We start from the raw sequence: 70,827 nt of genomic DNA on the forward strand, positions 1-70,827 counted from the left end.
CAGCGTGGAACACACGAAGTTAAACAGTGAAATCAGTGCCATTGGTGTTGTTTTAAGTTTATTTAGTTGGCGTCCACACCCCTTCCTCCAAGAGTGAGGTCCACGGAACTGGGTACCTCAATCACCCTCACTGCCTCGGAGGCGTTGCCCCTGAACTCAGTTTGCCCTGGGTTCAATGTGGAAAGTGAGAGTGAGATCCACACTTACAAAGACCAGAGGGAAGAGACATTGAGGGTAGCAATCCACTGAAACCAGGCATCTATCTGTCCATTGCCCTTCCCAGCTGGGCTTCTCCCGAAGCAGAGAGGAATGCTTCTTCTTGGAAGGTGGATGTCCCTAGCAGGCAGCCCCGCCCCCTGCTGCCCCTGTCCCCTCCCCTGGCACTCCCTTCACGACTGTCCCAGGGCCGTTAGACCAGGGACGGTTTAAGCCAGACCTATGGCCACTCTATCTCTTAACCCTGTGCATCTGGGAGCAAATTTTATATTACATCCCCTGACATCAACTCCAAAATAATTTTGGTTTTCAACCCCATTCATTGGTAGCTATATGCCTGAATTCAAATTATGGTCCTTATTTTCCCTCTAAGGATCCCCTGGCCATCTTTTGGGTGGACAGCAAGTATGTTCCGGGCACTCTAATAAATCACAACTTCAGGTGGAAGGTTGTTCTTGCTGGAGGCAAGTGATTAAGCATCTTAATAGTGCAGCAAACTTATCAACAGACTCACCAAAAGAAAAAAAAAAAAAAAAAAAAGGAAGCGATTCTATTCTCCCAGCTTGTGTTTCAGGGTATTTTACTACCTGCTTGCTGTCAAATGTCTGTCAAAGATTTTTGAAGCCCAAATTTGACTTTGAACAACCTCAAACGGTTTCTGTAATGCACCCTGCATCACGCCCTATAAACGGCCAAGGAGTCTGCCTGCACGATCTAACTATCCAGTTCAATATCACCATGGCGCCTAAAAGGTTTTTAACATAGATATTAAATATATCCATATCATCGCTTCGGCGAGAGCGTGAGCTGTGCATTTTCCTCTGGGATCTTCCGGGCTATTTGCTGCTGACATACACTATTAAAAAGAAACCTACCCCGAGGAACTAGTCATTTTACACGGTATTAGGACTAATGTTATCATTTAAGTAGCTGTGGAGATTTGCCAACTACAGAGGCCCCAGATAACGATGGAAACATGATCGTGTGAGATAATCTTCTGTGCGGAAATGACTTTCATCGTCTGTAATATGTCGTTTAGACGCTTATTTAAGACTTATACTATTGAACAAATATTGATGCCTTCAACAGAATAAGAAACATCAATGCCATGGTTAGATAAAGCATCAGTTTCACTTCTGGGGCCTGGGACCAGACTGGGTATGAAATGTCCTGGAATCTGTGTAGTGAGGAGGGGAAGGAGGGTGGAGGGGAGGGGAGGGGAGGGGAGGGAGGGAGGAGATTCACTTCAGTCCAGCCACCTTCCTTTTAGACACATGCCAGGCACTGACGTGTGCAAGTTTAAGGAGCCTGCACAGTGATATTATAAAGAAGGCAGTATTTTTATCCCCATTGTACAGATGAAGGCAAAGCGATGGTCAGCAGGTTTTCCTAAACCGAAGTTCAAGCACAGTCACCGCTAGGATGCGGCAGAACCGCGATCTGAATGTGGTTCTGACCCCAAAGTCCACACGCACCATACAAGCACTGTCCCCGCCACCGGCCGAGGGGCCAAGACTCTGACAGCATTCTCGCCGCCCCCCATGGGGCAGAGAAGTCAGCTCATGGTGTAGTTCAGCAGCCAATCAATATTTTTTGAGCGTCTACGACGAACTAGGCACTGTGTTAGGCACAGAGCGTACAGAAGTGAAAAAGGCCTGAGCCCTGTGCCCCAACCCAAAAGTCAGATGTCGCAGTTTGGTAGAAGCAGTTGGATGCCCATGTTGAATGCCTGCACGGCTTGGAAAAAGTCAGTGCCCGTGCTCTGTGCCTGCACGGCTTTCTGGCGCTTTTGATGGACTGGATGGACCTCTTCAACGCCTATCAGATTCAGAGCTTCACAAGCGAGGCTCTCCCCATCACAACAGGCTCGGGGCTCCCAGAACACATTCATCCTCCACACGTACAACTAGTTTTTGTCGTTTTCTGTTATGCGAAACCACGTCACCCATCCACTGTCTATGTGACCCTCCCGTAGCCCAGGAAAGTAGGTGATATTCGCCCATTTTACAGATGGAGACACTGAGGCTGGGGAGAGGTAAAGTGACTTATCCCTGAGCACGCAGACGGAGGGACACAGTGGAGAGTACACTGCCTTCATCCCGCCACGAACCCACGGTAGAGGATCACATTAGCTGAGGCTTACGGCTTCCCAGGCCCTTTGAGGCAGGTGGTATTATTTTGCCCATTTTAGGGCGACGAACCCAAGGCCCAGAGAGGTAAGTCACCGGACCTCCAGGCCCTCCTAACGAGGTGAGCCTTTTTGAAACAGGCAGCTCGGGTTCAGCAATGATTGGCCAGGTCCCCTTTGGTCCGGTCGCCACCGCTCTGGGGACAGGAGCCTTCTTAAAGGCCAAACAGGTCCCTCTCTTCCTCACTTTCTCTGGGATGCGGGGATCCCTGCGGCCTCATAGGAGCTGGAGAGATCTATTTTTATGTGGACAGGACACAGAATTTGCAGGAGGGGTCCAGGCCGGGGGAGACAGAGGGATGGTAGGAGACACCTGAGCTGGTTCTGGGGCGGCCACGGGCCTGATGGTGTCGACGCTGGTTAACCTGCACCGCCGGCCTGACGGGATTTGGCAAAGTCAAGCCCTGTCTCACTGCTAGTCATTTCTACCTGCTGCATTTGCATATACATATGATATCCGTTATCCTAATTATATCTATTTTCCCAGGTATGGAGAGACATACCCCAGAGTTGGGGTGCCCATTAGCAGATCACACGGGCCTCTGCAGCTGTGTTTTGATCAGCGGAAAAGGTTCCCTGGCATTGGAGAACTGAAATCACCTTTTAGGGTGTGACAAGTGCAGCCAAGCGTCTCGCAAGTGAAAAATCAGAGGTTTCTCCGAGGAAGGAGTGAGAACGACCACAAAGAATTAAAAGGAGAATACCCTTTAATGGTTTCCACTGTGAAAGCTCAGTCACGCTTAAGGCCTGCCATCCATCAGGCGGTGTGGCACTGGAGTGCCTCGGAAGCCCCCATACTCGCTTCTGGAAGGAGGGGGCGGCCGCGGGAGCCCCCAGGGGAAGCCCAACCCGCCATTTTTCCAGGCTGGGCTCCAGCAGGGAGGGGGCGAAGGTGAAGGGGCCAAGCATGGTTGCCAGAGTATTATGGATCCTGATGTATTCCCATCTGCCTCCAATGACTTGCAAAGGCTCTGCAAATCCTTATGCAAATCAGCAAAGCCGTCTTTTAGACCCTGAGGCTCAGGGACTCTTCACAAGACCACTGGTAGTATTTTCACATCTGCGGGCTCCCGTCATGGACTTGTATGCCCACGCTCCGGAGGCTTCCTTGAGGGTCTTGTGTCTCTGTGTCGCACATGCGGCTTATGGGTCAATACCTCAGGTGGGAAGCTTGTGAGTCCTTCGTAATACGCGGCATGTTCCTAAGCTCTCTCCTATCTCACTCTTGACGACTCTTATAAGCAGGTTTGTGACCCCAACTGCCCTGGGCCTAAAGGCACTCAGAGACCTGCCCAAGGTCAAATGGCCAGGCCGGACTGAACTCTGTGTGTAACCCTTGTGCCCTAACTTCGAGTCTGGTGCTACTCCCTCTATATTTTCCTGGTTCAGATATTGCATTCGAAGAATGGTGGAGGACAGGGGAAGCCAGGAATCGGGACAGGGGATTCTCCATATCATCCCCAAAGGACCACACCGCAGAGGGGGAGCGGGGCTTTGTGGATTGAAGATGCTCCCCGGGTGATCATGAGGTGTTCCACCAGGTCCGTCGGATTGAAAGGTATTAATCCATTCCTTCCTTCGACAAATATTTACTGAAGACCTACTACTATATGCCAGGCATCGTTCCACACAGCTTACCTTCAACGGGAGGCAGACAGGTATCAGCTGTGTTAAGGGCTCTACCAAAAAGGAAACAGACTGGCCAGGGCAGTCTCCCTGAGGAAGAGCATCTAAGTCACGGATCCTTCTAGAGCACGAACAAGTCCTGTGAGAGCCGCAGGGAGAGGCTCCCGGCAGGAGTGCAACATGGCAGAGGTTCAGGAGCTTCTAGAAAGGGCTGAGTTTGAGAAGCAGAAAGGAGGCAGGCTGGCTAGAGCAAGGTTGTCAGGGGCAGATAGTACGAGATGAACTTGGAAAGGGAAGCAGGTGGGAGCCCACACAGAGCCTCAGACGGTTTTTTAGGTAGCCTTTAGACTACCCCCAAACTTGTAGCTTAAAAATAAGGTGTTTTTTTCCCAGGGCGCCTGGGTGGCTCAGTCGGTTAAGCGTCTGACTCTCGGTTTCAGCTCAGGTCATGATTTCCTAGTTCATCAGTTCAAGCCCCACGTCGGGCTCTGCGCAGACAGCCTGGAGCCTGCTTGGGATTCTCTCTCTCCCTCTCTTTCTCTGCCCTTCCCCCACTCATTCCCCCCTCTCAAAATAAATAAACTTTTAAAAAATAAAGTTTTTTTTCATTAATAGATTAGAATAGCATAGTATATTATATGACAATGCAGTGGTTCTCAAGCTTTAGAATGTATCAGAATCACATGGAAGTCTTGGTAACGCTCCAAGAACCCCCCATAGAGCCTATGTGGGGTGTGGCCTGGCAGTCCTCCTCTCCAACAAGATCCCGGGCGACACCTGCTGCTGGTTCGGGACCACTCTCTGAGCATCACGATGCTAAGACTGTTCCACCTCTATTCTGGGCAAGTTCTGGCTTTTGAAACCCTTGTTTCAGTGATGTGCGCGTCCACGTGTCCCAGATCCTGCTATAAAATGTGTTCTTTTAAGAGCGGGTCATACTTTCAGAAACGGAAAGCCCCTAGATGAGAAATTGAGGACCTTTCTTTAGAAATCCTCATCCTTTGAGGGTCCCATGAACCCTGCTGGGAAACCGTGGCTTCCCTGAAAGTAAACAAACCAGCAAAATACCTGAATGAAAACCAAAAATAAATGAAAGAAAATCTATGTGGAATAGGAAATAGGGTTCATACATAGCCTCACCTTGGCCTTGATTTGTCCTACCAAACCTTCTAAAATATTTGGATATAAAGCCCAGGTTCATGCTTGTCCCTTATAGCCCTGGCTCCTGACTTCAGTTCCCCCGGGGGCGGGGGTTTTGAGGGGGGGGGCACTCTGGCTGCTGGGATCATGTTTTGCTGTCCTGGGGCCATCCCCACAGTGTCGCCATTCTGCAGAAGGCCCACCAGGGTTCAGTCCTTCAGAAGCAAACCCGCTCACCTGGTTCACCCTGCAGCTCAGGTGGTTTTCCACACCCACCTTGACTGGTTCCTCTGTCATCCAGCCCTCCTACTCCTATAAGCTTCACTGGTTCCAGGTCCCCACGGGAAACTGGGGCTCAGTCCCAACTTCTTGCTCCTGGCCAGTTCTGACACCAGTTATAAAAGCATGTCTCATCCCCATTCAGGAGCAGGCCAGCCTCGGGGGGGGGGGGGGGGGAGCTTGAGGGCCTCTCTCTGAAAGCCCAGCGGAAAGGCCGCCGCCTCTGCCATCTGCGCTGTCTGGGTCGGTCCAGCCTGCTGTGACAAAGTGCCACAGACTGGTACCCATCGTGAAGATGAGTAGGACTGGCTGGTTGGAAATACCCAGAGCACCCGGAAGGTGCGGCATATACCGGCAGATGTTGGATCTTAGGGACAACTCGGGTTTGATCGCTGTGATTCACATAGCGTTCTGGGGAGTACGCTGGGTTGTCAGAGCCCAGGCCGGGGACAGAAACACCGAGAAGCCTGCAGAGCCGTTCCGGAGGAGCTGACCTCCCACCTCACCTCCTCTCAGTGGCCATTTCTTCCCATCTATTGGCCCCTTGTGGCACAGCTCGGTGTGGGCCACATCTGTGATGGCCTCCCCAGTCCCGGGCTCCCCTCTCACAGGCAGCCGGCTTGCACCTCTCTCTGGCAATTCTGATTCCGCCTTGAATGGGGGGGCGGGGGGTGGGTATTCATCCCATCACTTACCTGCCACGGCGGCACAGAGCCAAGTCCGGGACGTGGCAGAGATTCTGCAGAAGCCCCCCGCGCAGGAAACTGCCATGACGCCTGGTGAGTGTCACAGCTGACGTCCCCAGGAGTCCCGGTGAAGGCTCCGAAGTTGTGTGCGCACCGTCTCCCTGACCCGTCTCTAGTCTCCTTGAGGGCGGGGACTGTGCTGTGTCCATTTGTCCAGCTCTGTCAACCACCATTTCCTGAGGGATCCCGCAGCTTCCAGAGAATCCTCCAGAGGAAGAGGTGAGATGAGAGAGAACTTGAGTCTCCTTGGGAAATTCCAGGCAGAGCCAAAGTCCCCAGACTCACAAAGGAAGTTCCCTTCCCCCCACCCTCCCCTCAATGCCACTAAGATAGTTGTGATGGAATCCATGGGACCCAGAACTGCCCCACTCCCCACTGGGAATCACTTTGTAAGTACTGCATGACTCCTGACCATAGGTGACTGGCCAGGGATTGGCACTGAGCCACACTGGACCACAGACAGCCCTTTCAGGGATCCTTGAAATGAAAACTGAAAAAGGGGCACCTGGGTGGCTCAGTCAGTTGCGCGTCTGACTCTTGATTTTTGTCTCAGGTTGGGGTTTTCTCCTTCTCTCTCTCTCTCTCTCTTAAAAAAACAAAAAAAGCATCTACTATCTTGGAATAAGGCAGAGAGCGTTCCAGGCAGCCGCATTTCTGTCCATGAGGGTATGTCAGAAGTGGAGGAAGCCGGTCTAGTGGACAGGAAGGACAGTGAGAAGCAGAACGAGAGGGGAGGGGCGCCTGGGTGGCGCAGTCGGTTGAGCGTCCGACTTCAGCCAGGTCACGATCTCGCGGTCCGTGAGTTCGAGCCCCGTGTCGGGCTCTGGGCTGATGGCTCGGAGCCTGGAGCCTGTTTCCGATTCTGTGTCTCCCTCTCTCTCTGCCCCTCCCCCGTTCATGCTCTGTCTCTCTCTGTCCCAAAAATAAATAAAAACGTTGAAAAAAAAATTAAAAAAAAAAAAAAAGAACGAGAGGGGAATGTGTGGGGGGGCCTCGTGAGCCCCTCGTGTCATTGGTTCCTGAAGTCTGCCTGCACCTTTGCCGAGGTACTCCAGCCCCTACTCAGTCCCTCTCCTCCTTACACAGGGTCCACCTGGACCTTTGTCACTTGCAACCCACAGCACCCCGACGAACGGCGCAATCCCGCCCTGAGAAGTCTCTCCACCGGGGAGATGTCATGCCTTCGGCGAAGTTTCTTCTCTACCCTACCTTCCCCCTTCCTCCAAACCACCCTTCCTCATGGATGGCACCAGTGACTGCACTGGGAGGCAAGCTGTGTTTTAAAATGACGTTGACAAATAAAACGAGCCTGTAAAGGCAGCGAGAGGTGGCTAGGAGAGCTCCAGGGCGGGGTGTCTGTGAGAGAATGTGCGAGCCATAGACTGGTCGGATTCTAAAGTCCGGGCTGGAAAGAACAATGAACAAATAATGTATCTTCATTCTTTTTATACCGCTGCTGTGTAGCGAAAGCATTTATTAACTAGAGAAGGAGATAAACCTGATCACAGGTATCAGTATGGGAAATCTAGTCACCAGCCTGGGTCCTCGTTATAAATAATGGATATTTAAATGCATTGCTATTCCCTTTAGTGGACCATGGGCAACTCCCTAATATCTGTATCCCTCCTCCGTCATCTGGGAAAGGCCATGCGGTTTGGGGTTTGCTGCCACCTCCAGGGACAGGTCTGAGGTTAATCACACCTAGCATGTGTTTTAGTAGTGCTCATGTGACCCAGTTCTGGCCAGTGAGACTCCAGGAGAGGTTTGCCAGAGGCTTCTGAGAAAGTTCTTTCACGTACTTGAGAGAGAGAGAGAGAGAGGAGAGGACAGCCTACTCTCACTTTTCCCAGTGGGACATGAACGAGGGAGCAAGGAGCCTTGAGGCCCGTGACTGTCACCCTGTAGCCACAAGGGGACCCAGCCTTACAATGAGACTGGCACGGGTCCCTGATGTCATGACTGAGGCTCTGGATTAACCCACTCTGAGAAGGGGAGCTACTAAATTTCCTTACTCTCAGGTCACTTGGAGTAGACCATCGTGTGACGGTCAGCCCTGAGCTCATCCTCATCGATGGAAGGAAGTCCCTAACGGGAGGCAGACCGCTCAGTGGTTAGCAGCTTAGTGTCTGAAGGAGGAGAATTCTGAGGGCCAATCCCAGCTCTGCCATTGGATGCCCGTGGAAACTGGGCAATTTGCCCAACCCTTTGAGCCTCGGTTTATTCATCTGTACAACGGGGCCATCAATGTTCCTGTGGTGGTTATTTGCCACGTTGGGCTATGGAGAATCCAGCCCTCCCCGCCACCAACCGACATTCAAAACTCCTTTTGGGGACTCCCCAATGGGCATTATTGGTGCTTGAAAGGCAAGATCTTTTGTTCCTCCCCTGGCCCGGCCAAATGGCAAGTCTTTTTTTTTTTTTTTAGTAAACTCTACTAGAACCCAATATGGACCTTGAACTCACAACCCCAGGATCAAGAGTCATATGCTCTACTGACTGAGCCAGCCAGGCCCCCCAAATGGCAGGTCTTGATGTAAGCCCAGCATATCCTGATCGAGTGGACTCGGAGGGGATTGGTCAGCTGAGCCGGCACACGGAACAGCCTTCCCCTGCTGCCTGGTCCTCTGGGATCCACCGCGCCCCTGCCCCTTGCCGCAGCCTTGTGTTTCAGCCCTCCAACCACTCTGGAAGCCCCAGTGTCCTTCCCATAAACTCCGTCCTTCTGGAATAGCAGGTTGGCTTCGGTTGATTGCAGCCAAGAACGCTGCCATATAAAAGGGCCTTCTTTGTAAGGCTGCTGCAAAGCCTATAACTGAGATTGTACTTGTAAAGCGTTTCAGTGAATGCCTGGCTCAGCACATGTAGCCATTGAGATTATTACGGACTCAGATGGCCCCATGAAGGGATGATCTGAGTTAAACACAAGGTTTTAATTGACCAAAAAAGGGTACACAGAATCCTAGTTGCCGAATTGGCAACCTTCCCTCCACACGCAGGCTCTGGCTGCTTGGGGTCTCCCGCCTGCCATATTCACCATGAATTGGCAACACTCGGTGAACACAACAGAATGAAGGCACAGACCATCCAAAGGCCAAAATACCACGCAAACAAGAATCCTGAGTGACGACTTCGGCGACCAGTGTCCTTTACCCAGAGTTTGCTAGCCGTAAGTGAAAACCAGTGTAACCACGTTACAGCCTCGGGGCCCCACGGCCAACAGACCGCCTCAGGAAGCCAGGGCAGCGAAGGACAGGGCTCTAGGGCAGAGGTCAAGACCAGATCTGGAGTTCAAACAATCATCCCACCGCGGGCGCGTTCTGCGACCGCTCTGCCTGGCCTCCTGGCCGCCAGGCACGCTTTAAAGTAGGAGAAGAGGCTGCTTCTTACCTGACACGGGGTAGTAGGAGTCAGGTGAGGGCATGTGACTTTACTTTGTAATCTGGTATCTCCCAGGCATCAAGTGATCCCTTGCCACCAACAGCAACGTCATCAACGGCATCGTCGTCTCCCGCCTGACATTCATAGAGCCATCGCTAAACCCCAGGGACGGGCTACACGTTTTATACACATTAGTCCAATAGAGCCTTCCAACAACCTACGAGGCCAGGTACTATTATGGTCATTAATAGACTGAGACTTGCAGAAACTGAGGCGCTTGACCTGGCCCTTAGCCACGCAGCTGTACAGCCCGATCGCCAGGAAGGCCCCTCTCCCCATCACCCCACTCACCCCTCCTGACTCATTTCAGGCAGCCTTATCCTCCACAGACCTTTCTCTCTCTGCAGGCTGAACAGCCACAGACAGAACTTTTGCTAAAGTGCCTTCACGTTTTTACTTGGCCCCGGTTGCGGCCGATGGCAGATCCTGTCTCTTCTACATTATTAACTCTCATGTACATGCCGTAAACATGTCCCCTCGGGGCTGATGGCAATATATTGATCCAGACTGTTTAATCCCACACGCCAAGTCAGAGGAGCGGGTACGCGCTCTCCCCCGTGAGTGTGGCCTGTGGGCTCCAGGCGTGTAAATCTCCCCGCACACCCCACGGCCGGAGGGACCCAGAAAATAAAGGATTATTTATGAATGGGATCCTCAGGTGTTCCGCCCCAGATGAATGGCTTTCGGGCCCAGCGAATCAAGGGTGGAAAAAGGAATCACGGCCACACCACTTTGATGAGGAAAACAAATCAGAAGACGCATGCATCTTTCTGAAAGGTCACTGTGCCTGCAGACCTGGCTTGTCTCTGTGGGGGCACAGCATGGCGATCGGAGGGAGGAAGCCGTAAGGACCATCATGTATACTGTCACCATGGGGGGGGGGGGCAGCCGCAGCCCCCAGTACCACACTGGGGGGGCTGTACTGCAGCCCCTGAGTTTTTCCCTTCTCTCCCCTTCCTCCAGGGAGGTGGGACACAGCCGATCAATAAGCTGCACGGATGGAAGCGCCTGCAGCACGGTCGTTTCTCAAGTCAGACCCAGATGGCACCTATCACTCGCCGTAAAAGGCTGCCAGAGACAGAATCAAGGCTCATCCCGTCGTGGGGCCCGCCCGTCTCTCCCTCTGTGATAAACGTCTTCTGCCTCCCGCGCGAGCTTGCAGCAAAGAAACCATTTCCAGGATGCAACACGCCGCCTGCCTGGCACCTGCCCGCCACCTGCCCGCTGACGTTTCCTTGTGCTGTGAAACAGCTTTCCCCGGGGGTCCCTGGCGCTGGCCGGGCCATCCCCAAGGGTTTCCCCCCACCGCCCCATTTTATTCCTTCGCGTTGGCAGGAGAGCAGAGCCCCCAGAGCCTGCTGCCAGAGGGGTTCGGGGCAGCTTCCCGCTGGAGGGACCCACGTGCTGCCGAGAGGCATTCCAAATTCAATTACTCCAGGGAGGCCACACCTCATTAGGCGTGCCTCGGCTTTTGGAGAGGAAAAGGTGTTTTTCTGCCAAACGAGTTGTCTAGCGTGCGTTCTTCTTCTTCTGTCTTGGGGGAGGGGGGGCGGGGGGGTGGGAGCCAAGTCTGGCTGTTGCAGCCAAGGTGGCTCTAAGCACTTTGCTTCCTCCTGCTGATCCGAGCCAGAGAGAGACGGGCAGTGGCCAAAGCGCTCAGGGCCTAGGTCTGAAATAGACGGCACAGGCACACACCCAGCGGGGCTCTTGGCTCCCTTCCTCCCTCCACGTGTTGGACGGGAAAACCAAAATCCCACCTCCCCCCCACCCCCCGACCCACAACACCCTCACTGTACCCGCAGAGGGGTAAGGTGCGGGGATGGCCGGCAGCTCGCTCCCACCGGCCTTGGTTTGAACCCACGGCCCCAAGAGGCTATTGGCCTCGAAAGTCAGAAAAATAACACACGGACCGGGCACCTGGGCGGCTCAGTCGGTTACGCGTCCGACTTCCGGTCAGGTCGTGATCTCGCGGTTCCCGGGTTCGAGCCCCGCCTCGGGGGTCTGTGAGCCCGCTGCCCCTCCCCCGCTCATGCTCCGTCTCTCGCTCTCTCAAAAATAAATAAACATTAAAAAAGAAAGAAAAATAACGTGAGATTTTTTTTTTTTTCTTCTCCCACTCTGCAGTCAGCCGAGAAGCCTACGCAAAAACATTCTCTGGAGGAGGCGCCCTCTGCACCAGGGTTTCTTCAACCTCAGCGCTATGACGTCTTCGGCCCGGTGACTATAGTGGGGACCGTCCCAGGCGTTGTTCGGCAGCATCTGCGTCTCCACTCCACTATGTGCCAGGAACACACCCCAGCCACGACGACCCAAAATGTTCCCACCGGCTGCCAAATGTCCCCGAGGGTGGAGATTGCCCCCAGGAGAAACCCCTGCCTCCAGCAAAGGGGCAGAGGTGGGAATAAAGCCCGGGTGTCCGGGATCTGGGGTAAACATTCCAGAGCCCACACAGCTGATACCCACGTCATTGCCAAGAGAACGGACTCAGGAGATGTGAAAGGGTCTCATAAAACAATCAGCAGCAGCCACCTTTGCTGGAATGGCAACAGGACGTGTCAAGGGCGGACCAGCCGCTCAACACACACCATGTCTAACAAGTATTAGAGGTTATTAATGCTGGTGCCACGCGCTGGTGACTCAGAGTCACGGGCAGCCAGAGCCACATTTTCACCAAATATGGCAAACGCGAGCTACCGTGGCCAGGCCACCCTCGATGCTGCAGGAGCACACGGGAATGAGCTTCTGGCTCTTTCACAGGTGCGGTGCCGGAGCAGGGACATTTCTGGACGCTGGACGAGCTGGACCTCTGAGCCACGCTCCTGTTGGAAGATCTCGTCTCGGTCACCCCATCCCTACCACGCTTGGCGTTAACATTTGCCGGCCGCTCGCTGAACACCCTCACTACGCAGGGCGGTCCGGGGCCCCGGAGGCACCTGTATCGCCTGGGAGCTTGTTAGAACATCTGGAACCCCAGGCCCCACTGCCGACCTCCCACTGCATTCCAACAAGATCCCCAGGTTGTTTTTCTTTTCTTTTTATTTTTAACTTCTAAAAATGTTTTTATTTATTTTGGAGAGAGAGAGAGAGAGAGAGCACGAGGAGGGGAGGGGCGGAGAGAGAGGGAGACGCAGAATCCGAAGCAGCCTCCAGGCTCCCGGCTGCCAGCACAGAGCCCGACGCGGGGCTCGAGCTCCCGAACCGGGAGATCATGACCTGAGCCGAAGACGGACGCTTCCCCGACTGCCCACCCAGGTGTCCCCCTCCCACCGTGGGTTATTTCTGAGAGCACTGAAGGCTGAGACACTACTCTCTCTCGTAACGGTACGGGGCTGCTAACATCCGTCAGCATTTTAGAGCGTGCACAGATGCCCTTCACCAGCCTGTCTCTCCCCAGATCCACGCATTCAACAAATATCTACCAAGCACCTGCCATGTGTCCCGCCCTTGGGGAGCCAACAGTCAGGCACCCTCGCCAACACCCCCAGACAGGTGACTATACAGAGGAAGTCACTTGATTTACATAGACAATGACGCTCCACCAGCTCACCTACGAGCCTGGGGGTAAGATCCTGCTGCCAGTAACCAGAGCGGAAGGGTTTCAACTCCAACACCCTTTTCCTCAACTCTATAGCTCTTTCTTCTACACCCGTACTGCTCTTCAACTACAGCCATCAGGGCAAAAAGAAGAAACAGAAGTTTCTGCCTGTCTTAACTACACAGTCATATCGAAGGCAGGGTTGGGGGCTGGGGTGGGGGGCACTTGGCTCGATTGCCAGCTTGCGTCATGAGCTCATCTAGAGGGGCGCCTGGGTGGCTCAGGCGTCTGAGCGTCTGACTTTGGCTCAGGTCATGATCTCACGGTTCGTGGGATCGAACCCCACATCGGGCTCTGCACTGACCGTGTGGATCCTGCTTGGGATTCTCTCTCCCTCTCCCTCTCCCTCTCCTTCTCTCTCTCTCTCTCTCAAAATAAATAAATAAACTTTAAAAAAAAGGAACTCATCTAGAATCAGAGACAGTTTAATTCATGGGGGTAGATTTACTTAAAGCTCTCCAGCAGCTGCACAGTTCTAAATCAAAGGCATTTAAAGACCATGCATAAAAAAAAAAAAAAAAAAAAAAATACAAAGCAACCACAGCTCTGTTATCTTAAATCAAAACAGAGGTCCAGATTGTGCCCACGCCACGGACTCCAAACTCCTGTCCCAAGTCCCCTCCTCACCTGGGCTTCCTAAAACTCGAGGACGTTTTTTTGTTATCACTTTGTTTCATTTGGTTTCGTTTACTTTTGTCCTCTCATAAAGATGTCATGAGACCTGGCGTGAGGCACCCAGTGGCTCCAAACCCCTGTGATGCCAGGGCAATTACTCAAGTGCCTCGGTTTTCTCATCTGTGAAATGGGAAACATGGGAACTGTTTCACAGAGTTCCTGGGGGGATTCAGGAAGCTAATTAATGTGAGTACGGCGCTCAGCCCCGAGCCTGAGTCCTGGCAAGGATGCGGCCGTGGCGGTTATCTTGTCCCTCCCTTTTTTCCCCGAGAACATTCCAGCAGGTGGCTGAGGGCCGATGGATGGTGCTGAGGAGTCTTTCTGAGGGATCCTCCAACATGCTGGGTTGAGCTGGACGGGGTGTGACAAAGGCAGAGCCCCATTCAGAGGCAGAGGATGGAACTCAACTGAAGGGCTGTTGCTGGGGCGTCTGGGTGGCTCAGTCGGTGGGGCGTCCGACTTGGGCTCGGGTCATGATCTCGTGGTTCACGAGTTCGAGCCCCACGCTGGGCTCTGCGCTGACAGCTCGGAGCCTGGAGCCGGCTTCGGATTCTGTGCCCCACCTCTGCTTGCGTTCTGTCTCTCTCTCTCTCAAAAATAAACAAACACGAGAAGGGCTGTTGCTGCCCTAGATGCCTGAAGTAAAGCTTGCGGCCATCCCCAGCATGTGTTCTGGGGACCTTCTATGATGTTCAGGAAAATAAAAAGATTGCGGCGAACGTCTCAGGTGCAGGATGGGGCCGTACAAGTCATAAAGACACCTGACATTCTTCTGGTTCTCAAAGCTCAGGGAACTCCCCACTACATGAGCCTTAGATCCCCCTGAGACAGAAGCGGAACATGCCAGGCATCTATTCCCCTAGGCTCCCTTGCAGCTATGCAGCAGCCCCCAAATGCCCTGCCGAAGACTTTGACTCCGGACCCAAGGCCTGTAGGGAATCCAGTCTGCTGAAGACGTCACAGGAGTGGGAACTACAGCCAACGCCCAGAAGCTTCTATGGCACCCAGCTTCTGCAGGGTCAGCATTGGGACGGCTTCCATTGGTGAGAGTGAGATCTCCTCAGGAGCTCTTCTGGAGACCAGATCTAGACAGGCTGAGCCTGATTCTCTTCCCCTCTTAAGGAATCTATGAGCACCCCCCGAGCCCCTTAAAAAGTGATTTGTCTGTTGAAATTAAAGGGTCTTTTGCTGAAGCTAAGAACACAGAGGGAAGCACCCCCCAGCTTAATTTTCTGGTCCTCGATTTAGCTTGTAGAGGGTCGCAAGGACACGCTGATCGAGAAAGCCCCACCGCCGACCCACCTGCCCTGTCTGCGTGAGCGCGTCCCAAAATGGGAACTCTGGGACACCCACGTCAAAGTCAACTACGGTGTAACTAGGGTGTTGATGAAAAGGCAGAGCCCTGGCCCTCACTGTGTACATACTGAATTAGAATCTTTGCAGCCGCAGTCCAGAACGATTTTGAGGTGGTACAACTTCGAGCTTACATTTTGTGTGACTCTGTTTTCTGTTGCGTGTTTCTTCTTCATCATGTTTTTCTCGTAACATGGTTACGAGGTTGGAAAGAGAAACCTCGTTCTTCACCCGAGATGGTCCTTCCTGACAACTGCGTCGCGGCGTCTCGAGCTAATCCTCCCGTCAGCAAACTACAAGTCAGCGTGAATAGTGTCCGTCCAGCTTCAGATTCTGACCTGGCATTCAAAGGGCTTTTTGTTTCTGGGTAGAATCACAGAAAAAAAGTCACGACAACTCCAAAACACCAGGAAAACTTTATGCTTTTTCCAGGGTCAAGGTAGGTGGCTGAGTGCCAACCCCGGTCCCAGAACTACCCAAGCAAATACTTGTTCCCAGATCAAACGTGACCAAGCCCCGAAGACCTTAGAGGGGTCGAGTGTTTACATACGACAGTGGCGACTTCCATTTAAATGTCTTTTTAGGGGCGCCTGGGTGGCGCAGTCGGTTAAGCGTCCGACTTCAGCCAGGTCACGATCTCGCGGTCTGTGAGTTCGAGCCCCGCTTCGGGCTCTGGGCTGATGGCTCGGAGCCTGGAGCCTGTTTCCGATTCTGTGTCTCCCTCTCTCTCTGCCCCTCCCCCGTTCATGCTCTGTCTCGCTCTGTCCCAAAAATAAATAAACGTTGGGAAAAAAAATAAATAAATGTCTTTTTAAATTCCTTATCTCTACCGTGTATTTCCAACATGTTCCAAAATGAGAAACCTCGTTTTTCATCGTTGTGGAGATACGACTGAAGCAAACCGAGCCGCGCGTGTGTGAGGTGTACAATCTGATCCGTTTTGAAATGTGTGTGTAACTGTGTGACCGCGAGGACAATCAAGAACACGAACATATCTATTACCCCCCCAAGTTTCCCTGGACTCCTCGACAGTCTCTCCTTCCCTCCCCCTCTGTCCCCAGGCAACCATTCAACCGCTAATTTGCTTTCTGTCCCCATAGATTGGTTTGCATTGTCTAGAATTTTATAGAAGTGGAATGATGCCCTGTGTACTCGTTCGGTTCTGGCTTCTTCTTCTTCCTCCTTTTTTTTTTTTTTTTAAGTTTATTTATTTTGAGAAAGAGAGGGTGAGCAGGGGGCAGAGAGAGAGGGAGAGAGAGAATCCCAAGCAGGCTCTGCACCGTCAGTGCAGAGCCCGACGTGGGGCTCGAACTCACGCTGCCTCGAGATCACGACCTGGGCCGAAAACCGAAAGTTGGACGCTTAACTGACTGAGCCACCCAGGCGCTCCTATTCCTTTATTTTTTAATATTTATTTATTTTTTTGAGAGAGAGAAAGAGAGAGAGAGGGGCAGGGAGGTGGACAGAGGGTCCAAATGTCTCTGCGCTGACAGCAGCGAGCCCAATGCGAGGCTTGAACCCACCAACCGAGAGATCGTGACCTGAGCCAAAGTGGGTCGCTTAACCAACTGAGCCACCCAGGAGCCCCTGGTTTATTTATTTATCTTCAGAGAGAGAGGGCATGAGCAGGGTAGGGGCAGGGAGACAGGGGAGAGAGAGAATCCTCTCTCTCCGGGCTGCAGTGCCTGACTCAGTGCTCAAACTCACGATCCATGAGATCGTGACCTGAACCGAAATCAAGAGTCAGACGCCTAACTGACTGGGTCACCCAGGCGCCCCAACCTTCTCTTGTCTTTCCACACGTCTACCCTTCATGCCTAAAGTACTAACCGGCATAGGTAGGTGCCCAATAACGTTGGTTCACTGAATGAGTGAATCGGTGAATTGATGGGAAGGTTGAGTTGTGCTTTTGCAACGTTTTAAGGCCTTTCTCGTTTCGAAAAATCTCAGAACTCCTTGATACAGCAGTGACTTTTGGGAGGCCACCCACCAATGCTGGGAGCTACTCATAGATCAACTCAGAGGCCTGGAGGAGAACGGAAGGAGCAGCCGAGACATGGAGACCCATTTAATGCACCGGCGAGAAACCCAGCCTGGGCTATCCCCACCGCACTGGCTGGCTCTAACTCTCCTACAAATCATCCGAAATGCTAAATCATGTTGAAACCCCTCTGACGGTGACCACCGGGAACTATGAAGGACACTCACGCATAATTTACATACTGCCAAGCTCCTGAGAGCCTCTAAATAAAGCCCCTGAGGGCCCCCGGGCACTATTTTTGAGGAGAAGGACATCCAGTGACAGATTAAATCGAGTCTGTTCCTTCAACACCAGAGGAAAAAAGAAACCTCGCCGTCCCCGCGCTGACATCTGTGAATGTCTTAAGCTGCCTTTGCTGTCAGACGCTTCCCGAAGAAGCCGCGATTCCCCGGAAAACGTACACGTGGGTTACGGTCTCCTATTTTACAGAAGACGCCGCCACCACTCACGGGTATTTTCTGCTCAGACTTTCATTCTTGCTCTACATCTTAACCGCACAAAGTGTTTTCATCACGAGGCAGAGGGGAGGGGAGTTCACAAGAGCGCTTTGCGTTCCGACAGTAGATGTGAAATTACCTTTGATCACAACAGGGTTCTCATACTGATAACGAGGTGGGGGCCGCAGCCGTAGAGGGTCGGCATCCAGACCCAAAAGACACACACCTGGCGGGGAAGGACGACAGGGACAGGCCGATAGGAGGATTTCCCGCCCCGACCATTAGCTTTGGCTACAGAATGCTCTGTCATTACAACCATGCTCAATTTTTATAATCCGACAAAAAACGGAAAGCCAGAAAAGCCAGCAACACGAGGCCTGAGTCAACACTGCGCGCGGTTTATACCTTGCAAGGGGCCCAAAGAAAAACACCTGTTTTATTGTTTTGTTTTGTTTTGTGCCCGATTCAGAGGAGTCCGCACAATCAAAACACAAATGTGGGAGCCAAATAAAACAACGCAGTGGATACAGGCAGCGACCTAAGCGACAGGCCACATGCATGTCACTAGTGCTCAGGAACCTTCCAGAAGCAGGCGGATGATCTGTCCCTGGCCCACATGAACAATTCAGCTTGGGCTCATGCACAACCTGCTCTAGTTTCAACTTTCGGTATTAGTTGCGAAATGGGAGACATGCCCTGAAACCCAGCACTGTTTTTACCCTTGCTCCTATGCCGTTCCATTCCCCTCCCCAACACTGAGCCAGGCAATAACACCCTCCCCGGAAACAAACACTGTGACTAACTGCCCTTAAGCAAGGGAGGGATTAACAATGTTTCTGTGGTCTCCCCCATGCCTGGCATGTTACCCTGCAGAGTAAATGAATAAAGGAATAGATGGGTGGATGGGTGAACGGGGAATGATCTTTTAACCATCCCGTAGCATCCGATCCTAACAACGTGTAGGGAAATAACAATAATAGTTAACGCTTATATTTATGCTAATTATATGCCAGCCACTATTCTAAATTCCTCATACATATTAACTCTTTTAACCCTCAAGAGCTCTATGAAATAAGGACTATTATTATCTCCATTAAACAGATGAAGAAACTGCTGGAGGCATTTGGAAGTCGCGCGGCTCAAAGCAGGCAGAGCTGACTCCTTGCTGGATGCTTTGAATGAGGCACCATGCTTCCTCTCCATCAGCTACATTTGATGAAGCAGGAGACAGGAGGGTCGTGATCCTCCCTGGACCAAGCGTATGTACCCACTGTGTCCTCAGGACACGGTTAAATGACAGCCAGGATGTGAACCCCACCAGCCTGACTCCAATGCCCAGGTAGGCCGCGTGAATAAAGCCGGCCAGGGGCAGTTACTGGAGATCAAGCAGTTAAGACACTGTCGAGGAGCCTGGGATAAAAGGCCAGTTTTCTTAGCGCTGTTCTCCCAAACTGGAGGTGCTGTGGGGTCCAGGAAAGAAAGAGAAAATAAAAACAAATCTGGAAAGTGGAGGCTGCCCCCCGACTCTCCCGAAACCATTTTGTTTGGGTTGGAGGAGAGGCTCGCTGGCGTCTTCCCGTCTTCAGTCCCCGGGGCGAAAGGCCACAGCAAGACCTAAGCAAAGGTTACATCCATTCCGGCCTGAGCACAGTTCTGAGCAGGGCTTCTCAGGGACTGGAGTTTAGTACAAAACAGGTCAGAGAGTCTGGGGTGGGGAGGGGACGCTCAGGATGAAAGAGTGGAGGCCAGGCCAGAAAGAGAAAGAAATGACAGTGCGATCATTAAGAAACTTCACTGAGCTGGAAAAGGGGAGAGAAGAAGAGGTGGGTGGGCTATCCATCGCCCCCCCCCCTTTTTACTCATCACACATAGGGGGCCAGAAAGGATGCAGGTGTTAGCAGCGCGATGGAATTGAAGTTGCTTGTGGGCACGGGGTGGGGGGGGGGGGAGTCAAAACGCTGACAAGCAGCGCCCTCCAAGCAGAAGCACGTCTCTCCCTCACGGAGTAGAGAGAAAGCCAGAGAAATATCTCCCCATGAAAGTCAGAGCGCAGCTGAGATCAGTAGGGTTTGTAAATTCCCAATAATGTGAGAGACAGGCCTGGCTCACAAGGCTGCTGGGCAGACAAGAGCCAGGACCCCAGGACAGTCCTGAAACCAGAGTTGGCCATCCAGATTTCTACCAAACAGAAACCAAAAGGTGCCTTGCCCCCCCACCCCCCATAAACGCTGACCATCCCCAGGCACATGAGCTTTTTTGTAAAATCAAATGCACATCTCTTTGGAAATTGTTGATCTATTCTTGAAAGGGGCACATTGTGCTACAGGAAGTGGCAGCCGATAATTTTTTTTTTTAAGTTTGGTATGGGAGATTGGCTACATTAGTTTATCTAGGAGTTCCCACTGGGACTTCTTTTGAGAGGATCTCCTGTATGAAGGAAAATGAGTTTCCTGGCAGACCCCCATCACACCCCCGAAAAGCACAGAGTCAAGGGCTCCACAGATCTCACACCTATTCCCAGCAGATGACACAAGATCTCACCATTTTTCACTGGATCCAAAGGTCCTACGACCTCTAGGTTCCAGGAATTAGCTACACTCTATTCATTGCAGGAGGATGATTTTTTTTTTTTTTTTTTCACTTTGAGAAAACCTCAATGGGATTTTAACCGAAGGGAAGCAAAGGTTTTCTTTTTATAAATTCGATTAGTCTTTCCCACTTTCTGTACCTCGAGACATTTCCTTTGGGAAGAATTTTATACCCAGAGACCCCCTTAGCGAGGCACTGTTGCATGCGGGGCGCGGTGAATTTCAGCGCAAGACGCTGCATGTGGACGGAAAGCAAAAACCGCGGGCACTTGCAGTCGCCAGCAAAGTCAGTTCGTGAATGCTGCCGTGGGGATGGCCCTGCCAGAGAAGGAAGATGAAGTTTGCCGCGGGCAGGCTGTGTGGGACGGGACCTCTGGCTGGGATGCGTGCGGGTGGTTACCAAGCCCGCCCTTCGCTCGCCACGGCTGACTTTCCCGCCGGAGCCGGCGCCGGGGCGCCTGGTCCCCGCGCTGCACCCGGCGCCGGTCTGGAGATAGCCCTTGGCTGTGGGGGGCGGGAGTCCCCCTGAAAGTGCGCCTTTTCGCCGCCGGGACTTAGCTGCTGGGGAGCGAGCGCGCCGAGTGCGCACTGCGTCGGTCGACTCCGCCCGGACCGGGGGTACCCACCCGAGCCTGCTCCCCGAGGCCTCGGGTTCGAAGCCTCTCCCGTGGCGGAGGAGAGGTTGGGATTTGAGCAGCAGCCGTTCGGTTAAGGAAGGAGTTTCTGAAACTCTCGGGAAAGCGAAGTACCGGGGCGTGGAAAATAATCGAGCCGACGGTGGGTTTTCCAAACTTGATCTTTGCTCTGGGACATTTTCTCTGCCCTCTCCCCCAGTGCTCTAGCCCCCACCCGGGGCAAGAGTTCTAAGGGCTAGGGTAACTAACTGCATCAGTCCTTTCTCTCTCTGCCCATCGCCCCCCAAAACTTTCAGACCAGAAAAATACAAATAACCCCTAGGAGTGGTTCCTGCGGGCGCGTTCAGGCGTCCCCATCCCAACACACACACACACACACACACACACACACACACACACACGCACACACACGCACACACACACCACCATCACCATCACCACCACCACCACCACCACCACCACCACCACCACCACTCCGTCCCTCCCACCTCCTGGTAGAGGAGGGACTGGGAACCTGATCTCCGGGCTCCTGCCCCAAACGTTTCCCCATCAATAATGCTGATACCATCGATGTGCCTCCACCCCCGCCCCCCGAGCACCGCTGCCGCCTTTTCGCCGCTTTTTGCTTGACAGAAGAAAACGAAACCTCCCGTAGTGCCCTCCTACCCTTGGCCAGGGGCCCGTGGGGACTGGGGCCTGGGGCAGAGCAAGCCGGGGCACCCGTAGGGCGAGGGGAGAGGGGGGCGTCCTTCAGTTCTGGGGTGCTCAACCAGCGCCGGCGGAAAGAGAAGGAGGGTCCCGGGCGCAGGCCAGGCCTCATTCCAGGCTCCATCCCAAACCTGGGGTCAGACTGGGCCGGCATAAGATATTTTTGCGAGTGGGAGAACCAGGCCTCGGAAAGGGGAGGCTCGACACCCTCTCCCCTGCCCAGGATCGGGATGACGCGGGGCGGTTCGGCGAAACCCCTTGTTTGGGAACTCAGCGGTGGCCCGTGGCCTTGGGGCACAGCCCTTCGGTCCACCAACCCACCAAGGCGTTCTAGATCTTGAGAAAACCGAGGAGACGCATTAGTAGAAACATGGCCATAGAGCCCCCAAAACGTGAGTTCGCCCACCTCGCCGAGCGCCTCCCCCGGGTGCGGTTCTTGTTGGCCCGCGAGGTCACGACCCTGGCGCAGCAGCAGCCACACTTCGGGCCACCCCCCATTCCCTAGCGTGGATCAGCCCCTAAGTGCTAAGTCCTCTGGTGGAAAGGGCAAGTCCGAACCCCGTCGGCCCGATTCGCCCAGCAGCTGCCCCACCTTAGGCTGGGGCGGCGCGACCCCCTATACAGCGCGCAGGTCACTAGGGTGAGCAAGGCGTGGGGACAGGCTCCAGCTGTGGCACCTCACTTGCACTCGCTGCCTTCTCTCGACCGGCTCAAAAATAAAAATCAACCCCCACTCTGTCTCCGTTTTCATTAATTTAATTATTTCTTTGCCTCGCGGCACGCGAAGCCTCACCCGCGCCCTGACATCGCAGCGCCCGCGTCAGCGAACCACGGAACTTGGGCCCCAGACAATGGCCCGTAATTGATGTATTGCCATCAACAATAAAGACCAATTCTCTCCCCGCCATCCCGACCATCCCCCCTCCTCCCATCCCCCCCCCCCTCCACCTCCCCTCTCAGCTCTCCCGGCCACAGAGGGAAAGAAAACAAACAAGAAATTAGCGGGGGACGCTGCGCACAGAGCGAGACGCCCGCCTCTACGCCGTCGAGGACGCAAAAGAACGAAAAAAGTTATTAAAGTTTGGATCCCCCCAATTAATTCGTCTCTGCTCGCCCATTTTTAATTAAACATCGCGAAGCTGCTTTGGCGTGCGCGTTTCGTTTGGTTGTTTGTTTTGGTGTTGGGGGGGAGGGAAGGCTCTCCCCCCCCCCCCTTAATCTTAAAACACAGAGCAAGTAACGAACATGTGTGAAGCTATTCCGGGAGCTTCCCGTGGCGCACGCGGCGCGCACGGGGAAGTAGGGTTTGCGGGATCGCCAGCTCGGCTCGGTTCCTGGCAGCACGCGGTGACCCGGAGGCCCGGACTTTCAAGAAGCCAAGAGTGTTAGAGACGGATGCGGCGGCTCCAAACGCGGGCATATTCGGAGAAACGAGTGTGCAAGTGCACATGTACGGACACATTAGTGTACCTGGGATACTGAGGGCTGGTGTGTGCGAAGACCGCCGTTTTGCAAGGGTGGGGGGTGCGGGATTTGCACGTGCTCCGGTACACTTTCCCGGGGGTCTGGGGAAAGCGAGCGGCTCGCACCCCAGGAGCACGCAGATCCATCTTTGCCGAGGGATCTCTTTAAATATTCAGTGAGAAATAATGGCATTTGAAGCACCACCTATGGAAACATTATTATCTTCATTCTTCAACATCAGCCCCACTGATAGCTTCGTTTGTCTTTTTATCAAAATCTACTGTAACCAACAGGACCTGGGGAGGAAAGGAGAGCGAGTGGAAAGGGAGTGTAGCCTGTGTGTGTGTGTGTGTGTGTGTGTGTGTGTGTGTGTGTGTGTGCTGTTTCAGGGACCGAGTGAGGGCAGAAGAGAGGAAAAATAAGAGAAAAGGTGAAGAAAGGGCGAACAGGAATAAGAAAGAAGGGAGAAGTTACACCAAGGGGGTGGGGGAAAGGTCGCCAGGAGGAAAACAGAAACATTCACATTCACCGGCACACAAAAGATTTAGAATTAAAAAAAAAAAAAAAAAGACCAAAGACCAAAGACCAACGTAACTAAGAAGAGTCATTTGGGGGAAAGCGGTGAGGGTCCAGAGCACCCGAAACTCCACTCGAAAGATTGGTGCCCACTTCGCGCGAACCGACTGTGGTGCTCTCCGGACTCCAGGGCGCTCTCGAATTGGGGCGTCCTTATGAGCCCTCTCCTCTCCTGATAGCGAGATAGGGCAGGGATTGTGTATCTGCACCCCCCTCCTCCCCCATTACTCAAACGAAGTTTGAGTTTGTCCTTCGGGCGCAGGACTTCGGAAACCTGGGAGCGAGGAGACCCTGAGGCGCAAGGGGAAAGAGCTAGGCTGAGCCGAGGACTGAGCCTCAGGTTCGCGGGCGCCCGAGCCCAGCGGAAGGAGTGCGGGACCCGGGTCCCGATTCCGGACCCCGGGGTGCGGGTAGGGAGGCTGCATCCCAGCCTGGGGAGATGGAGCTGGTGCGAAAAGTTTTGGGTGCCGCGCTCGGCAAGTGCCGGAGAGATGGAGACGAGCTTCTGCCGGGCCAGACAGCTGCGGACACCCCCGCAACCCCCCCCCCCCACCACTACCACCACGCGCGCCGCCACCATTCCCGGCTCAGCACGGCCACCTGGTTGCCAGGAGCCTGGGGCGCGGCCCCCTCCCCAGGGCGGAGAGCCTAGGGGTCCTGGGGACAGGCTCTGCCCAAGGCCCGGCCGGCCTGGGCCGCGCCTCCCGAGGCCAGGGGCGGGTTGCAGCGTTCAGGGTAAGCGGCGGCCCCTCCCCTCCCCCCGGCTGGAGCTGAACTCGGATCCCAGGCCGGTCCCTGCTCTCCGCCCGCCCCGGGCTCGGCGGCGCCACCGCCGCCGCCGCCTCCCCGCGGAGTGACGCGCCCTGCAGCCAACCGGGGCAGCCGGGGGGGAGGTCCGGGAGGGGTCCTGGGCGGAGCCGGGCCGCCCCTTATCCCACGGGCTCGGGGCTGCTTCTCCCGAAAACTTCAGCCCTAATTGTCCTGGGAATGTCCGAGGTAGAGAAAGGGAGCGAGGGAGCAACGAGAGGCTGGAGGATCGGGGCCCTTTGAGAAGGAACGGGGTGGCGGGAGAGTTGCCCCTCCCCCCCTCCAAAAGCCCCAAACCCATCACGTTCCCAAACCTTTCCTCGGTCCTCTTCTCCGCGCCCCCGCGAGCCCGCGATCCAGGGGATGGAGAACTCGGGGCGCAGGAGCGCCGAGCCAGGCGGCGAGCGGGAGGGAGGCCGGGCCGCGGGCGGGAGGCGGACCGGCGTGGGGCTGGCTCTTCCCCACTCGCTTATTTTTTTTTTTTTATGGGGTGGGGGTGGGCTGTTTTCTGGTAGCTCTTAAAGAAACGAAGAAACACTCACGAAACGGGACTTCCTCCCCCCAAATCCCGCCACGGGACTCCCTCCCCCCGCGGTCCGGCGCGCCTAGCGCCGGAGTTGGGAAGTTCGCCGCGCGCCCGCAGCCTGGGTCTCCAGCCCCCGCCGCCCGGCCCCACCCCCCACCCGGGAGGCTTAATTCCGGGGAGGGCATGCTAATTCGGGTCGGCCCAGCCCGGGATGGGGGGGGCCGGGGGGGGGGGGGGCGCGGGCCCGGGCGCCGGGCGCGCAGAGGCGAGGAGGCAGGCCCGCGGCGGCCGGGCCGCGGAGTCCCGGGCGGTCGCGAAGAGGGTTAACCCAGTGTCGGGCGGCGCGGCGCGCAGAGCCAGCCCCGCGGCCGGCTTATTGGGCCAGCGCGCGGAGAGACAGGGGTCTGCAGCAAATCACGAACTAATTGATTAAGGCGAGCGGGTTTGAATAGCGCTGGCCCGGTGCCAATCGCCTTTCAAAGAGCCCCTCTATGATTAATCGCAATGCATTATTGATAATCATAATTATAGCAGGACACATGCGCGCTGCGCCCGGGGCCGGGGAGCCGGGGAGGGGGCGGGCGGGCCGGCGGGCGGGGGGAGCCGCCGCCGCCGCCGCCGCTCGATTTCCGTAATTTTGAGAAGATTTTTTTTTAGTAATTTTTTATTCTGCCCCAGCTGATGTTTGAGCCAGCATGTCGCGGAGGAAGCAAGCGAAGCCTCAACATTTCCAATCCGACCCCGAAGTGGCCTCGCTCCCCCGGCGAGATGGTGAGTGCTCCGGCCCGCGCCGCGGACACACACACGCACACACACGCACTCGCACTCACACTCACGCACACCCGGACCCACGCACACGCGGCTGGTTTCCGCGCCCACCGCCCCGCCGCCGCCACCGCCGCCGCCGCCGGGTCCCTGTTCGCCTTTCCCACTCAGCGTATTTCTTTCTTTCCTTCCTTCTTTCTTTTTTTTTTTTTAATTTCTTTTTAAATTTCCAATTTGCCTGCGCCGGGCTTCCCTCCCTGGCTCGGGGAGAGCAAACACTTCTCCCGGCAGGATCTTTCCGGAGTTGTTGGGTCTTCCCGGGTAGGGGGCGGGGGGGTGGGGAGGAGCTCGGCCAGGCCGGCCTGGCTCCTCCGGCCCGGCTTTTCCGGGGAGCCGCGGCCGGGGCCCGGGGAGCCGGCTGGACGCGGGGCGGGCGGAGGTCGGCCGCGCGGGGCCCCTTGCGCTCCCCGCGCTGCGCCCGGGGCCCCCGGGCAGGCCTCCGCCGCGCCGGCCCTGCCGCCCCGCGGGAAGGAAGTTTACTTGGTGCTCCGGGCTGAACTCCCAGCGTGGGGGAGCCCCCTTGTGCCGCGCCCCCCCCAAAGCGCTCACACTCCACCTGGGCCGGCGCGGCGGAATGGGGTGACTTTAGGGGCTCAGAGCTACCAGAAGACGGGGACCTGTGTCGGGGCGCCCGTGCCCGACCTGCTGGGGTCGCGGCAGGGGTGGAGGGTGCTCTTTGCTGCTGGTTCCTTCCGAGACACAGTGCAGGCGGACGGGGGACAGTGTTGGGGGCCGGCTACCCAAGTTTATCCCGGCGTCTTTTCTCCCAGTACATGCACCCCCTGCCCAGCCCCGAAGAAATCTCTAGATTGGGTGTGCTCCCGCAGAGGATCGTGGTACCCCGTGCTTCCAGGAATCGTAAGGGTCTTTTTCCAGGGCTGGGGGGGGGGGGGGCTCTCCGGCCAGAGGAGAACACCCCCTCCCCCCCGAAACAGAGGCATTGGCTTTCTCGGGTGGAGGCGACAACTGCGGGGTCCCGAAGGGAATGAACAAGTCTAGAACAAAGTTTGTGTGAGAGCGCTGAGGCCGAGAGTAGGAGAGATCCCGGCAGGGGATTTAGGGTACGGAGGGAGGACACCTCGAGTCCCTCCTTGTCCCTGAGGGGGGTTCACTTTAGGGGCCTCCGAGTTCCCAGGCCCAGCGCCGCAGGCGAAGGAGCGGCGCCCGGTTCGGTCCCCTGCACGATGCTCGCCTCTCGGCCGCGGGAGGACGAGGGCAACCCCGGCGGGGGCTCCGCGGCTCCGGATGCCACTCGGAATGCTCAAGTCCCGGGCCGCTTTTTGGGGTATGGAGGAGGGAACTGGACCCGACAGGGCTCATAAGTGTGGCCTGGGATCGGCACCTCTGTCCACTAAACTCTGCGGCCGCCCGGGCCCCGCGGTCCCCGGGCTCCTTCCCCAGAGGCCTGCTTCTCAGCAGAGCTGGGGCTCGGGGACCCGCGCAGAGCCGAGGCAAAGTCGCCGGGACTCCCACTCCCGGCACCCCGGCTGTCGGGAAAGGAGACTGCTGGCATAGGGGTCCCTGTGAGAAATTGGGGAGAACCGCGACCCGTTAAGAAAATGGCTTTACAAATATTTGCACCCCTCAACCCCAGTACTTTCCGCAGCTTCAAGCCTTACCCGAGTCTCTGCGATTTTAGTCCGCTGAGCTGAGCCCCCGAACCCCGCTTTCCACCCGAGGCCAAACCGGGGATGCGAGGTAGATCGGGGTGAAATTTACCCAAGGCCGCAGCAACAGCTCCGAATATTTTCCCCGGTTTTCTCGGCTGGTTTCTTCTTCTCGCCCCCACACCCACCTTTCCTAAAGTTTCTGGTGAGCCCTTCCGCCCCGGAATACTGTTCAAGTTCCCAATATTTGTAGGAAAAACCAAACGGGAGGAGAAGAAAGCGTTTTTTCGGGTTTGGTTTTGTTTTGTGTTTTGTTTTGTAAATTTGTACCGATTTCACACATTTTCAAAAAGGGAGCCAAAGACTCGGGGCTTCGGGCTTGGGGAAGAAATGATGTCTGGTACATCTTTGCCTTTTCGCCTGTCGCCTTCTGAATCCGGAATTTTTAATAGTTAAGGCTTCTCATAAAGCGATGGCATAAAAGGAGTTCACTACCTCTTACCATTATTATTTATTAGACTTTTTTTTTTTTTTTAGTTTCTTTGAGCTTTGAGGTAAGTTAATTAAGTAACTGAATCAAGTTTCCTTTTCTTTTTTTCCTCATTCTTTCTTGCTCCCTCCATCTCTTTCCTTTTTCTTCCTTTTTTTTTTTTCTCCCCTAAAGCTGATTCATTGTCCTAAGAAGCAGTAAAGTGTTAGGGGCACTGTGTCCAGAGCCGCTCTCCCCTCTTTCTCACCTCTCTCCACCCCCCACCCCTTTTTTCTTCGGTGGTAATGGTTCTAGGTTATGACTGTTTTTACATGGTTGAACAATAAGTTTGGGGGAAGCTGCCTAGAGGGTAGATTTTGTAATAGGGTTACAGGATTTAGTGTGTTGTAAGAATATTAGTACACAACTAATCCTTCTCAGCATCTGACTTACAGGAGGGCCTTGCACACTCCCCATCTTTTTATTTGGGTGCAGTTGAGAGATAAACGGACTTCAGAGTAGATGACATCTCTGGGAGTTCCCTTTCAAAAGTCACCATCTTTCCCACAAGGAATTCAGCAGTGTCTGTTCATGTCCCCACACATAACACACACTTGAAAGAGTTGATGGGGTTGGAGTGTTGTGTTTGGTTTGTTTTGGTTTTTGGTTTTGTTTGGGGGTTTCTCTTGTCACATGTATACAGGTTCCTAAATTTTTAGAAGACAGTGCCTCACTCAAGCATGAGTGTGTGTGTGTGTGTGTGTGTGTGTGTGTGTGTGTGTGCGCGCGCGCATGTGTGTGCACGCGCATACAAAGAAAGCCATAGCCATGCCCAACAGCCACACGGATAACTCCATCAGAACAAGTTCAAGAAAACAAGATTACTTGGTCAGTCTTCCAATGTTCATGTGTTAATTCTACTTGGGTGCAGCTGTAATGCCACAGACACCCTACATTAAAGTTGGGAAGTTTTCTATGTCTTATGAAACCAGGATTATGGCACATATTAACTTGTCTTTTAAATAATATTCAGCGAGCCTGGAATCATTTGTAGAAAGGTGACTGCCACTGGAAAAATTATGTACTGAGATAAATCATTCTTGAGGAAGGGGACTATTAGAATCTAATGATTTCTATGTGGGTTCTTTACTAAGCTCTGGGTTTCAGAGGGGGTGTGTGTGTGTGTGTGTGTGTTTTGGGGTTTTCTTCCTTGGGTGGTGGTTCTGAGATTCAAGTAACTGCAGGGATGGCCCCATTCAGACTCCATTCATTTATTAAAGTATTGTGGCACTCCGCTTTTTCAAGGAAAAGAGAATATTGGAAGAAAGATAAAAACCTCACGAACTGGAGATAAAACACTGACTCATATAAAGTATCATAAACATTCCTCTTATTTATATTAATAATGAAATTCTATTATTTACCAAAGTAATTTACTCATTGTGAGCAGCTTAATGGCAACACATTGATTTCTGGGCCCAAAAGGTTACAGAGAACTATAATTAATTGCTTTTTTTTGAAAAACCGACACCTGCAAGATAAGGCAGTTGGAAAGAATTCATGGGTAATCAGGCCTATTTTAAGTTTGTGGCATAATGGAAGATTCTGGGTGAGAAAATGCAGTTTTGGGGGGATTTGCTTCGGGCCGCAGATACTTTCTAAAAATGGCAAAACCACACACAACAAGCAAAGTGTAGTGGGGCACGAGAGACTGGATGCAAAAGTAAATCTGTGATAGTGAACAGCTCATGGTTTCTTGTACATCAAGTTTCTCCTATGGTTTATAGGTGCAAGTGCCAAGTTGTAGGTTATTCTTTGGGGACTTTATTTCACTTCTGCGTTTGCAGGTAGCAGTTCATCTCCACCCAGAGCCCTTTAGAAGGCAGAGACCCACATCTCTCATGTGGGGATCTCAGTGCGAGTGCGAGAGATCCGCCCCGACTCGCAGTTTGCTAAGTTTGTTGAAATGGTTAAAAGCCAAGCTCATAACCGGAACAAAGTCCTCGTGCGGTCTTAATTCGGTGTTTCTGAGACCTGTCCTGGTACAGCCAGCCACGTCGTCCAAAATATTCTTCGATTACCAAAGCCGCAGTGATTTAGCAGTTTAGCAAAGATGGTAAATTATCCTAAGCCCCAGCACCCCTCCCCCCGGCAGAAAAAAAGTGTGTGTGCCAGGCTTTACAAAAGCTAATGTGTCGAGCTGTTTTAACCTTTGCTAGCCTCCTCCCATGCAGAGGTGACAAGGTCCAGATCATAATATGTCCTTCAGTATCTTCCCAGTGACCCCCAAATTCAGTCTTCCTGGTCACTTAGCAGGAAGTTAGCAGTTTATTTTAGTTTCACCTTATCAGCTTGGTGTCTTTTCCTAACCTTATTCCCCTGTCACCCTCAGATGCCAGACCCCCAAAGGGGAAGATTGACAGGTAGTTCCCATAGCTCAGCTTTACCCTCAAACAACAGGGATTTAGTTTCTTGTGCCTTTGCCAATGTTTATGTAGTCAAAGTTGAGATCTCGCCTTAAGGAGTCTCTCTTTTTACGCGTCACTGGAATAGGAAAGCCACAAAGAAGTTTTTGAACAAAAACCCTTGCAACTGGAACCCCATCTAGCGTTCAGTTTGATTCATCCGAGGGGAAGACATTTTCCCCCAACACAGATTGTGTACGTTAGGTGGGCTTGTATCACTGTTTAAAAAGGCGTGTCTGGACCGTGTTGTTATTTTTTCCAGAGCCTTCGCTTGTAGTCTTCCACTCAAGGATCCACTAATCCCGGCCAGAACACGGAGGGAATTGAAGCGGGCCAGTAAATGTGTCATTTGGTTGCATATCACACAGAGGAAACTTCAGACATTACGGAGAATATACAGAGCATATGTGGCAGTGTTTAAAATCTCTGTGGCATCTTGAGCTGGACATTCAGGTGGAGGCTTTTCCCAGATCGGTGCAGAACAATAATGATGATAATAAAAAGGTGAAAGACCAATCAGTCAGAAACGGTGCTGATGGCCTCTCCAAATGGGTCTCCGGGAAAGAACAGCCTGTTAAAATTATAGGCTCCACAATCCCAATCACGAGGGGTTCCATTAAAAACGTTAATGTGATCTTCAGGTAGTGGAAAGTAAAGGGAAGGATCTTTCTGAAGAGCTCCAAAAAAGAAAGCTAAATGTGGTAGAATAGGGTTGTTTTGTTTTGTTTTGTTTTGTTTTGTTTTGTTTTGTTTTTTTCCTGGCTTGGCTAAACCTTGCCGTGTGGGGCATAGTTTTATTTTTGTTTTCACAGTAGACAGATACACTGGAACACTTCCATTTTCTGCCTCCTGTTCTGCAATGTTTGGTTGAGATGATGAAAAACTGACAAATTTGAATTGGGGGTCAAGTACCTAAATAGTATGAGAACTGAAACATCCAGGGTTTTAGCATAAACTGAATGGAGCTACAAGTTCACCCCCTTATCCTCTAAAAAAAAAAAAATCCCAGAAAAATGCCAGAGATCTTTGTGTGTGTGCATACTCAGAAAACTACTACTTCTTAAATTTTTCCTTTGTGACTGGGATCATAAAATTAATTTGGATGCAAAACCCATAGAGAAGGAACTGGAATGTTATTTTCACCATAGCACAGGGAACAAGGCAACTGTATTTACTATAATGGGATCACCAGTTGCAATCCTGTGTAACAGATTATTGAGAAACAAGATAGCAGCCGGTCAGAAAAATGAATTGGAACACATTTGTACGTGTGTGTGTGTGTGTGTGTGTGTGTGTGTGTGTGTCTTACAACTTAAAATACTCCCTTTGGTAGTTAAAGATTCAAACTAGTCCTCATGTTTTGTCTTTGTTGCTGTTGAGCGTCTTTGTTGGAGTTCAGTTCAGAATGCAGATACATTTAAAGTTAAGAGCTATTACAGTACAGCGACACCTGCTTTTGAAATAAATCAAAATAGATACCAGAATTTTTTTTTTTTTGGTGTTCATAAACATCCAGAAATTAAATTAGTTGACTCGGCAGTGGAATCACATGTCAGCTTATTAAAATGTTGTGAAAATCCAAGCTGAAACATAGGCAGCTTTTTAACACCGTCTTTCTTCGAAGCAAGCAGGCATATTTTTAAGCACCTCTATTTTCCGTCCAGTTAGCACGGCCCGAAATACAAAAATGTTCAGGTTGGAAAAACTTGAAAATTCTCAAGTGAGTCTTGAAGCAGCCCAAATGTAGGATTCAAGCCCAGGAAAGTAATAATCAGCGAAATCCTGTAAAGTAAGCTTCTTTTCATTTTGTCTATATATTATGAGAATATCAGATGTTTGCAAGTTATAAAGAATTAAAATGCCCTTTAATCGTGAACACAGATGTGCTAAATATTTGAAGGCAACTACGTTGTAATGTGTACAATTGATGAAGTCAGTTTTCTGATTTCCCTTGCTAGCTATTTAGTCCTGAATCTGTCATTATTTGTCTAAGCCCAGCTGACCAAGCAAAACTGTGTTTTAAAGTGGCTTTATGTTTTGATAAATGTGAGCTGCTTGAAAAGTATTTTCCACTGAATGCAGAGCTTAATAGAACATGCTGACATAATAGTTTTAATGCATTTTGTTGAAAATGTGTGAACAAACAGAATAGCTTTTGTTCCTTCATAATTGGCTGTAAAAGTACATGGAAACATAACCATTACATATGGAAATGTGCAAAGAGAAAGAAATAACATTTCTGTTGAATATATTAGGAATTGCATTTCCTAGATTAAAATAAGCATCTGAAATGGATGCATCATTTAAAATTGGTTGTCAAAATAAGAAGCTTTAAACAGAATTTTTGTCACATTATTTTTGTCCCAAGTTAAGCGACGTAACTGCAGCGAATTTCCTTTAATATTTTGTTTACATTATTTTAAGGCAGGGAGAGACACAGAAAGTGCTTAAAACAGCACCTTGAATGTGCACAGGAACCCGGTGCCAATTAAGATGATTAAACATTAAATTAAAACTGAATCATTATTGGTATTTTCTGCCACAGCCAAGATTTGTTTGGTATTGTTAGTGCATTTTGCTGCGTACCCTTGTGGAGATTAAAAGATGGGTGTTATTAGAAAAGCTAGCTTGTTGAGTATAACTTAGCTACTCAGATAACACTCACAGTGAATAAAGTGTGCCTGCATTTGGCATACTTCACCCGGGTTCCTCATCAACTCGGGCACCACGCAAGGCCAATAGAGTTAAAGGAATTTCCAGAAGTTAGTATTTAGGTATTAATTGTATTTTCCGGAATGCAAAACTACTGAAGCTTTTTAGGATGTTTACTACAAAGAGGCAAATGGCTGACCCTTAGGAGCTGCCTCTGACGTTTACCGAAGAAGCAACATTTTGAGTTGGTATTTATTCATATTTGCAATTAGTTTTTTTCTTTCCCCCCTTGCAAGTTTTCTTGGGAGATTCAATTTGGAAGTCATGGAAACTAACTATTATCTGATTCAGTTCTGCAGAAAAGCATGCAGGGAGGTAATCCTTGAATTAAACAGTTTTTTTTTTTTTTTTCACAGCCTTCGGAGATGACCACACACCATTTGTACAACAGAAGTTGGTGTTCCCCATGCTGGGCAAACAATAAGGCTCCATCCTGTCTTTGAATAGGATGTTAGCTTGCCGTTGGAGATTTTTATGTTTAATTTACAAATGGATCTTAGTGAGAAGAAATCTGAGCAACCAGTGGAAACAAACATGAAATAAAGGGATTTTTATAATGAAAGGTTCAGGACAATCTGTTAAACAATTGATAACACCGAATAGCCGACTGTTTTTAAAGGCATTCAGACAAGGAGAATGGCACAGCATTTGCGAACTCGAAACCAAGAATTATTTCCTCCCTTCCCCTTAACTGCGCATCCTTCTATAAGTTGATGTTGAATCAGAAATGTAAATCTTCTGCCAGTTTTTTATAGATACAGAGAGCACTCTTGATGAAATATTTACAGGCGTAACGTTGCCATTTGGAGCACAATGGCATATATAAGTTGAACGGTGGAGTGGTAGCCAGGGTTGCATTCTTTAATTTTAAAAATAAACATGCCACGGGGTGATATATAGGTGCCAGGCAGGCCTTGTAACGGATTATGATCACTGTGTTTCTCTTCGTTGTGTGTGTGTGTGTGTGTGTGTGTGTGTGCGCGCGTGTGTGTGTGCACGCGTGTGTGTGTGCGCGCGTGTGTGCGCGTGCGTGCGCGCTGCTTTCTTGTTTGTATTCAACTGAGTCTTGAGCAGCCTGGAGGATTTGTTACTGGTGTGGCTAAAGCGTGTTTGTCACGGGTAGGCCTCGGCTCAGGTTCTAGGTAGGGGCTGGAGGTGATTTTTAAGTTGTCAGTCCTCAGCTTGGTGATCCGCATTTCTCTCCCGTCCCTTGTCAACAACTGATTGGAATCTGAATGACTACAAATTAGTTTAGTGACAGAACAAACTGTCACAGATATCTCTGAATCAGTTGAAAATGAATAAGGTTGACAGAAACTCAAGAGCCTAATAAGTCCTCAGAATGGTTGCTGGACCCTCTCTGGATGAGTAGACAATAAGGTGTATAAAATATTGGAAATCAATAGTGGCCTATGGAATTGCATTATGCACTGATGTCTTCAGTTCGCAGTATTTTATATTTTGATGGATTATCTGAAGACCGTGGCTATCTGAGATGCCGGATGGATAGGGATTCCTCCACACCCCTAAGATTTAATTATGAACGTTCTTGGGTAGTATCGACTGCTTTTCCAGGGGCAAGAGTGTTGAGTTTGGAAGACAGAAAACAATGGATCAACCTCCCTCTGGTTGCGAAGGCGCGGGTGACCCTGTGTGGCCCGGCCCCCTTTCTAACCCTGCCCCTTTTGATGTTTGCAGGAGACGCAGAGAAAGGTCAACCAAATCGCACCACCAAGAGCAAGGACGCCCACGTGTGTGGCCGGTGCTGTGCCGAGTTCTTTGAGTTATCGGATCTTCTCCTCCACAAGAAGAACTGCACTAAAAATCAATTAGTTCTCATCGTCAATGAGAGCCCGGCCACCCCGCCCGACACCTTCACTCCCAGTCCCCCTCCCGATAACCCCGACGAACAAATGAATGACACCGTGAACAAAACGGATCAGGCCGACGGCGGCGACCTTCCGGAACACGGCGGACGCGACAGGGAAGAGTCCATGGAGGTGGAGGCCCCGGTGGCGGCTAACAGAGGTGGCGGTGGCGCCCTGGGGGGGGGCGGGAGCGGGGTCACCCCAGGCTGCAGCGGCGGCCCCTCCACAGGTACCTCAGCGATCACAACCTCTCTACCTCAACTCGGGGACCTGACGACACTGGGCAACTTCTCCGTGATCAACAGCAACGTCATCATCGAGAACCTGCAGAGCACCAAGGTGGCGGTGGCCCAGTTCTCGCAGGAGGCGAGGTGCGGCGGGGCCTCCGGAGGCAAGCCGGCCGTCCCGGCCCTCATGGAGCAGCTCCTCGCCCTGCAGCAACAGCAGATCCACCAGCTGCAACTGATCGAGCAGATCCGTCACCAAATATTGCTGTTGGCTTCTCAGAACGCAGACTTGCCAACATCTTCGAGTCCTTCTCAAGGTACTTTACGAACATCTGCCAACCCCTTGTCCACACTAAGCTCCCATTTATCTCAGCAGCTGGCGGCGGCAGCTGGATTGGCACAGAGCCTCGCCAGCCAGTCTGCCAACATCAGCGGTGTGAAACAGCTGCCCCCCCTCCAGCTACCTCAGAGCACTTCTGGCCACACCCTCCCACCCAACAGCGGCGCTTCCCCCAGCATTAACATCTTGGCGGCAGCGGTGACCACCCCGTCCTCGGAAAAAGCGGCTTCGAGCGCCGGCGCCTCCCACGCCAGCCACCCCGCAGCCTCGGCGTCGTCGTCACCAGCTTTTGCAATAAGCAGTTTGTTAAATCCTGCGTCCAGTGCACTTCTACCTCAGCCGGCCCCCGCTAACTCGGTTTTCCCCAGCCCTTTGCCCAACATCGGAACGACTGCGGAGGACTTAAACCCCTTGTCCGCCTTGGCCCAGCAAAGAAAAAGCAAGCCACCAAATGTCACCGCCTTCGAAGCGAAAAGCGCTTCGGATGAGGCGTTCTTCAAACACAAGTGCAGGTTCTGCGCGAAGGTCTTCGGGAGCGACAGTGCCTTGCAGATCCACCTGCGCTCCCACACCGGCGAGAGGCCGTTCAAGTGCAACATCTGTGGGAACAGGTTCTCCACCAAGGGGAACCTCAAAGTCCACTTCCAGCGCCACAAAGAGAAATACCCTCATATCCAGATGAACCCCTATCCCGTGCCTGAGCATCTGGACAATATCCCCACGAGCACCGGCATCCCGTACGGCATGTCCGTCCCTCCGGAGAAGCCGGTCACCAGCTGGCTAGACACCAAGCCGGTCCTGCCCACCCTGACCACTTCGGTCGGCCTGCCGTTGCCCCCGACCCTCCCGAGCCTCGCACCCTTCATCAAGACCGAAGAGCCAGCCCCGATCCCCATCAGCCATTCTGCCAGCAGCCCCCCGGGCTCAGTCAAAAGTGACTCCGGGGCCCCCGAGGCGGCCACGCGAAACCCGGGCGGGCTCGCAGAGGAGGCCGAAGGGCCCCCCGCGCTACCCTCCGGTGGCAAAAGCGAGGACGGCACCGTGGCCCCCAGCTCTGCCCCGGCAGCCAGCGGCAGCTCTCTGAGCTCCCCGGCGGTGGCGACGGCCGACGGTGGCCCCGGGAGGGCCACCGCTTTCACCAACCCCTTGTTGCCGCTCATGTCTGAGCAGTTCAAGGCCAAGTTTCCTTTCGGGGGGCTCTTGGACTCGGCCCAGGCATCAGAGACCTCCAAGCTTCAGCAGTTGGTAGAGAACATTGACAAGAAGGCCACTGACCCCAACGAGTGTATCATCTGCCACCGGGTCCTCAGCTGTCAGAGCGCCCTAAAGATGCATTACCGGACGCACACCGGGGAGAGGCCCTTTAAGTGTAAGATCTGCGGCCGGGCTTTCACCACGAAAGGGAACCTCAAAACCCACTATAGCGTCCACCGTGCTATGCCCCCGCTCAGAGTCCAGCATTCCTGCCCCATCTGCCAGAAGAAGTTCACGAACGCCGTGGTCCTGCAGCAGCACATCCGAATGCACATGGGAGGTCAGATCCCCAACACCCCAGTCCCCGACAGCTACCCCGAGTCCATGGAGTCCGACACGGGCTCCTTCGACGAGAAGAATTTCGATGACCTGGACACCTTCTCCGACGAAAACATGGAGGACTGTCCTGAGGGCAGCATCCCCGATACGCCCAAGTCCGCGGACGCGTCCCAGGACAGCTTATCTTCTTCGCCTTTGCCCCTAGAGATGTCAAGCATCGCTGCTTTGGAAAATCAGATGAAGATGATCAGCGCCGGCCTGGCGGAGCAGCTGCAGGCCAGCCTGAAGTCCATGGAGAACGGCTCCGTTGAGGGGGACGTCCTGACCAACGATTCGTCCTCGGTGGGCGGCGACATGGAGAGCCAGAGTGCGGGCAGCCCGGCCATCTCAGAGTCTACCTCTTCCATGCAGGCTCTGTCCCCGTCCAACAGCACCCAGGAGCTCCGCAAGTCCCCCGGCGCGGAGGAGAAGCCCCAGAGGGCAGTCCCGAGCGAGTTCGCCAACGGCCCGTCCCCCACCCCGGTGAACGGTGGGGCTCTGGATTTGACGTCCAGCCACGCAGAGAAAATCATCAAGGAAGATTCTTTGGGGATCCTCTTCCCTTTCAGAGACCGGGGTAAATTTAAAAATACTGCTTGCGACATTTGTGGCAAAACCTTTGCTTGTCAGAGTGCCTTGGACATTCACTACAGAAGTCATACCAAAGAGAGACCATTTATTTGCACGGTTTGCAATCGCGGCTTTTCCACAAAGGGTAATTTGAAGCAGCACATGTTGACACATCAGATGCGGGACCTACCATCACAGCTCTTTGAGCCCAGCCCCAACCTCGGCCCCAATCAGAACTCGGCGGCGATCCCCGCCAGCTCGTTGTCATCTCTCATCAAGACAGAGGTCAACGGCTTCGTGCACGTCACGCCTCAGGACAGCAAGGACACCTCCACCGGTCACGTCCCCTCTGGGCCTCTGTCCTCCTCTGCCACGTCCCCAGTTCTGCTCCCGGCTCTGCCCAGGAGAACCCCCAAACAGCATTACTGTAACACGTGTGGCAAGACCTTCTCCTCGTCGAGTGCCCTGCAGATTCACGAGCGAACTCACACTGGAGAGAAACCCTTTGCTTGCACTATTTGTGGGAGAGCTTTCACGACAAAAGGCAATCTGAAGGTACCTCACTCTGTCTGTCCCTCACACCCCCCCCCCCCGCCCCCACCCGCCCAGCCAGCCAGCAGCCCCGATAACCACGCAGGGAGAGGGCGTTCTCGCCGGGGCACCTGCCGCACGTGGCCCACCGCGGCCAGGCGCCCGCGCGGGTCAGGGTCGGGGCAGGTGTCTCGGGGCGGGCCGCAGCCTGCTGGACGTGAGAGCACATTGAATAATTTGGTGCCCCAGCGAAGCAGCTGCCCATCTCTTGCTGTCTCGCTAAGTGCACCAAATGAATTGCCTCACCTACCGAGTGCGACAGCCCGGCGTTGCCATGGGGTATTGATTAAAGACCTCCACGTGGCCTGTGAGCAGCCCGTATCACTTAATAATTACAGTCCTCCTCGGCGGATGCATCTGTTTTTCACAAGTATGCAGCCCAGCGTGGCTTGCTCTCCTAAAAACCATCACGTCACTGCTCGGCTAAATGGGTATTATGATAATTGATTATACATTTCCTCCCGATATGTGTTGGAAATAAAGCAAATATGCTTAGGTTCTAGAGCAACAGTTGAGTGCTCTCACTGTGTACATTTTTTGTTGACAGAGTATCTCTCTAGAGATCGCTGCCAGTAATGTGAGATGAATAATTACTTTCTGGCTCTTTCTCGCCGCGCACGGGCCCTGCGATGGGCAATCTGCGAGGGGTACTTTCTTCCCATCTGCAGAGGACGTTTATAGGGTAAAGGGTGTCAGATACAATACTTACCATTGCAATGAGAGTGGACATAACAATTCTAACCCTGAAAGGAGCTATCTGCGACAGCCTGGCCTGCTGGAGGCCATTATAAACTAAATACGGGTAATAAAAAAAGAGTAAGTAAGGCCGGCATCTTTGCCCAGGAAGAGGGAAGGCGGCCCAGGGCTGGGGAGAAGCGAGCGCGTTATTAGGAGGCGGCCAGAGTGGACAGCTCCCGTTACCTTCTCCACTATCTGGCGCTTAATGAGAATAGACATGTAGGCCACTTGCTTTGTCGGGTGTTGGGATATGAGTGGAGACAGATTCAACTATTAAGCTTCTCCCTTCCTCTCTCTCTCTCTCTCTCTCTCTCTCTCTCCCTTTTTTTTTTTTCTTTGCCCCCTTCCCACCCCCGCCCCTTTGCCCTCCTCTCAGGTACACATGGGCACTCACATGTGGAATAGCACGCCTGCACGACGGGGTCGGCGGCTCTCTGTGGATGGCCCCATGACATTTCTAGGAGGCAATCCTGTCAAGTTCCCAGAAATGTTCCAGAAGGATTTGGCGGCAAGGTCAGGAAGCGGGGATCCTTCCAGCTTCTGGAATCAGTATGCAGCGGCACTCTCCAACGGGCTGGCGATGAAGGCCAATGAGATCTCCGTCATTCAGAATGGCGGCATCCCTCCAATTCCTGGAAGCCTCGGCAGCGGGAGCAGCTCACCTATTAGTGGGCTGACGGGAAATCTGGAGAAGCTCCAGAACTCAGAGCCCAGCGCTCCGCTGGCCGGCCTGGAGAAGATGGCCAGCAGTGAGAACGGAACCAACTTCCGTTTCACCCGCTTCGTGGAGGACAGCAAAGAGATTGTCACAAGTTAAAGCAACCCTGGCTGGAGAAATAACAACCCCCTTCCAGAAGGAGACCCACTGTTGCCTCCTCCCCCCCCCCCACCCCTTCCCTCCTGGTTCCCCCAGATCTATGAACTACAACATGATGAAGACATTCTTTTGTACTTTGTTCAACTTCTAGAGTTATAAGAAAGCTTATTTATTAGTGATATAACCTTGCTTTGCAAACAGAATGCAAGCGTTAACTTTGGTCTTCTGTATTTTGGACTAAATACTAATTGACTAGAGCGCTGTAACATTTATGGCAATCACAAGTTGCCCTGCTAGGCGGTCTTAATCTGGCATTAACTTATTTTCTATATCCGGTTTAATATGAATCTGGTGTTAATGCAATGCCTCAGTGATGCATTAGATCTCTAATAAAGTCTGTATATAAATGTACACTTTGATCCTGCTGGGAAATTTTATCAGCAAACACATTGTCTAATCTTTCTAAACAAATTTAAGCAAAGGACTGGAAGTACAGACTGATCAATGTGGTTCTTTGAAAGGTTTGGGGTTTTTTTGTTTCGTTTTATGGTTTTTTTTGGTTTTTTGGGTTTTTTTTTTTTTTTTTTTACTCTAAAATTCAACCTGCTTTTTTTTTTTTTTTTTTTGGTAGATTTAACCATTTCCGTTTTGAACTGCGATTTGTATTGTGCTTTTTACTTGAGTCGTCCTCAATGTTGATAAGTTTCTGTACAGTAATAAGCACGCAGAATTCTTTAGAGAAAATACAAGTGTTGTTTTGGTAGTTGAAACTGAGACGTAACATTTTGCCTTGTAGGTATATTCACAATAGAAAATTTGTGCTGGAATTTCACAATGCTGCTAAGTATAGCATCTTGAACAACCTTCAGTGGAGAAAATGTAGATGCTCTTGTATATACAATAAGAAATATCACTTTCATTAAAATGTACATACGTTCCTTACAAGAGCAAATGCTTCTTCTTGATCAAGAGAGCAGGTATAGTGTTCGTTTATTTTGTATTAGGTATGGAAGGAAAAAATTGGACTGTTACATGCACTTTCTTGGAAAGTTGAAAGGAAAGGGGGGGGTCCAATTTCTTTAACATTTAATACTTACTAACAACAGAGATACTGTAATTTTACTCAAGTAATCAAATACATTTTTTTTTGCAACAGATAAAACAAAATACTGTGTCTGTGTTTTTAGAGTGCATTTCTATATAGCCAGGGCCCGAAATGTATTTTAACATTTCCCCAGGCACTAGTAAGTAGTGTATGTGAGTGTGTATCTCTCTCTCTCTCTCTCTCTCTCTCTAAATAAGGAATTGTAAAAGGCGTCACAGTAACAGGTTTGCATGGCCTGTGGATTTTTTTTCTTTTCCTTTCTTTTTTCTTTTTTTCCTTTTTTCTTTTTCATTTGGAGGATCTCAGTATTTTCCCAGTTCTCTATGGCTTGTTTGGGCACAAGGCTCACACACACCCCCCACTCCCTCCCCCCCCCCCCCCGAAAAAAACCCCAGGAAAAATGAAAGGAAATAAAAAGTGGTTATGTTAACTGGGACATGTGGCCCATTTAGACTTCAGGTTTATTTCAAGTATGTTGATTTCTCTTCCTTTGATTCAGTTGCTTTTTTCAGGCAGGGAGAGCAGCGTGGCCGGAGAATTCCCGATGCAGTGGGGGGGGGGGGGGGGGGGAGTTATATAATCTGACTCTGAAACTAGGCCTCAACCCAGAGAGGTCAACATGTTCTTTAATTAGGCTTTCAAACATTTAAACACACATAAGTATTTGAAAGAAAGAGTCCAATAAGATTTGAGCATTTCATCATCAAAATTCAATCTGATTCTTCCTCTCTCCCTTTTATTATAGGGGAAACATGTTTTCTTCCTGAGCACTATTTTGGGGTGAGCAAACGGACAGGGTGGAAGTTAGTGTCTACAGGGGTCTGCGATTTGTTTCTTTCAGGGAGGTGGTGAGCCGCCTGCAGCCGGTGGCCCTGCGCCCAGGTAAGGGACACGCTTCGGGTCGCCTCCCACTAGAAGTCTGCACTGGGACGCAGGCCACTCCAAGCTGTGTGGCTCAGCTTGGGGGCCCAGGCCAGGACAACGTGGGGGCGGGCGCCCCCAAAGCAGGAGAGCATGCGGGTGGGGCTGTGCTCAGAGTCCGGGTGTGCGGAGATCTGCCCGACACTTCACCGCGCGAACACTGAGGGACTGCGCCTCCGCGGTCCCGGCCACGCGCCCCAAGACAGACGCCTTTGCTCAAGAGTGGGGACGCCAGGGAAGGCCGCAGTTCTGGCCAGAAGCTCTTGTCCTACGCGGGCCAGAGGGGACGTTTCCGTGGCGGAGGGGGCGTCCTTCCCCTTCCCAAGCCTGGGCGCGGCGACGCGGGGGCGCCCCGGGCCGCGTGGCCTCAGGGTCGGGGCGCTCCTCCCGGAAGCGGCCCCTGCGCCCCGGGCCGGCGCCTGGGGACAGGCTGAGGGGATCGGAGCCGCAGGCCACCAAGAAGGGCGGGCTCGCAGTGCCCCCTGGGCGCACTGCGCTGCGGCGCCCCTGCGACCCTCCCTCCGCTCCAGGGGGTGGGGGGGCCGCGGACTGAGCCCCGACAACCGTCCCAGGCGCACGCCCGCCGGCGGCCCCCGCTCGCCGCCCCCCAGCCCGGGACTCCCACCCGCCCAGCCGCCCGGCCGCCCGCGGGGTCAAGGCCCTGAGCCACCCCGGGCTGCGCGTCCGTTTCCGCGAGGCGGGCGGTCCGGGCCGGGAGCAGGGCAGTTGTTTCTTTTTCCCTGCTCTCCACCAACCTCCTCCCATCTAGGTTTTCTGGAAGGGAGTTAAGGGGAGCAAAGGCTACTTTTTGGTTAGACAGACTTCCCCAGGCATCCGAAGCCCTTAACGGAAGGTCGGAGCCCTGGGGTCCCGGTCTCTCCGCCCCCCTCCCCCCCCCCCCCCCCCCCCCCGACCCCGCTTCCCTGCGCCTTTGTCCCTGCCTCTCCATCTATCGATCCATGGACTATCTCTCTAACCTATTGATCATTACCTGCCCACTCGCCTTGCCCTTCATTTCCAATTCATTTCCAAATCGAGGATCCTCCTCAGCCCTCCTGCCCCCTCACTCTGCCATCCCTACACTCGGCCTTTGGGCTCAGCCCAGCAGAAGAGAAACGGATTCATATTTGTAAAGCAACACAGTTTCTTTTAGGGCGGCCCACGTTAACGCGCCGCCACACCCCGCCCGCTGCCCCTTCTGACACTCGAGGTACGTGGAGGCAGTTTGGAAACCAAGGGGGACCGAATTCCCTGGGTTGCTACCGCCCAGAATGATAGCGAAGTTCCCAACATTTTTGAACTAAAAATATTGACTTTGGTGACATGTGTCCCCCCACTTCCTTCTAAAAAAAAAAAATGTGAATTGGAAAAATATTGGAAAGTACAGCGAATAAGGGAACAAACCGCCTTGTGCCCATGGCTCAAATTTGCAATCCTTAGCAACTTGTCGGGGTTTCTTCTTCTTCTTCTTCTTCTTTTTTTTTTTTTTTTTTTTTTTGACTATGCTTTTCTTTTTCTCCCTTGTGTCTCTCTGTGTCACTGTCATTCTCTTCCCTTCTTCTCTTGCCCTTTCTCTTCCTGTGTCGGTCTTTCCTTATATCCCTTTGTGTTTCTTCTTTCTTCCCCCCCCCCCCCCCCCCGCATGTGCACTGCGCTCCCCTATACACAACACAGACACGCACGCGCGTGGGCTTCCTTCTTTGTGGCAAATATTCTTGCAAGAGCAGTTTAGTGATTGACAAGGACCTGGGGAGGAATAAGGAAGAGAGAGACCAATCACAGACCCAAGCTGCCCAAGACACCCCCCCGGAGCCCAGGGGCTCTGTGGGAGTGGGGTGGAGTCAGGGAAGAAACAGGTTCCCGCAGATCAGTTAAGAGACACCTGAAGCTAACCCTCAGTTTTTGATTTTTCTATCTCAGTCCTCATGGGCCAGGTTTAGTCGAGCGACTTTCATAAATTGGGGGAAAGGGGGACAGGGGACAGTTGTCGGTTTTTTGGTTTTTTTTTGAATTAGAAAAAGGGTTCATACAGAAAATCCGAAATGATTTGCAGTTGACATAAACTTCTCGCCGTAGATTATTTGCTTATTGTTTTGGGCGTGTTGTGAATGTCAAGAATGAGAGAGCCTAAACGGGAGAAAAAAAGGTGGGAGAAAAGAAAAAGGTCCCACTCTGTTAAAATCTAGCAGCCCTGCTAGAAAAATAAAGCATCGGCACCTTAACTAAGAGTCACACACTCTACCCCGAGTGAAACAAATGTCAGAGGGGTAACAAAGTGGGAAAAAATGCAAAGTGAATTTCAAAGGGTTGCCCAGTAAAGCGCAATCTGAGATTCACAGAAAGTGGAGACGACGGATAAGACAGGAATTAGGTCATCTCGTCCAGACCCCAGGAAATATGTTTAGATCAAAGCCTGCTCCGTTAGAATAAACAAAACAGGGCCCATTGGGCCCTACCAATATTTTCATGTCCGTGCTAAGAGCTGCTAATCTAACTGGCTGTATTTGATGACAGGGGGGGTAAAAATCACAACTGTAAAAATGACTAAGTAAAAAAAAAAAAGTCCTCTCAACTATAATAGGAAGATAAAGATTTAGATTTGAGCTAAAAAGTAACAAGATCCAGGCCCCAGATCAACACAAACTTCCTGGAATTTTCGCACTAACTAAATTATCTAATCTCAAACCTATTGTTTGTCCTCTCACCGCCCCCCCACCCCCACCCCACAACCCATGCAATTGAGTATACCAGATGATTTACATAAAATATTGTTAAATTTTAACTGTGGTCTAAAAGCATGGGCAGGAGGCCGACTTTTGGGTTCACTTACTTTACATTCCTTAAGGACCTACCCCCCACTAACCCCACTGTCGCCTGCCCCCACCCCAGGCAGTTGTTGGGGGTCCCATGCCGGCCTTTATTGTTATGGATGGTTCTTTAAGGCCAGTCTTCTGAGTGTGGGCTCTTTCCACTGAGGGCTGATAGACAGAGCTTCTGTCATAGAAGCCAGGCTTGGGGCCACACCATTCAGCAGCCCCTCATATTTTAGCAGCTAAGCCCAAGTACTGTGTAAGGCTTTCTTTCACAGCGGAGTTGATCGCCTTAAACCAACTGCCAGGGAACATTTGATAGATAGAAACATCCAGAAACGGGACAGGAAATCCCAGAGAAGGAAAATTCACCCAGGCTAAATCCTGGGTTGTAGTTCCTTGCTGAGCCTGGTTTCCTCTTAACTGTTTAAACATATGATTTGGCTCTACTTGTGTTTCTACATCCATCTGAGCTCTCAAGTGTAACAAAGACTCAGGGACCGCCTGTCCGCCCCCTCTAAAGCCAGGACGACGGGGGTGGGGCGTGTGACAGGCCTTTATAAACACCACCAGCAACAGGCCGTCTTATGTGTGGGGCCTGTGGCCACTCACCTTGCAGAGGGCAAATGCAGGATCGGCTTGTTACTTACCGTCCGTGGAGGACTTTGAAAGACCATGTTAGAGGCCCCACAAATGAATCCTTCCTTGTAAGACCCAGGGTAGGACCCCATCCAGCTTGCCAAGTGCAGCTGAATCCCGATGCAGCGCAGGTGATTAGGGCCCGGATGCGGAGAGGTCAGAGGTCCCATCATCTTGGTGTAACCACAGCCGCATCCAGTATGAGGCCTGGACAGTCACTTACAAACGTGGGTACACATGTACACGTGGCAGGGCCCCACTCCTGCTTGTAAGGGCCAGCAGCCTGTCTCACTGCTTCCGTATTCAGGATGTGGGGGTGCTTCTACGTGGCCACTGTCACCAGATGACAAAACCCAGTCCCAGAGAGCAGAGAAGGGAACACCTGGACCCCAGGAGACCTGGAGCTGTCACTTGCTTGATAACCAGCTCCAGGGTGCAGGTCTGACTTGCCCTGCTCCGTGGACCACTTTCCCCACCTGCGCCACGATTTCCATCAATATTTCCAGTAGCTTCCGTCGGACTCTTTACCGTGTTCCCCATTTCGCATTATCAGAGTTCTGCTTCTCCTCTTACTCAGCTGATGATTTCATTTAAGTTACTCCCTTTTAAAAACTTAAGCACGTTTGTTTTCGAAGGAATAGGAAACACCGAATTTGACTCTCTTCAAGAGCCTTTCCAGTCCCGTGCAGGAGAAATCTTACCATTCGTATCCACTCAGTGCTGTGCCCCAAATCCGAATAGCACCAACACATCCAGCTACTCTGTCCTTTCCTAATTTTCCAGCTGTCTCTTGTTTTAGACAAGTGTGAGGTCTGTGGGTCTTAGCGGCTTTTTTTCCCTGGTCGCCAACCCAACCCTCTGCTTGTCAGCACGCCTTGGCACTGGCCCAGTGTTTCTCAGACTGTGGGCTGGGACCCGCGGGTGCATTATACAATCAGTCTAGTAGGTCATTATTTTTAAAACGTAGTTATTTTTAAAATGTAATAGGATAGGGACGCCTGGGTGGCTCAGTCGGTTAGGCGTCCGACTCTTGATTTCGGCTCAGGTCGTGATCTCGCTGTTCCTGAGTTCGAGCCGTGCGTCGGGCTCTGCACTGGCAGCACAGAGCCTGCTTGGGATTCTCTCTTACTCTCTGCCCCTCCCCTGCTCGCTCTCTCTTTCTCTCTCAAAACAAATAAACATTTCAAACATGTAATAGACGAGAAACTGTCAGGACACATCACACTGGAGAGTAAGGGTACGTAAGTAGTGTCCTGCTCATTTCAGATGTGTGTGCGTGTGCACGTGCGTGGGTGTGCTAGGACACGTTGACAAACGCACTCAGCATGGATTGCCATCAGAAAAGTTGGAAAGTCACTTACAAAGGCCCTGGGAAACGCGGTTCTCCCCTCTCTTTCTCAGCTGAAATCACGGCACCAGGGGCCTTAGAGGAGACCGGCAGTCAGGGGTGGGGTGAGGAACAGCGGCGTAGCCTAGATGTTCTCTGCAATTGCTCATCCCTTGGGCAGAGTTTTCTAGCTGCCACTCCCGCAAGAAAAGAGAGGCTAGCGGCCAGGCTCACGGGCCGGCCTGTGCGTGTTCCCCTCCTGGGCCGCTCCCCATGGAAGATGTTAAAAGCATTTTTGCTGTAAAGGGGATTTCTCCCTAAAGGCGCACAGGAGTGCAAAAGAGAAAAACCAAGGCTGAGTACTGAAGCTTAATTGGTGTGCGGGAAGATCCCTCCCCCTCCTTCCCCCATTAAGATCTCTCCCCCCACCAGTGGTCATTGGGTCCTGGCTCTCGGGTACCTAAAGTCACTTCCCTTCAGTATCGTGCCATTTCTGAGCATCCTTAGTCACTGGGCTCACTGTGCGGCTTACCATGGCTTAACAGTATGTGGTCCTGAGCAATCGTCCCTAGAAGAGTCCTTTCCAGAAACACCGCTCAGGTAGGGAGGTTGTCTGTGGACTTCAGCAGAGATCTCACACTTTTTTTACAATTTTTTTTAAACATGTATTTATTATTGAGAGACAGAGAGAGACAGAGCATGAGCAGGGGAGGAGTAGAGAGAGAGGGAGACACAGAATCCGAAGCAGGTTCCAGGCTCCAAGCTGTCAGCACAGAGCCCGACGCGGGGCTCAAACTCATGGACCGCGAGATCATGACCTGAGCTGAAGTCGGGCGCTCAATTGACTGAGCCACCCAGGCGCCCCAACAAAGATCTCATTCTAACAGACACCTGCATGTGCCTGTGAGCACGCACACATTGACCAGAGTCTCCAGAGCTAGGAGGGCCCGGGAAGGCGCTTCTTTGTATAGAAGTGAGTCTGAGAGCTGTATTTATCCTTCCCAATCTCAGTCCAGTGCTTCTAATGTAAATTCTAATAAAAAGAGTTGCTACGGTAGCCCACGGTTATGGGCACCAGTTTTGGGCTTGGCCACTTGGCTGGCTTTGGCCAGTCACAGGAGGCAGATGTGATGGCGTGAGTTCCAAACCCGAGGCCTCAAGATGGCCACCTACTGGTGCCCTTGTGCCTCTGCATCAGAGCCAGAAGAACGTTCCCACCGATCTCGGGAAAAGAGTAGAGTAGAGGCGACATGGAGCAGAGCCACCGCCTCCCACCACCCGCCAGGTCCAACCTAGATCAGCTAAGCCCCCGCCTGCCTCCGTGCCTCAGTGAGCCCAGCTGAGCAGAGCCTACCCACACATCTGTGAGCATAGGTGGGTGTTGCTTAACCCGCCGACCTTACAGGGGGTTTCTTACTAACCATCGCTGGGGCCGTCGTTAGCCATTTTTCTGAGATGTATTTAGTAATTATGAAATGTTAGCTATCGTTTTAGGTGGCTTACTTGAATTAACTCATTTAATCCCTGTAAGGACCGCATGGGGTGGGTCCGATCGCTGTGCCCATTTTATGGATAAGGAAACTGAGGTACAGAGAGACGAACTGAAATGTCTAAGGGCACACACCTGGTAAAGGGAATTTAAACCCAGACAGCCCCGCTCCAGAATACACATGCTTAGCTTTTAACCACCATGCCACCTTTTCACCCTGTCTCAAATCCTTCCACCTGCCAGGCCCAGAATTATAAAATAAATAAATCAGAGTCTCTGCCGCCCTTCTCTTCTTCTACTCTGTTCACAGGTCTCCGGAGAGGCAGCCTCCTGCAGGATTCACAGGCAAGTGCTCTGCTCCCCAAACACCTGCTTTTGCTGGGAGAACCCTCTTGACCAGGGTCTTTCATCGTCAGCATGCAGTGTAGACAGAAATAGCAGGCATCCACACTAATTGTAAATCCACACGCTAATTCCGGTACCTCCCCTCCGTGAGCACTGGATGCTTTAAGCGTGTAATAATCATTCTCTCCCCTATAAAGACCTTGTTAATACTTACAGATCAAAATATTGTTGTATCTTTTCCATAGAGGAAATGATCCATCCACCTAGCGGGGTGGATGGATCCTCTTTCCCTCCCTCTTTCCCTCTCTCATGGGAAAACAAATCAGCTGGCCTTCCGTTTCCTTTGCAGACACCACAAATCACGCAAACTTTCATGGGGCGGCGGCAGAATTTCATCCGATTTAGCACAGGGAAGAAACAGTTTGCAGGCAGGAGTGGCTGGTGTGTGCTTGTCTCCCTGTGCAGAGAAGGGATGACGTTCACACTGTCTTACGTGCACACAGCTGGATTTGAAAATCGCCGGAAGATCAAGGGAATGTTGAGGGAAGCGGTTAAAATTTTAGGAGGAGGGTCAGTCAGGTTTTCCTGATGGGAACGTGCTATGGGTGTAGAGAGAAGGGCGGGAAGGTTGGGGTTGCTAATCTTCCTTCCCCCCCCGGGTGTCGACCCCCTGACTGGCTGGTGTATTCGTTTCCCGGGGCAGCTGTAACGAATAAAACAACAGAGACTTATTTGGTCACAGTTTCGGAGGCGGGAAGCGGGGCAAGGTGAGCCACGTCCCCTCTGAAGGCCCTTGGGGAGAACCTGTTCCATGCCTTTCTCTTAGCTTCCGGTATTGCCGGCCACTTTTGGTGTTCCTTCGCTTGGAGACGCGTCACTCCGATCTCTGCTTCCAACGGTACACGAGCCACATGATGCTCTCCTGTGTGTCCTCACATCGTCTTCCCTCTGTGCGCCTTCTCTTGTAAAGACACTGGTCATATGGAGTTAGGGGCTGCCCTAGGAACCTCGTCTGATCCTGATTACATCTGCGAAGACTATTTCCACATAAGGCCTCACGGGCAGATACCCAGGGCTAGCCGGGAGGCATCGCAGTAGCCCGGGTGAGGCACAAAGAGAAGCTGAGAGGAAAAACAAGGTGGAAGGAGCTTTGAGTGTTTTTGAGCAGATTTCACAGCCTGGAAAAACCACAGTTCTCGGAGCTAAAAAGTCACCCAGAGGCCCTGGGTCACCAAGTGGAGACTCACAGGCTGACTTCGGCCTGCATATGTGTTTTATTTGGCTCGCGAGGCATATTTAACAAATTTGAAAGCATTGCCAGCATTTGAAAGTCAGGAGATCTCATATAAAAGTTCAAATTTCCAGATTTTTTTTTTTTTTTTGAATGTCAAATGATCTAGTGTTCTCGCCTTCCCACATTTCAACAATTGGCTGGCACAAAGGTGTGACTGTCCCGTTTGGATGGAGCAAACCTGTTCTGGGCTTTTCTTCGGTTCTCACTCACACAGCTACCAGCCCACTGGCCTCTGCACATACTTGGCTTTTCTGCCTCGATGTGGTCCAATCAGCTCATTTTGTAAGTGAAGAAAGGAAGGCCCAGAGACAGAAGTGCCTGGGCTGGTGGCGAATGCCACGCAGGTCAATCCCGGGGGGAAAGGTGGAAAGACAGAAGGGCAGACCCCTTCCAAGTAAAGAGACGGAGATATCGAAGAGGGTAAACCACAGCAGAAAGGCATTTCGGGAGCAGGGATCCATCAGGAAGCAAGTGTTTGGGTTCAGACAGGCCCCTGGATTTCCTGCAGACATTCTTGCTGGAAATGCTAGGTGGAGAAGGGGAAAGAAAGAACACGATGACTTTAAAAGGGGCTGCGGAGGCCAAAATAGATGTCCCCGGCCACCCTTTGCACGCCAGAGGCTTTGTGCTTTGCAAAGCGCATCCGCATGTATCGTTTCCTTCAACCCTGCAGGACGGAGCAGATGGCAACAGCATTCCCTTTAAACAGATGGGGAAGCCGGGGTCTAGAGAGCTCACAGAGACCTTTTCCAGGGTTGTATCCAAAGCGGCCGAGAACTACTTCAATCCAGCTTTTCTCCCCGCTAGCCCAGTGCTCTTTCTAAGGAACCGGCTCTTTCCGGGAGGTGTCGTTGCCCTCTGGCAAAGAGGCTCTCCCACCTTTGAGTTTGGAAGGTTCAATTCAGACCCAGCCACGGCACAGGCTAAAACAGGTTAGTTTTCCCCAGATCTACATGGGGTTATACACAGAGAGCAATCTCTAATGAACCACTTACCCTTAGCCTCCCTTCCTCTCCTCCCTCCCACCTTCTCTCGTTCCCTCCTTCGTCAGATGGTCATTAAAGCTTATTAAACTACGAAGCACCTCTAAGTGCCAGGCAGTTTGGCGAGCCCCAGGATTGCCCTCTGGTGCTCACAGAGCAGTGTGGAAGCCCACGAGTGCAGTGAGGTGCTCTGGGAGCCGGCACGCAGGACAGCAGAGTCTGGCCGCAGTGGGAGGGGAGCTCGGAGAGGCCTTCCCAGGCGCTGGGAATGTGCCTGCTGCTGGGTTCATTCATTTACTCATTCATTCTGTCAGTCGGTCGGTCAGTCGGACAACAGTCGGCGAACGCCTGCTCTGTGCTGGGCACTTGTTCTGGGTTCTGGGACACATCAGTGGCCAAAAGCAGAATGCATCTCTGCCTTCAGGTTGCTTGCACTCAGCCACTTTTCTAAAAGCTGTTGGACTACCCAAGTGGTATATTACCACGCAAATAGAGATATTTGCACCCCGCGTTACTAGGGCACAGAGAAAAGCAACAACCAGTGAGAGAAGGAGACCAAACTGCCATTGGCTATGCCCTGAGTGACTGCATTTCCTGGGGCCTCTGCTTCCGGAAGCCCAGAGGACAGGAGAGCCCTCCCGCTAAAGAAGTCCTACGGGTTTTGGGGCGCCTGGGTGGCTCAGTCGGTTGAGCGCCTGACTTCAGCTCAGGTCACGATCTCGCGGTCTGCGAGTTCGAGCCCCGCGTCGGGCTCTGTGCTGACGGTTCAGAGCCCGGAGCCTGTTTCGGATTCTGTGTCTCCCTCTCTCTCTGCCCCTCCCCACTCTCACTCGGTGTCTCTCTCTCAAAAATAAATAAACATTAAAAAAAAAATTTAAGATGAAACAAAGACCAAACGAAATCCAAAACTGTATTCATTAGGAAAGTGTGCAAGACAGAGGAATTTTATGGGGTAAAAGAAGAACACGTAGATGTTCGCACGAAGTAAATGATACACGTAAAGTATTACGAAGCATCCCGGGGAAGAGAAAGAGGGAACACGAGAAAAGATTTATGATTGTCAAAAATTAATGACATCAGTTCTATTGATACGATAGTGTTTGTATTTCTTTGCCACACATATTTTTTAAAATATTTGTACAATACTAGTATATCATAATAAATATTTATGCTTGGTTGCTTTAAGAAAGAAACTTTCCGGGGCGCCTGGGTGGCGCAGTCGGTTAAGCGTCCGACTTCAGCTCAGGTCACGATCTCGCGGTCCGTGAGTTCGAGCCCCGCATCGGGCTCTGGGCTAATGGCTCAGAGCCTGGAGCCTGCTTCTGACTCTGTGTCTCCCTCTCTCTCTGCCCCTCCCCCGTTCATGCTCTGTCTCTCTCTGTCTCAAAAATAAATAAACGTTAAAAAATTTTTTTTTTTTTTAAAAAAGAAAGAACCTTTCCTCCCTTAAAAAAAAAATCCAAACGGTAGGGACGCCTGGTTGGCTCAGTCAGTAGACCATGCGACTCAACCTCGGGGTTGTGAGTTCGAGCCCCACATCGGGTGTAGAGATTATTACTCAAAAATGAAATCTTAAAAAAATAATAAAATCTCTGAAATCAATAAATCTAAATGGTAGAATAATTTTCAGTGTGTCGATTGCTCAGTTAAGTGAACCTTTATAAAGCCAGCAAGTTCAGATTTCAGGGTTTCCTTCGTTCAGACACTACAGTTCACTCCAAAGAAGATTAACACAGGCATAGCCTATGACAAACTTTTACTCTGCTTTTTTCCCCGGGGCTTCCTAATCCCAGAGAAAAATGATGGTATGATCAGGTATTTTCTCTGTAGAAGGTTTATTACGATATATATGGCACTGGCTTAAATCAGTGTTCCTCAAACTGTCCCACGTATTCAGAGGGCTTGTTATGGTGTTGAACTGCAGATTCAGATTCAGTACATCTGAGGAAGGGCCTGAGAATCTGCATTTCTGAAAAGCTCTTTGGTGATGCTGATGTCGCTGGTTCATGGCCCACACTTTGGTACAAGGCTCTGAATTAGTTCCTCACGACCTCTGTCAGAATCGGTCCCACAATTGTTGAATAAAGTGAATACTTGAGAACCACAGTTCTCAAAATGTCCAGTGCATCTAAATCACCGTGAAAACTTGCTTTGGGGACGCCTGGGTGGCTCAGTTGGTTGAGTGTCTGACTTCGGCTCCGGTCACGATCTCACAGTTCATGAGTTCAAGCCCCACACCGGGCTCTGTGCTGTCAGAGCAGAGCCTGCTTCGGATCTTCCGTCCGCCTCTTTCTGCCCCTCCCCTGCATGTGCACACATGCTCTCTCTCGCTCGCTCTGTCTCTCTCTCTCTCTCAAAAATAAACACTAAAAAAACTTGTTTTGAGTTGCGGATTCCAGGACTCCGGCCCCAAAGATTCTGATTCATTGCCTCCACCCCTCAGTGCACCTACACCTGAGCCTGGCTGTATAATCCAATACCAAGGCTGTGCAATCAGGGTCCTGCCAACTTTCCAACCCAGGCTCCACCCGCTCTCCTCCTTGCTTGCGAAGCTCCAGGCTCAGTGGCCTTTCCTCTTTTCCTGGAATGTTCCATGCTTGTTCTGTGTGTTTGGACATAAAAATAAAAACTGCCCCTAGATCTTCCCATCTTCCCCATGACTCTCTTCTCTTGTCCTGCACTTCTCAGCTCAAATGTCACCTCCTCCGTGATGGCGTCCCTGATTGCCCTACAGTAGGGCGGTCTAAAGTAGCCTGAAGGCGTGCTCTGCCCCATGTTCTTTTGCTTAAACACATCAACGGGTTGTAATGCCCTCACAGCTCCTATTACTATCGGGAAGGATCTTGTCCACGTATCTGTGTTTCAGTTTAGTGTCCGTCTGTTTCAGTTTAGTGTCCATGAAGCCAGGGACCTGCACCTACCTTGTTTCCCCCTGGATTCCCAGCACCTAGCCCAGTACCCGGGTACTGAATGAATGAATGAGTGAATAGATGAACCAGGTTGAGATACACAGGCTGAGAAGCAAGGTATAAAGCAAAAATAACAATGCCACGAATTCTGGTCTTAGAGGTTTAGGACTACAGAGTCAAGCGGATGTGAGGGTTTAATGAGCAGAAGATCAGATAAGCAGAAAAGGAGTCACTACGCTTGCTTCAGGGTGTGGAAGAAAATGAAATTAAGAATACAGGATGGCAGTGTGTTTGCAGCTTTTTGTTCCCGGGCCTTTATAACACCAGATCCTTTGTCCTTCTTCTGGGTCTGCTTTAAAATGATAAAAATAGATGCTCATGGCAGGCAACTTGGGAAAACAGAAAACTTTAAGGAAAAAAAATATATATACCCACAAACAACAATGGTTTTCATTTTTGTGCTTTTCCTTTTAGAATATTTTCGGTATTTTCAAATACATACATCTGACGGTATGTGGATACGGCCACAGACTCTTATATTATTTATCATTATAGCCTAATATGCTTCACGCTTAGGAAGTGTCTTCAAAAAGATATTGTTAATGGTTGTTTAATATTCCATTAAATGGATGGAAACCCCTAATTCAGACTCTTTGTTTCTTTATTTTGTTGTCCAGAGAAGCGCAATAACTTTGTGCCATCTGTCTCTTAAGTGGGCCAGAAATGTCTGATAAATGGCTTTTTCTTTGATGGGAGTAATAATTCTCAAGTGGGGACGATTTTGCCCCCGGGGGGCAATCCACCAGGTCGGGAGGCAGTTTTTGTTTGTCACAGCTAGGGGAACGGAGGATGGCTAATAACATCGAGTGGGCAGAGGCCAGGGTGACTGCTGAACATTCTACAGCACCCAGGACGGTCCCCTACAACAAAGAATTGTCCAGCCAGAATGTCAATAGTGGTGAGGTTGAGACACTTGCTATCCGGAGCCGTGTCAGGGTTAATATTCAACCACCACTTAAAATTGGAATTAGCATTCTACCACTAAAGCACAGGACTTTGCCCTGGAACTCTGCTTTAGAATAATTAAAACTGCGCTTACTAGAATCTGGAATAACTGAGCATTTACTTTCACAGTTTTTATTTTATTAGAAATGCTTAAATGACCACAAAGGACCGGGAGACGAGAGCTTCTATTTTAAAAATTCAGTTCCAAGGATGAACTTCTCGCTCCTGGTGTTGGTCGTCCTCTGGACCCATGCTCCCGTGTAGACACTGAGGCCCCGGGAGTGAACAATCCCGGGCTGTTAGACGGGCTCAGGAGAAAACATTGTCTAATGCGGAGACGTGATACGGCTGATACAGAAATAGAGTTTCCAAATTCCAAAGGGGGGGTTGAGGAGCACTTAGTTAAATGCAGATACTGGGATCCTCTCCTCTGCTCCTTCCCTCGAATCGTGGTTTTTACTTCTTGACAGCTTTTGTAATATGTGAACTCATCGAGGACTTCCACATTTAATAAGCACAACCACCGAAACCGCCCCCACTTCCCTTGTGTTGAGAAATGTGTGCATCCTTTCATCCCGGTTGCGATCTTTGGGACTTTACCCGCCCTTCGCAGAGACAATCGGTGTAGAGGCAATGTGTTATGATGGATCCCCACGGATGATCCAGATACCACCGGTTCGCTGCAGAACAAAGGGAACGTTTGCCGCTCCTTTTCTCCTGCCCGCATTGTCTCTGGGGTTGGTTGTGAATGGAAGAGAGGTCTGACCTGGAAGTGTTTGGAACTGTGTTTCGGATATTCGAAAGATGACACAGCAAGCCTTCCCACGCAGGTGCTCGGGGAGACATCTACCACAGCCGAGTCAGGAATCACTTTCTGAGCCGTAGCCATGGAAATGCGATCTTTGGTTAACAGGGACTCAGAATCTGGAGTGGGCGAGCCGGGACCAAGGTCAGTGATTCGCGCCTTGAGATCGATGAGTGCCCCTGACCTGGATCATTTCTGTGTGGCCATTTGTTGGCAGCTTTGCCTTCTGCAGTATTTCCTGTGGCTCACCCAGAGAGCCTCAGACCTGCGGCGGGGGGTGAGCGGAGCTTCACGTGCGGTCAAACCGCGTTCCGAGAGGACATCCTCGCTTCTGCTCATCGCCTCCGCGCAGGGTTGGCTGAATCCAAGAATCAGCTCCAGGCTCTGAATCGGCGGCATTAGCTCACCGAACAGACTGTATCATTTTAGGAGGCCTGGGAGAAAAGGCAGGGGTGGGGGAGGGACCGGGCCTCGAAACCGGAAGACATCACGGGCTGGAAGAGATAATGTTGGCTTTAAAATAAGTACAGGAATAAAAGAGATGGGTGGGCAGTCAGTTCTTGGGTCTCTCCCTCTTCCAGGTGACGTACAGCTTTTCATTTTTCTGCTCTCGGTCGGCAACCTTTGGTTTCCGCATACTCCTTTTCTTTGTAATTTGCCATTAAAGTATCGCTTCAGCTGTTGAAAATATTGTACCAGCCGATGCTTCAAGACTCACAAGGCTGAAGGGAGGCACCCCTCCGCTGGCAGGAGATATGCCCCTGCAGACAGAAATGACACTCAGACACGCAGGTGGCCACACAGAATGCACATTCGCACACGCACGCGGTGAAGACGGCTGTACACGCAGGCCACGTGGCAAGTGGGATTTTTGTTCATCGTCAGCTGAATCCAGGGTTCAGATCGTTTGGCCTGGAACAGGTCTGGGGGCGGGGGACAGGGATAAGGGGGGACAGGTGGTGAGACGGGCGGTGAAAAGGAACGAACTTCACCTTCCACTGCACAATCCCTCCCAACGTTCTCCAGCGCCAGTAAAAGCCGCAAGGTCAGGTGTTGATTTATCATTTCCATCGGTTTCATCTTTGAGTGAACACACGCTCGCACGTCCATCAGTTTCATCTTTGAGTGAACAAACACTCGCACGGCCTGCCAGATACCACGGCAATGCCCCTGAGTCCTGAGTAGGGTATCGGCGCTGCCCTGGAGAATGAGAATCCTGGTGGGGGAGAAGACGCTTTCACACAGAGTTCCAGCTTAAGTTACCATGCCCTGGTTCCGACGGACTTTTCTTTCTTTTTTGAATTACTTCATTAATTTTTTAGTAGGGCCCTTTGCCCAAGGTGGGGCTGGAACTCCCGACCCCTAGATCACGAGCCAGCCAGGCACCCCTGACGTTTCAGGGGTGAGCACATTAGCATTGGCAGCTAAGATTTCTTGCAAGCAATTCCCATCAATGCAGCTGGGCCTCCCGGTGGGCCAGGCGGTCAGGTTGTGGGGGACCCTGTGGCCGGTGGGACCTGTGAGTTGGATTCCTTGTTAAAACAAAGGGAGCTTCCTCATCAGTGGAGTTGCTAATACTGCAATGCTAGCGTTTTTAGCCCTAATTTTGCCTGACGCCACAGGAAACTGAGGCCCACAAAGGGCAAGTGATGTAACCCACAGCTCATTATACGAAAGGGGTGGGAGTGGAGTACAGGGTTGCATGTTTTCTCCCCATGTTTCTATGTTCTTCCTTCAACGGCACGCTTTATTCGCACCCAGGAAATCAAGTAAAACCAGGATCTTCACTGTGTCAGGTGTGTGTGCCTGTACATGTGTTCTGATCCAGGCAGGGAAAATGGAAGACAATTCCGTGACGAAAAATGATGTGGGTTACGCGTCTGACTTCCGCTCAGGTCCTGATCTCGCCAGGTTCGTGAGTTCGAGCCCCGCGTCGGGCTCTGTGCTGGCAGCTCGGAGCCTGGAGCCTGGAGCCTGCTTCGGATTCTGTGTCTCCCTCTCTCTCTCTCTCTCTCTGCCCTTCCCCTGCCCGTGCTCTGTCTCTCTCTGTCTCTCAAAAATAAATAAATGTTTAAAAAAAATTTTTTTAAGAAGAAAAATGATGTAGCACAGGGCAAAGTGCGTGTTCCCTGACAGCTCTAGGGACATGGGTGGCCGTCCTCATCACCGTCATCCTCCGTGTTTCTCTCATCATTTTCTGTGCCAGCCTCTACTTTGAACACTGGTCGATTTAGTTCTCAGAAAGATTCTTCACTTTACAAATGCATCTTCCATAGTTTTCATTTACATTTTTTACCTGCCCTCCAAAACATTTACACAAATTGGGTACATTATTATGCAGGGGAAGATCTGTTTACTCTCAACTTGAAAACATATTTGCATCACATAAGAAACATTAAGTAGATTTTCACTTGTGCTGTCTACCAGACAGGGATAATAAAAGATGTCCATGGAGTCCGGAAATATAGATATTATTAGTTGTTTTTAAGACTGAAGATGTTCTTGACCACATTATTTATATTTGCCTATGTTCCCAGACTTTATGGACATCCTGTAGATCATAAGCATAGTAAACAAGAATAAATCGCTTGCCATTTTGGAGAAATTCCTAATGTTTTGCGTGCTTGGCTTAAAAAAAAACCATACATTTTTATGATGAAATCTATGTGTTTATAAACAAGACCCAAAAAAATTATAGAGAAAGAAATCATTGTGTCTTCCTTACTCAATAGTGGTTTCATAAACCATGACCAAATTATGGCAACTCCCAACTTGAAGGATGATTGAGTTATTCTGTTTAAGTGAGTTCAATATGTTCAGAACTGGGCATTTTTTTTGTTGTTATTGTTGTTTTCCCTAAATTTCATCCTTCTCTGAAGTTCTAAAATTCAATCATCAGTGTTAATTTCTCTTTGGCATTCTGAGCTCTACAATATGGAAAATTTTGCTATGCAGGATTTTTCTTTTAGTCTCATTCCCCAGGCACATGCTGGCAGTGAAAACAATTTCATTTTAAAAAAACATTTTTTTAACCTAAAAACTACAGAACAGATTACTTTTGAGTTTGGTTCATCAAATGGTCAGATTATCTGTAGCTATGAGGCTGAACAGAAAACATGACATCCCTTCTTGGTTTTCTGTGCCCAAATTACACTGGTTTTCAGGTTCTGCAGTGACAAAAATCATAGCCCGGGTGACCATCTGCCTGGTCGATAAGTGGCCAGCGTTGGCCTGAGTCAGCTAATTGTGCATAATTGGGATTATGTAGTAGAGATGACACTCCCCTCTCCAAACAAAGAAAATCACATTTGTGCTGTTTCATGTGACCACTGATCTTTTCTGGCCAGCAAAAGCAGAAACTTGGGTGGTTGGAAAGTCCGCGTCTGCAAATGGCCAAGATGGTAGGAATGATCAATTCTGGGACTCAAGCGAAAGTGCGAGACAATAGCGGTGGGGGGAGGGAGGAAAGGGAGCCCCGGGGACAGGGGAATGAGAACAAGATCGGGAAGAGATCTCGCGCTGGAAAAACTACAGCCACTCGCTTTCGGATTCTGAAATGTAGGCGCGTTCAGGGTCGAAGACCTGTATTCAGACTGCGGAGTCTGAAATGGTTCTCCAAACAAGTTCAGAAGCCAAGTGTGTTGTGGGGTCCCTGGTGGGGGCGAGGCGAGGGAGTTCGTGCGTGCGGAGGTGTTGGAGGTGTTGGGGCCTGTGTGAGGAGGGGGCTGGGTGTGCCTGGGGCGGGTGCGGAGTTCAGAAATGATGCCACCGATTGCAAGCTGGATGATTGATCGATGCAAGCCCTTCCGAGGAGTCGGGTGCCTCGGAGGCCAGGCGGGAGCTGGGACAGCCAACCCTCAGTATGAGGGGGACTGGTTGGTGTGTTGGAAGAGGTCAGAAGGAGGGCTTGGGCTCCAGGGGCCCTGGAGCAAAGGCCCAGAGGTGTAGGGGCAGCATCATTGTGGGGACAATGGCTGTCGGGGGTTATAGGGTGGAGGGCCAGAATGAGGTCCTGTTTCCCAGCCATGATACCAAGAGAGGGACATGGGGTCTCCTGGTCCCCATCCCCCTTCTCCTAGAGAGAGTATCAAAGGCCCTCTGGTTCAAAGAGGGCAGCAGCACGATGAATCCTGGTAAGACAAAAAAAGCCTTGGGGCAGCCTTAGTCCAGAATGTCTTAGTCTCGGCACCATGGTCATTCGGGGTTGGGCAGTCCTGTGCCGTGGCCCCGCGCTGTGCACCACGGGCTACTTAGCAGCCCCCTTGGCCTCTACCTACTAGATGCCAGCGGCACCCAATCCTCCCCTCTCTGCCCAGGTGGTGCCAACCAAATGTGCTTCCAAGACTGTATCAAATGTCCCCCCGGGGTGATGGGTGAGGGCAAAAGCACCCCAGGTCGAGCACCGCTGTTCTGGGCCCTTCTGCCCGGCTCTGCTGGTACCTGCTGAGGCCGAGAGTCTTTCCCCAAACCCAGATGCTCTGAGGAGGTGTGGCTTCACGCACCCGGCCGCCCGTGCACATTTGTTCAGGAGTGAGGCTTTGCGTGGACACGGGGCTGTCCGTGTTTCACTGACCCCCGCCCCCCCCCCCCCCGAGAATGCTCTGGGAGTCAACCAGCCCTTGTTGCAACGGTCAGTCCAACTTCCACACGCTCGGGGCAAGGCCACGGGGCCACCTCCGTGGCTGAGTCCGGAGCCTGCAGCTCCAGGGCGGACCCCGCGGCGCAGATCGCTCACCGGATCCCCCTGTCCACGGTGCACCTGTTATGTGACAGGCTCGGAGCTCCGAAGACACAGAGGGAAGCAAGCCAGGCAAGGCCACGGTCCTTCAGGGGGCTTCCATTCCGGAAGGTGGAAGTATGGAAATGTGTGGATCTGACGATTTCAGGGGGGGCCTGGCCTTTCTCTGGGTCAGACTTGCCCAGAAGCTGCGAGGGCCCCGTTGGGGGCTTCCGCCTCTCAAGCCCCTCCTCCAGGCCCAGGAGGGACCTCGGCAATGTGTTCACATGTTTTTACAAAATTTGCAAAAAAGCGCGGTGGCTTTTCTTGACAAGGGCCCTCAAATTGCATAACCTTCCGGGCCCCCACAAGACCTGGATGTAGCCCTGATTTTTAGCTTCCTGGACGTTCCGGAGCCCAGGTCCTCTTCTCAAAATCTGTTAGGAAGGAGGAAAATGCATGCAGTTTTAATTCACGGACAGCAGGGGAAGAAAGAAAATAACATCCATTCGGAAAAAAAAAAAACCAAAAAACAAAGTAAGGAGGAAAGAAAGGGTAGATCACCCATTGGCTGGTGCCCTGGGTTGCTACCTTCAGAGACTGGGGTCATCAGATTCACACACACCAGGGTGGAGGAAGCAGGGAAGCCAGGATGTCCCCACCCGAGGCGGGGTGGGGGGGGAGCGAAGCTGCCATTGCTGGTGGGGCAGGGCTGAGCAGCTGGCCAAAGCCTCTTGCTAGAAGCTGACCACGGGGCTCGGGGCGGGAGCCCTCCCCCGCCCCAGCCGCGTTCTCCCGGCCATTGTGCGCCCGTATTGATCAGGCAGGGAGGCAATAGGGCTGGGGCAGCTGAAGCTCTGGGGTGGGCAGCATTGATCCGGCCCCCTCCCCAGGTTATTTATAGGATGCGCCGGCCTGGCAAGTAACCGGGAGAGCTTGTTTAACGAGGGTTCAGGGCGCTCTTCGCTAGCTGGTTAACTTTAAGTATTGGAAATGGGATTGATGCGCACATAATAATATTATGATTCATACAAACCACTTCGCCGGCAACTCAATATATTTCATTACCTCCTTTCTAGCAAATGTATTGATTTCTGTTTTGCGGTTTTATAACACAATTTCAAGGCTGTTGTGGGCTTAATGAGCCGTGTTCTTATGATGTTTAAAAAGATTTGAAGCTATTGTTGAAATAAATATTATGGATCACCCCCTCCCGAGGCACCCCCCCCCTCTCTCCCTGTCCCCCCCTCCTCCTCGCCCCCACCCCCACCCCCACCCTCCCAGCCCGCCCCTCCCCTGCCCGGGCGGTGCCGCCAGCAGAAAGCAGGGGGGCTGCAGCTCTGCGGCCCTTTGTGGCCCAGATCAAAGGACCCGAGCGCCACAAAGGCGGCCCCACTCGGGCCGCGCGGCCACACACAGCCGCACCTGCAGCGCGGCCAAATGTCTTTGTCGCTTCTGCGGGGCGAGCGCGGGGGACGCACCTCCGAGGCGGCAGATGACTCTAATAACGCTTGATGAGAATTGATGGGGAAGGAGGCGCGCAGTGCCCAGGGCTTTTTATTAGCTGCCCCGACTGCCCGAGCCCCAGCCCGAGCGCCTGCACCTGTGGACCCCCTTCCTCTCAGCCTTTATGGAAGTTGACAGATTTTATTAACTTTAAGGAAGAACTTTCCAGCGTGTGGAGGGCCGCAGTTTATTTTGTATTCATGCGAAACGGAAACCGAAAAAGCCATGTTTACATATTTACCGGGCCCACTGACTTCCCTCTGGGGCTCCATAAGTCACGTTCCAGATTAATTTTGTCATAAAATTGACTAGTGTGCTAAGGGATCTTGGGAGTTTGGGGGCTGTCGTTGGATGTGTGAATTTTTTTTTTCAATGGGAGAAAGCTATATTCAATTATCTAATATCTCAGAGGAACCCCCAAAGACTTCCCAAATCGTGCAGAAATTGGAATTCTTTTTAAAAGCGTTTGCTCCTGGGGAGAGAGCATTTGCAAGAACCGGAGTAGCTTTTGCTCACAGCGAGGCTTCCCAAATCTTTTTGATAAACTAGAAACAAAGGCAAGGACCAGTGGCATCTTCAAACTTCCTAAGAGTGGCTCTCTTTGGGGGCTTTAGGGTGAGGGGCTCATTAACGGGCTGTGCTCCAGCACTGGAGGCTAAGCCCCAACACGTTTGGAAGAACAAATTTTAAGTTTTAGCAAAATGATACGGTTGGTGGGGGAAATATTGGTACATAAGCCAACACGGTTTTACACGTCTACACTATTAGAAAGATCCTAACGGGGGGGGGGGGGGGGGTTAAAGTAGTAGAATTTTGCTTATATTCCTGGTTGTCCCCTGCTCTCAGGATATTTTGAGGGTTTATGTCTCATGACAAATGGAAGTCTCCGACTATGAAAATTCATGTTATATTAATGGCCCAGTGTTGAAAATTCAGCCACAGAGTCAGCTGGGTATATTGCTTATTAGCTTAAAAGCATAAAGCTTTCTAGAGCTTCCTTTTGTGTGCCAAATAAACTTCAAATGAACCGAGGATCATTTTGCAGGAAACTCTTAAGTTGAACGATAATACAAAGTAGTTAGTAGAATATTACACTTTTCATTTGGGCAAACAGATGGGATGCCTGCTTTTAGATTTAATCAGGGGCTGACAGACAGGTAGGACGCCGGCATATTTTAGTTGGAGTCTCTTTCTTTTCAGGAAAGAATGAGACTACTTAATATTCAGTATATCCTCCCCCCCCCCCCATGCCCCGTGATCTCTAATGCCTAACTTTTCCTCATTTCTGATGACATTACAAAGTACAAAGGGCATCTAACTGCAAGTGAATCCGTTTATTAACACATCTTTTACTCTATTCTTCCCTTGCAAAAAAAAAAAAAGTTATGAGTGTGTGTGTGTGTGTGTGTGTGTGTTAAAAAAAATAAAGGCTGTTTAAATCACGGAGAGCACACCCAAATCTCCATTTACATAGACACAGACGTAAATAAATGATTTAACAATTTGGGAGTCATGAGTCTCTGACCTCATGCTTTCTCAACTAACCTTTTTAAAAGATTTTGATATCAATTGTTTCTCTTTTTTCCCCAGAAGCATAATACGTGGTAACCTTAGCATGCGCAATCTGTTTCAACAGAAGCATACAGACGAGTGTAGCCAGTGGCGGATTTTAATATCGTGCTAGAGCTTGTATTACCTTGCTGGAAACCAAATATCCCCCCTCCTTCAAATGCAAGTCCCTGGACACCCCCATCGGAGATCATTTGTTATGCAGAGTTTTGTGAGGCAATCAAAATTAATTCACAGTGATCTTTTCACCCAGAACCTCCAGCCTCGAATAATGGTCCTTCTCAACAGGTGTTCATTGTGGCCGTCTGACTCCACATTGCCAGACTAAAGGTTTTATTCTGTCATCATTTCTTTTTTAATCTCAAACTTGTAATTTACTAACCTGTAGCAGCTGCCAAGAAGGGCCCAGCTGCTTTACGAAGAGGGGAAGTGTAGCTCCAAGAAGGAGGCCAGGGAGAGGGGAGAACTTCACCTCTGGACAACCAGGAGGGCAAACTTGAAATTCACAGGCTGGGCGGAGCCCGGACAGGGGCTCAGTGGCACCTTCCTTCCTTTGAGGCTGACCTACAATGGGTGATACCTGATTGGTGAGAGCCGACCCCTCCAGAAAGCCTTCAGAAACGTTGTGGGTTTTGCGCAAGTGAGTAGAGAAGGGATCTTGACGGCGGCAACACCAATCGCCAGAAAAATACCATGCAGAGAGAAAAGATTTTGAAAACTTGCATATTTCAGTTCAGCCAGGCTAGCATACTGTCTTCGTCAGCTTTCACATCTGCCTCCTTTTAAGGTAACCCTAGAGTGGGGAGGGAGGAATTAAGTTTTACTGCGAAGATTCTTGGACTTCATGGCTCATCATCAGAATCAAGCTGGCTGAGTGTGTGTGAGAAAGCAAGAGACCAGACTCGCCATTTCCAGATTGCTACAACTATAAGTGCCAGGGTTCCGGCCCTAGAGATTCTGATGTAGTAGGTTGGCACCGGGCCTGGGATTATACATTTTAACAAGTATCAAGGGCTTCCGACGCTAGGGGCCTTGAATCCCTTTCATCACGGCTAGCTAGCTGTTTCACTGCCTCAGTAATCTGATCTCTACGATGGGCTCCCCCTCTTCAGTCTCCACAATCACTTGGTTCCCACCACATGGTTCCACCTCTGAGCAGGTACCCCTGGGGGCCACCGTTCTGCCTAACAGGTGTCTTCTTCCTAAGGAGATGACATCCTGGAAGAACATAGGCCAGGTTGTCAAGCAGCAACCAACTTTGCCGTGTTGCCAATTCTTGGCCTCCTGGGTTTTTTGGTAGATGATGGCTGCAGCTTGTTTATGACCCCTGGGCTGACGTCTTAGAGGATGCAGCCTCGGCTGAAGTGGGTGCTTTGTGTAAAGACTGGAACTGGAGGCAAATCCTCCCTGACGTGGGGGGGACGGAGGCTCACCGAGGGTTAAGAGGACCTCGGGAGGGATCAGTTGCAACTCTCCGCTTGGGTTTTGTCGTAGCCTACGAGTCAGCATCCTGCAAGGGTCAGAAAGGAGGCAGGGTGACCGGCACTGCTCTGTCTGGCCCCAGACTTAACAGGAAGAGGATTTGGATTCCTTTGGAATGTGCTGGAAGGAGTGGACACAGACCCAGGCGACTTCAGAGAGGCAAACCAGAAGGCTCATGCGTCCCGAGGCCATGCCTCCGTGGAAGAATCCCCAGTTGGGAAGCAGGATGCGCCTTCCTTTCCGGAGACAATTGCTCCTTAGCATTTTAGCTTGGTTCTTCGCAAAGGTTCCCCTGGATCCATTCAAAACTTAATTATGGCTGTAAAAACTGCGAGGGGCGAAGCCGGGTTGACGAGTTTGTTGCACCGTGTCCCCTCCGGTACATTTGTCCGCACGGAAGGCAGTGTAGCCGCTCTGAGCACTGACGGGCATCGATTTTGTAATACACGAGCAGCTCTGTTCTGCTCTCGGGAGCCTCTTTCATTTCATGGCGGCGTGGAGAGGTTTCTTGGGCCCTGGACGCCAGGGAGCCCCCTCCCTCACCACGAGCCTACGGGTGAAAAATCGTGTCTCCCAGCCTCATTTCTGGATCGCACAAGGCACCATTTCAAGTGAGAAGAGACACCCAGTAGACTCTTTAAGAAAATGTGCTGTGTTTTTTCTTGGCCTCACTGTAGGCCATTGCGGAAAGGCACCCCAAAGAGGTTTCTAAGTGGGAACTGACATCTCAGGTGCATTAGGCCGCTTTGGTGACAGACACATGCAAAGCTGCTGGAGAAGAACAACCGGGATGGTATTGTGCTCTAATTGTCTGCCCAGCGTAAGTCTTATAATGAGTATTTATAAAACACGTAAGTGCAGGGCGCGTGGGTGGCTCAGTCGGTTAAGTGTCTGACCCTTGAGTTCAATTCAGGTCGTGATCTCACGGTTTGTGGGCTCGAGCCCCCCCGCATCAGGTTCTACACTGGGATTCTCTCTCTCCTCTCCCTCTGCCCACCCCCTCTCTCTCTCTCTGTCTCAAAATAAATGAACTTAAAAAAAATACATAAAGGCATACTTCAACGTAACCTTACCCCCCATACGGAAGCTCCCAGAAATGATTGCCTTCATTTGAGAAAGTCAAGGCCCAGAGAGGGAAAGACTCTTGCTTGAGGTCACACAGCCAGTTTGAGACAGGGCATATAGCTCAGAGGGTAGGAGCTGTCTTTTGGCCAGCCAGTCAGAGATTTTAATCTGTTGAATCTGAATCACCCGCTTGTTACGAGAACATCGTACTTTTTTTGGTTTGGGGCCTAATGTTTCCCACGTGCTTGTATTTATGTTACTGTTTGGTCACCTGAACCATTCACTCGTTCATTCGGTCACTCAACAAATGTTATTAAGCATCTGGCAAGAGCCAAGCACAGGAGCTGGAGATACAATGGTGAGGCAGACCTGGTTGAGGCCCCCATGGAACTTTTGGCCTCGTGGGGGAAACAGACATTACGCAGATTGATACACATAAGTAAGAGATTGCCACCACGATAACTGATCTGGAAGGAAAGTTCATGGTATCAGACGGAGACCTGACCAAGTGTGGGAGTAAAGCTGGGTGTATCAGCCCGGTCAGATTATGTTTTGCTGTGGAACAAAGAGCCCCCGCAAACTCAGGGGTTAACGAGGCATATGGGCTTCTCTCTCACGCGGGCCTTGACCCCGTGCCCGCTCAGGAACTGGCCCACAGAGGCTCCATCTCGACCCGGCTCCCACGATCACAGGAGAAAGAAATGCACTTCCGCGTTCCTTCCCAGAGGCCGCCATGTTACCTCTGCTCACCTTTCATCGGCCAGTTCAAGTCCCAAGGCCACACGCAACTTGAAAGAGGGTGGGAGGGAATCCTCCCTGCGCCCGGAAGGAGATCCAGAATGCCTACCGCGTAGGGTTAGGGACCGCTTCTCTGGTTTTTCCCGAGGATCTGAATCGCGAGCGAGTGTCAACCAGGGAAAGGTTAACATAATGGAAGCTCGAAAGTGCCATCAGCGCGTCTGCAGGCCCTGAGGTAGGGAGAATCGCAGCCTGTGTGAGCAACGGAAAGAAGTAGCTGGAACCCAGTGGGCAAGGGGGACGCGGTTCCCAGGCAAACAGGACATGTGGGGACTTAACCACCGACGGGAGACTGTTAGCCCATACCGGAGAGAGAGGAGGGTGCAGGTAGGTAGAGAGAAGGGTCTCAGGGACTGGCTGCTCATACATCACCACACACCTGTTAGGTAGCAGAGCACCCATTGTGTTGGAAGGAAATCGTGGCCCAGAGAGATTGAGTTGCTTGGCCTAATGGTTGCAGCTCGTAAGCACTAGAACCAAGATTCAAAGCCTCTCCCTTAGACTTGGACCCTCCCTGGTCCCCACTGCCCACAGGGGCCTCCCCCTGATGCTGGAAGAATCCGCAATATGTTACGTTCCCCCCCACCCCAGCCCCTTGTGGGGCAGCGCCTACACTTGCAAGTCTCATGCACGTGTTACGGAGCGGAATTTCTGGTCAAAGCGAATTCCGACGTTCGTATTTCCACTCGCTAAGGAGCTCCTCCGTGTCACGCTTCTGAGAAAACTTCCGAAAGACGGTATCTGCGTATCGAGAATGAGATGTTGGAGACGTCAAGGAGAAGTTTCAGCAGTGGCTGCTGGGGGAAGCAGGGAAGCCTTCTCCAAGCTGAGCCCCCATCTCCCAATTAGCATACGGAAACATTTTTAAAGGAAATAACCTTCACGAATAAAATGCTATAATCTCAATAAGACATTTCAGCAGGGGAATTATTAGATATTAATTCATGCCCAGTTGCACTGACAGCTCTCGGCCGTCAATGCAGGCCTAATAGCACACTAGGTGAGAATTAATATACCATAATTCACGCTCTGTCATGCATTATTGCTTAAATAAGATACATGAAGAATAACCTATTCTGGCGAAAGAACTGGGATTCTCAGAGTTCTCCCGGCCAAGTTATAAATAGTTACGTTAGGACCCAGAATTTTTTTGTATTACTAAATTTGAAATAAATTGCATATATGTATCCTCATCTGTAATTACTGTGAACAGTTTTCGTAAGTACTGACATTAAGTTCAGTCATATTCCATGTTTTAAAATTGAACTGAAGCAAAATCACATAATTTTCTTGAGACCAAAATAGAAATTTCTCTCCTCCATATATAATTGTATCTGGTGCTACAGCACGCGTGACGGAGCGTATCCGGATGTGGCTTAGGGACGACGAAATGGGTCTGACCTGGGGGTACAAAATAGAAAGAGTGGGGGTCTGGGGGGCCTACGGGATATTCTAGTTATGTTTCTGAAGAGTTTGAGTCTCGCCGGACAGTGACCATTACTCGTGATGCCTTGTTTTCCTAACAAGGGAATGCAGTAGGAAGCAATCCCTGTCTTCCGGAAACTTCCAGCCTCCTGAGAGAATCAGTATTGACCCAGGTGATAAACTAACCTTGTCCTCACGGGATAGCACCCAAGAAAATGCCAAGGTGTGAAGAGGAAGGCCATGGAATCCTTTGCAAGGGCTCTGTTGGCAGAGTGGTAGGATCCCAGAGTTATTTTTTTTTAATGTTTATTTTTGAGAGGCGAGGGGCAGAGACAGAGGGAGAGAGAGAATCCGAAGCAGGCTCCATGCTGTCCGCGCGGAGCCCTATGTGGTACTCGAACTCACGAACCAAACCATGAGATCACGAATGGAACCGAAATCAAGCGTCGGATGCTTAACCGACTGAGCCACCCAGGCTCAGTCCCAGGCTCCCAGAGTTATACGATGAATCACTAATAAACCATTCATGTGTTTATCATACGGTTCTTGGGCACCGTACTCTATGCCAGGCCCTGGGACGGACATCGAGCCCACCAAGAAGCTGGCAGCCTGGGGAGGGAGCGGGCACTTAGAGATAACCACAATGTCAGGCGATAACAGCAAAAACCAGGGTAACACAAGGGCTCAGAAGCAAGCAGTGCCTGTCTCAGACTGGCAGAGGGGAATTTGACCACGGAAGGCTTCAAGGAAGAGTTGACACCTGCAATAAGTCTTCAAAGAGAGGAATTACGGGCACCTGGGTGGCTCCGTTGGTTGGGCGACTGACTCTGGATCAGGTCAGGTTGCCAGGATGGTGAGTTCGAGTCCTGTGTTTGGCTCTGCACTGAGCACAGAGCCTGCTTGGAATTCTCTCTCTCTCCTCTCTCTCTGCCCCTCCCCCTGCTCACACACTCTCTCTCTCTCTCTCTCAGAAGTAAATAAACTTAAAAATAGTTATTTAAAGAGAGAGAGGGAGAGGAATTAGATGACATATTGAGAGGTGTGGGCAAGGGTGAGCAGAAAGGAGATGGAGGTAAATGCAGGGAGAGCTGGCAGAGGGCGGTGAGGGGCTCGTGTGCTGCCCTGACATGACTCGATCTTACTTTGAGACCCAGCCATCAGCGGGATCTGTGAAGTCCGTACCCAGGAAGACACGTGGGGAAGCAAGGAGACCAAGTAGGAAGCTGCTGTTTCAGTTTAGGGGAGAGGGGGTGAGGGCCAGGACGGGAGAAGACAGAGGGACAGTGCAGGTGGTTCAGGCAGGAAGCAGAGGGGACACATAGAGACTAAAGGGAAAGAGGATGAGTTTAATCGCGGACGTGGTGGGTTCTAGGCATTGAGCTCGTGAGAGAGAAGTCTGGGCTGCAGGTCAGGTCTTGGGGGGTCCCCCACATCGGTAAACCTGGACCATCAGAGCCGAAAGAGTCACTGGAGAGCATCTTACCCACCCGTTTCAAAGATGGGGCAGCCCGGTTCCAGAAAGGGGAAGGACCTTGTCAAGATCACAACAGACCTCTGAATCCTTTTCCAGTTGGATTACTCCCTGCAACAGAGAGTTTTCCACTTTAATCGGCAAGTGACAGAACTGACTAAAAGCAGGGGACAGAAATCACAAGTGGAACGATGGCTTACGACAGAGTGCCCTAAACTTTGGTCATCCGCAAACAGCACTCATAAATTTCACCATGTCAGTTACCTAGTATTTTATTTATTTTTTAATGTTTATTTATATTGAGAGAAAGACAGAGCATGAACCTGGGAGGGACAGAGAGAGGAGGAGACACAGAATCCAAAGCAGGCTCCAGGCTCCGAGCTGTCAGCACAGAGCCTGACGCGGGGCTCGAGCTCCTGAACTGCGAGACCATGACCTGAGCTGAAGTTGGACGCTTAACCGATTCACGGTTATGAAGTCATGTGACCCTGTATTTCCTAAAACATGGCATACCTTGGGAAATACCGGGCTAGAGAAAAAAACAAAAAAAAGAAACAATATAAGGTATCGTTTCCACATGGTCCGAAGATGGGCTGTTTTATGATTTATCAGAGTGAAAGAGGGGCACCTGGGTGGCTCAGTGGGTTGAGCTCCTGACTCTGGCTTTTGATTCAGGTCATGACCTCGTGACCCCGCGTCCGACCCCGCGCTGTCAGCACAGAGCCTTCCTGGGATTCTCTCTGTCTCTCACCCTCTCTCTGCCCCTCCCCCACTCACACATGTGAGTTTCTTTCAAAAGAAATAAACATTAAAAAGATAAAAAGTAGGGGTGCCTGGGTGGCGCAGTCGGTTGAGCGTCCGACTTCAACCCAGGTCACGACCTCGCGGTCCGTGAGTTCGAGCCCCGCGTCGGGCTCTGGGCTGACGGCTCGGAGCCCGCTTCCGGTTCTGTGTCTCCCTCTCTCTCTGCCCCTCCCCCGTTCATGCTCTGTCTCTCTCTGTCTCAAAAATAAATAAACGTTAAGAAAAAAAAAAAGATAAAAAGTAAAAAGCAAAAAAATAAAAATAATGAGAAAATGCCGAGCCGCCATGCATGCGCTCGATTTTATCGGAGATGCTGTAAACCTATTTTGAAGAACTCTCCGGTGCAAACGCTTTGGTCTTGCCACTTTGGGTCAAACAAGGGGGATTCCCTGTCCTGCCCCTGCCTCCTGGTATAGTCACAGCTCAAATGAGAAGGTTGTGCACCCAAGAGCTGTCCTTGTGCCAATGAACTATCCGCAAAGACGTCCAGATCATTCCTGGAGGCCACCCCCACCGCAG

At 51.4% G+C, this 70,827-nt stretch overlaps 1 protein-coding gene across 1 annotated transcript; it reads left to right on the top strand.

Moving 5' to 3' along the window:
- Nucleotides 1-25,720: 25,720 nt before the first annotated feature.
- SALL1 (spalt like transcription factor 1) lies at nucleotides 25,721-40,935 on the top strand. The gene is made up of 3 exons (XM_047835941.1): nucleotides 25,721-25,809; nucleotides 34,815-38,248; nucleotides 39,399-40,935. Exons 1-3 carry the CDS (start codon nucleotides 25,734-25,736, stop codon nucleotides 39,837-39,839), a joined length of 3,951 nt encoding a protein of 1,316 aa, XP_047691897.1. The 5' UTR covers nucleotides 25,721-25,733; the 3' UTR covers nucleotides 39,840-40,935.
- The last annotated feature ends 29,892 nt before the right edge of the window (nucleotides 40,936-70,827 follow it).

This window comes from Prionailurus viverrinus, chromosome E2 (assembly GCF_022837055.1).
Source record: "Prionailurus viverrinus isolate Anna chromosome E2, UM_Priviv_1.0, whole genome shotgun sequence".
Lineage (NCBI taxonomy): Eukaryota > Metazoa > Chordata > Mammalia > Carnivora > Felidae > Prionailurus > Prionailurus viverrinus.

Excerpts from the sequence above, each read along its gene's own strand:
- SALL1 (XM_047835941.1), top strand. The coding sequence starts at position 25,734 with ATGTCGCGGAGGAAGCAAGCGAAGCCTCAACATTTCCAATCCGACCCC. Across the intron at positions 25,810-34,814 it reads CTCGCTCCCCCGGCGAGATG|GAGACGCAGAGAAAGGTCAA; the intron begins GTGAGTGCTCCG and ends TGATGTTTGCAG. Across the intron at positions 38,249-39,398 it reads CGACAAAAGGCAATCTGAAG|GTACACATGGGCACTCACAT; the intron begins GTACCTCACTCT and ends CCCTCCTCTCAG.